The sequence below is a fragment of the Thalia democratica genome, chromosome 9, assembly GCF_965202585.1.
Source record: "Thalia democratica chromosome 9, ktThaDemo2.hap1.1, whole genome shotgun sequence".
NCBI lineage: Eukaryota > Metazoa > Chordata > Thaliacea > Salpida > Salpidae > Thalia > Thalia democratica.
Genome location: NC_139173.1, coordinates 34595272 through 34667360, shown reverse-complemented (window position 1 = coordinate 34667360; position 72089 = coordinate 34595272). Strand labels below are relative to the sequence as shown.

General features: G+C 25.0%; 1 protein-coding gene and 1 pseudogene across 1 annotated transcript; both read left to right on the top strand.

Annotated features, from left to right (window-relative positions):
• Positions 1–36355: 36355 nt before the first annotated feature.
• LOC145845224 (splicing factor 3A subunit 1 pseudogene) lies at positions 36356–37423 on the top strand (annotated as a pseudogene).
• A 1385-nt stretch (positions 37424–38808) lies between these two features.
• Positions 38809–71555, top strand: LOC145843798 (NF-X1-type zinc finger protein NFXL1-like). The gene is made up of 20 exons (XM_082951028.1): positions 38809–38930; positions 39555–39631; positions 40044–40170; positions 40814–40932; positions 41119–41261; positions 41892–42064; positions 42598–42743; positions 43298–43459; positions 44268–44465; positions 47528–47659; positions 48259–48349; positions 48912–49014; positions 49806–49899; positions 62895–62963; positions 64668–64798; positions 65093–65198; positions 65893–66059; positions 66330–66513; positions 70316–70411; positions 70792–71555. The coding sequence occupies exons 1-20, from the start codon at positions 38846–38848 to the stop codon at positions 71035–71037; spliced, it is 2649 nt and encodes an 882-aa protein (XP_082807154.1). The 5' UTR covers positions 38809–38845; the 3' UTR covers positions 71038–71555.
• The last annotated feature ends 534 nt before the right edge of the window (positions 71556–72089 follow it).

Sequence of the window (72089 nt, the reverse complement as noted above, 5' to 3'; positions counted from 1 at the left end):
AACTGTGGTGCCCTACACCTTTGAACACTTGTTTGAAAGTTATTTTTTATACACACTCGTATTAATTAAATATCAGTTTTTATCTTTTACTAAGTACTAATATTAATCATAATCCATAAACATTTAGCTTCTATGGTTTTACTGTCACAAAATGTTGTGCATAAATAAGTCAGCAAGAAAAACTTTTCAAATGTTAAAATGATAACACAATGATATACGGATTAACATACATACAACAATTTTTGAAACCAACTTATTAATTATCATAAAAGTAATTCTTAAGTAAAAACTAATAAACATATTTAAAAATTAAACGTATAACAGTAACTTAACTATGATGTTTTGATTATGATTTAAGTCAAAACCGTTTAACATCATATGCGACTTATTATAAAACAAAAACCTGATAGCCATTGAGCTACTTGTCAGTTAGAAGCCTACTTTTTAAAAAAATTATAAAAAAATTGGTAGTCAAAGCTTAAAAATAAGTTGTTGTTATTTAATAGTACTTTTGTATTGTGTTTTATAACTTTTTTAAGGAGATAAGCCTTTGACTTGTTAAAGACTCACTCCAATATTATGTAAACAATTTTTTAATTAGAATCATAGATGCTTATCAATGTTGTTTACATATGGTTGTTATATGAATACCTGTTTTTTAAATCTTTTGTACTATAAAACCATTAAAAAATCTAATCAAATGCCCTGATATAATTCTAAATAACTTCTTGTAATTTGTAGTAAAAGTTTTACATAAAAATTTTTGAATAACCTTTTCGTATAAATATCTTATAAACCGTTATGGAAGAGTGAAATATTAACATGTGTTATTCTAAGACAGTATATAAAAATAAAAACATAAATTATTGATTAATAGTTTTTCTTACAGATAAATTTGTAATATATGTATGTGTTTATTAATAGTTAATGTAATCTATGTTTACAATAACAATAAAACAGTACATAAAAGAACTGTAATCAAAAATTTTTACTTTTTTAGTGTGCAAAGAATTTAGTTAACTATGAAAAGTATTGAATTGAAAACAGAAAAAAGTATATGTCTTAAAAAAAAAGATTGATTTTTTTTTAAATACAGTTAATGAATTTAAATAAAACATTTAATTGTACTCAACAGTTTTCTTATAACTAAAAAAAGTAATATTTATATATTTATACAGAAGTAAATAAAACCAATACACAATTTTTGTTTTTAATAAATCATTTTGAGAATTCAAAATATTTTAGTTAATTTTTTAATTACTGTGGTTGATAAAAAGAATAAAATTAATTTAAAAGTAGTTAATAAATTATCTACTTTACACAATATATTTACTTTTTTTATGTACTATACACAATATATTTCTCTAGTGAAAAGTCTTGCTTTAATTGCAAATAATATTTCATAAAAAGAAAAGTCTTGATTGTTTTAAGGTTGTTTCAAAGTGTTAAATAGCTTTTAATTACATTTATGAAGAAATTTAAAAAAAAAGGTGTTCTAAGCACATTTCATTATTTCAAGCTTTCTTATTGTTAATAAAATATCATTTATATAACTGCTAAGTTTTAATTCCATGTACTTTTTATAGTCATATTTAGCAATTAACAAATACTTATCTAACAATATGCAATTAATTTTTATACTAAAGACTAAAATATATACTTAATGTTAACTTTGAAAATAGCTTTCTCTAAATTTGTTAACTTAAAAAGTTTGAGCATGAAATTTAATCCATTGATTGCATACGGAGGAATTTTACAATGTTTTTATTAGTTTTAGTTCATCAGGTTATAACTAAAATTTCAGATTTTATAACTAAAATGATACTACAAAATTAAGCTTTCTATAAAGACTTGAAAGACTTTTTAGCTATAGATTTTATGATTAAAGGATTGCTTCATAGGTTTAAAAATATTGTTTTGATGATCATTAGTCTTGTATGTTAGTTGCTAATTAAAGCAGGTAGTGTGCCATTGATAAATAGAAAATTTTAGAATATGAAATTTGTATTTTTCTTGTTCAAATTGAATTACTTCAGTTTTCCAACAAGGGACAAAAGTAAAATGTTTATTTTAGCTATTATTTTATTTACTTTTACTATTGTATGGTACAGTTTTCATGCAAATTTTAAGCTTTATGCGACCTACCAACACTATTTTTTGAACAAACTTGACCTGTCAAAGGTTTTTTTGTTAAATCAAATCTGTGACTATAAAATTTCTTCATCCCTACCTCAGATCAAAAGTCTCAATGAGGAGCTGTTTACACAAAAAAACCATTGCAGATCTTACATTTTATGAAAACTTTGTCTAAAAAAATGGAATGTATCAAATAGTAATTGTGTAAAAAAATCATTAAAGTAGGCAACACAGTCATTCACAAGAAAAAAAAGCACAGCTGTATAGTTTATTAATAACTTAAACTGTCTTTTTCAGCACAAGCTGCTTGTTGTCTGAAAAACAGAATGCAGGCCAAATCTATGGCATGGCTGTCCGTGTTTGGGCTGAACTTTACTGAACGCAGCCTTGTATCATAGCTGTTCAGTTTTTTAATTATAACATTTATTCTACAATCTAATTAAACTTAATTAGTACAGTAAATCCCGTGTAACCGTAATAAAAGATGCAGCTTACTAATTTTATTTGGTTAAAACAGTTGTAAAAAACTTGTAAGGAATTATAAACATAACAAACATAATTCTTATCGAAGTGCCGTCAGAGCGTGACCACGAATAGGTTTTGTTCCGACGTCATAATCAATTAGTTGGTCAATATGTAATAAAAAATTGCAACCACATTTATGCAAACTCTTATAACAACTTATGCAGTGCCTTTGCACTCCGATTATACGTGTGTAACATAATAAAGCAGCATAAATACAAAAGGACTAAAACCTTTTTTATAGGATATATATCTAAATAACTTAAACAACTTATTCCTCCTTATAGATTATTTATAACACATTAAACGACTCTGAATACATAATTTGAGTTGTTTAAACCTTGATCAGAAATCAATGTCTGCTATACAAAATTGAAAGTTTAATAGAAGTAGTTTGATTTGTATTTACCACTAATTCATATGGTAAACATTCTGAAACTTGAGTCTTTATAATCTTATCATCTTTATAGGGGAAACAAATTAATGCTTTGAAATACTTACTTTGAAGTAATTTCTTACACCTTAGAAATGCTTTGAGTAGCAAGCTAATAATTTAAGCCGTTTGTAAACACTTAAATCGTTTAAACGTACTAAAAAACTTATATTTCTTTAGTGTTGTGTGTAAGTATTTTAGTTTATATTTTATATCCATAACAAAAAATACATTAATACTGAAAGTATATAAAATAATCTACAGTAAATCAGGCCTTATTACCAACTTATAATGTAAGCTGCAACTCTGTAAACTTAATATAGAAATGAAAGTTTTCTGGTAACTAACATAAAACTAATTAGTTGAAATATTTTCTTTTTGTTAATAAATTGCTACACATGGTGTGTTTGAGCACAAATTCAAAGTATTGTTTTAGGAAATCAAATATATTTCCCCTATTTCGTTATCATTACACATAACCTCAATACACAATGCTATAATATTCGACAATGCGTAGAAAGATTTTATCAGATACAAAAAATTCTTAGTTTTTGCTGGAAAGGCTATATCTATACTGAAAAAGTTTTTGTATTAAGACTATATTAGCTAAAACGCTTAGGAAAAAAATACAAACAATTATTTTCGATAATTCCTTTATTTTAGTTAATCGTTTGAATTTGTCAGTTTTAAACTAGCACTTACTGTTTTAAATCGATAGACTTTGTTATCCCTATGTTTAAAAGTAGCTTTTAATCAACCAAATATAGAGAAATTTACTTCAAAAAAGTCGAATTTTATGTACTTATAAGGTAAACGATACACAATGTTATCATAAAAAACTTAAACAAAAGAAATCAAATTACAAAAGCTTATGTACGTACTATTTCTATACTTAACAAAAGAAATTAGAACTTTTAATATGCTTAAGGCTATATCGAGTTATGCTAAATTTTCAATGTAAATTTAATGTTTATTTAGAAGAAGTAGCATTGAGAGTTGACAGTCATATTAATAACTGGACAAAAGTATGAGCTTGTGTATTCAGATTTTGTTAATGTTGTCTTGTTATAGGTTTTTTACTTAACGTTTCTATTAAATTTCCAGCTAAATTAAAGAGAAACTTTGTAACGCATAAGTTGTTTGAGGTTTTAAATTTAAATTACTGTTTAGTTATTATCACTTGTGTATGAAGGTAAAAAAGTTTGAAATAAAATTTTTGAACATTTACCATTAAAAAACTAAAAATTTAAACTGACGAATTAGGGCTAAAGAAACTTGAATGCTAAGATATAGCAGTTTATTATTTGTAAATTCAAACTTGTTTTCTTTTAAGTTAATTACGATAAACCATTTTTAATTTTGTTATGATGAATTTAGCTTTATTAGAAATGTACTTAAACTTACATCTAGGTAATTATCTGAATAACGAATATACTAAACTTAAAAAATTAGACACAATTTAGCTTCATTTAGTGAAATTAGCTTAAGTAATTTGATAAAAAGCATCAAATTAACTTTGCAATTACACTCAATTTGCCCAAAGTTGCCACGCGTTATAAATATGTGAGCTCTACTTAGCCGGTTATTATTTGATTTCATTTGTAGCAGAAAGGTGTTAAAAGTTGTTTGTTTAGAAAATTAGAAACACCAAAACAGTTAGCTCAAGTTTAACTTAAAAGTACTGTAAACAATATAAAATGTTTATAAAAACCTTTAAGAAAAGCATTCCAAATAAAAAAGTTTATGTACGTACTATTATTAAATTTAGCAAGGAAGATATGAAAATTAAAAGTTATAATAAGCTAAGGCTAAACTGAGTTATACTATACTTTGAAAAAAGTTTTAGTGTTATTTAAAAGTAGTAGTAGTTAAATTTTGTTTTATCAATAACACATTTATTAAAACTTAAAAGGCGCAATAGTTTTGTTTAGAACTCACACAGCCAAAACTAAATAACTTTTATGTAACATCAGCATTATAGTTTTAGGGTTGATTATTATATGTAAGCGCGTTATATTTCTAAGTAAATCCATTTATTTGAAAGTTGTTTGAAACTTACAAGTTTATAAAATAAAATTGAGTAAAGAATGTTTATGTTGAAATTTTCATAAGCTATGTCTAAAATTCTATTTTATGTTAAGAATAAATTACAATAGAAAATTAGAGGTGAGTTAAATATTAAAAGGAAGCAAAAAGTTTTCTCATAACTGCCACATAGTCGCTTTAAAAAACTAAAACATTTAGAAAAATTTCGCTTCAACTTAGCTTCGTTTAAAGTTTTCTAAAGCTTAAGATTAAAAAAAAAGTTTGATATGAACCTCTATCATTTTTAAAATAATTTTTTATAGTTGTAATATATAATACAAAACAAGAAACATTGAGATTTTAATTAATAAAAAAACTTTAACTTAAATTATTCTGTTTAGTGCTAAAAATATATTTGTTTCAGGTTTTTTTATTAAAAGTATGAAACTTACATTTAAAAATTTTTCAAACTTTTTAGCCGCAGCAATGGTTTGTGGGTAGGTATTGAAACTGTTTAATTACAAACATTTTATTTTAAACAAATAGTTTGCACTTAAGTAATTCCTAGTATCAAGTTTTAATTATTTCGTCTACTTTAAACATTTTTTATATTAAAAAATTAAAGTTATGCAGAAAAAAAGTTAATAATTTATGTTTTCACAGGTTAAGTTTCCAGGCTTTTAGTGAGTTTCTTTTTGTTATTTTAGTTATATTTTTGTACATTACTGGCTACTGTTTTGGTAATACTTCAACAAATTTAAATATGTTTGTATATTTATTGTGTTAAGAACTAAAAAGACTTATTAAAGAAAAGTTTACAATCAAGATTGAACGTAAAACTTTAAAAAAACAACAGTATATTTTACTTAGTAACAACTTTGAAAAACCTACCATATATACATGCTAACATTCAAGACTAATAAAAACTATTTGTAAAAAAATAATTAGAATCTAGAAAACATTTTTTATAGTTCTATGGAACAGGAAAGATCTTTCAGCTGAAATGACAGAAAAAACTACTGACACCGGTTAGTATTTTTTTCAGTTAAAATGCATGAAAATGAAAAATATTTCTGCATGAGCTTTGAGTGGACTTTTATCATTGTCAACTTTTTCAACTAAGAAAAAGTCTAAAATTTTTTTAACCTAAAAAAATACTAAAACTTTGTTTTAAACGTGTCTGTGTTTTACAATTATAACATTTTTCCTGCGTTCTACTTTAAAAAAGCCTTTAAAGTTTTAAGTAAAAAGGATTAAATTGTTATAAATTAGTTTTTTTAAATCTATAAAGAAAACTACAATATATACTATCAAATTCATTTTGTTTACACCGTTTAAATGTAGGTTTAACTGAAATTTCATTGTGAAAATTTTACAAGGACAAATATAAATTAAAAAATTTTAAACGTTTTTGTATATAATACAAAAATTTAGCACAATCTAAATATGTAATTATTTTAACGATTTAGAATTAATATTCAGTTAGAAAACGAACGTTACTAACAGTTTTCAGCAAGTTTTGATTAATAAGCACAATCATAACTTAGCTTTGATCAAAGTATACTGAAGGTTACAAAAAATATTTGAAACATTTTTTAAATATAAACTAGCTCACTTTGTGTAGTTAAAACAGTCTAAAACTTTTAAAACTTCAAAAAAAAGTATATTTGCTCATAACTTAAAAACAAGTATAATTTTTATTAAGATGTTAAGTTTGGAAATTATGTAGCAAGCCTGCAAAGTTTTATTTCTTAAAGCAGCTATTTTAATTTATAACTATGATGTTGTGCAGAAAAAAAGAAAAAAAAAAGAAATTTAAAAATATAACTTAAAGCACTACATCGATGCACTAGGTTATAGTTAGTACTTAAACCTAACATATTTATTAACCTACGTTAAAAATAGTGGTTCGATCGTATTTTTTACTCAGAGTTATTTTTTTCATTCAGATGAAAAGAATGAACTGACTGCTTTCGAAAAATTCCTCATTGACTCGCTTCCTTTCTTGGTGGCGTTTGAAATATTGCATACAGCTTACAGATACGTCAGAAAAAAGTTTGTTTACATAAAAAAAGTTCCAATTACTCGAACAGTTTTATTTACTTTGACTAGTCTAACAACTTTAATTATTTATTGGTTGTTCCTTGATTAAAAGGCATTAAAGCTAGTACATCAGTTTCTTGTACTTTAACTTGTGTTAAGCTTTTAAAACTTAAGAATATATTTTGATCAAAGTTATCTTATTATGTGATACAACATTTTGAATAAACATAAGGTAAGTAAGCAGTAATTTTATAATCTTGGCTTTTTTAAAACTTTATATATGCTTTTAACATTAGTATCTTCTAACTGTATTTAAAAAAAGATTTATCAAGTTTAATATCTTTAGCTTTTAATTTAGGACTTCATTATTGAAACGAAATAAGTAAAAAACATGTTTACACTACTAATGCTACAACTACGTCAAAAAATACAAAGTTTTTTTTCTTTGATCTGTTTAAGTTAAAGTTTCTTAATATCTTTCATCATTGCACTTTTTGGCAAAAAGAAAAACAATGTTTTTTTAAACAAACTTTACTTCATTAGATGTCGTAGCTTTACTACGTAATTACCCATTCCTTTTCACTCCTAACTATTTAATTACCCCTGATAGCCATAATAGTTACCAAGAGGGCAAAAAGTCTTATCTAAGTTTGAAAGTATTTAATATTTAAATTTATGTTTTTTATCTATTTACAATCAAATTAATAAATACAAAAGTTATACAGAGTTTCTTCACGTGTTTAAATAATTTTCTTAAAACATTTCATTTTTAGTTAAATATTGTTACTTACTTTGCTTATGAAGATTGTTTTAGTTTTGGTGTTTGTGCTTTTAAAATTACACAATAGCCTAACCTTTAATGTATATTTCAATTATTCTCATATTTAAATACGTTTGTTTGAAATCAATTAAGACTAATTAAGAGAAATTGTAAAATAATTTCAGTAATTCATAGATCGGTAATATAAACAAATAAAACTGTATGAGTAAATTACTTTTCTAAATAAGCAAGGATTTAGAATTTTTTCAACGTTTGTTTAACACATTTAAGGATTTTATTTTTATTTTATAGCAATATGGGGACTATTTTAGAAAAAATAAAGAATTTGTTTGTTATGATCACAACTGAAATTGCTGCTATGTTCACGTTAGTTTATATTACTTTACTTAGTTGATTAAAACTAAAATAAATAGTTTGTATATACAAGTATAACTTTTTTTTTTTAAGTTAGTTTAATTAAACTCTTATACGTTTTTTTATATAATTATCATAAAAAATTATGTAAAGGTAATAAAAGTATGAAATAAAACTTTTACTTGTTATTATTATAGGGGTGCTTTTATTGGAAATGGTAAGTTTTAATTTATTTTCTAACTTAATAAAAAAATTCAATATTATTTATCGGCCTTATTATTATTAATCTTAATAGATAAGTTTTAACTTAAGTAGAAAGTATTGAAAACACATTTTAAAGCTTTAAATATTTTCATAAAGGCTCAGTATAAGAGCTAGCTAATTTTAGTTAAAATATTAATAAATGTGTTGTATATTACAGTTGTAAACCACTATAGAAGTTACAGTTCAGAAGACAATGTTGAAGAAGACAATAGTTTTTTACCAAGTTAGTTATTTTACTGGTTATTAATAATATTACATTCAGCAACTTAAAACATAGTTTTAACATGAAAACATAAAAATCTTTTAATCGTAAACGAATAGTTTGGTAGTGTAGTGCTTCAAGACTTAGTTATTTTGTTATTGATTTATTGATGTATAAACCATAATTATAATTCTAATTAACAGATGATTGGAACAAGTTTTTCTCAGACCAAGTTTTTATTCTTCATATCTACTTTATATGGCTCACTATGCGCGGTTGCTTCATCTACATTAGAAGGTAACAAATTGCTCGTTTGTAATAGTTCGTTTAAAACCAGGGATTCTGAAACTTCTTTCTATAATCGCCAACTTGACAAAGCTTAAACATCAAATTTAATTAGTAATAATTTAATAAATAATTTTGTTACCCCCTGGTGGCCAGAACAGTTACCAAGACGGCTACGTCGAAATCACTAAGTTTGAAAGTTTTAAGCGTTTAAATGCTCGAAGGCTGTTTTGCCCTTTTTAAGAAAACTTTAAATGCATATATGTCAGTTTTGTAAGATATTATATAGGTAAATCTAAACAAGTTTTATAGTTATTTGATTAACTTTAAAATTAACAATTTTATTATATATAGAAATATTTAATTATTACCAAAGCAATAAATTAACAATTTTACTAGTTAGTAGAATTTAAGAAATTTAATTTATAATTAAATTAGTTTTTAAAAACATTATGTTTTCATTTGAAAGTTGTCGCTTCATTGCTTTTAGCAATCATATTTTTTTTATAAATAATATTTGTTCTTTTACATTAACAAAATCGCCAATTGTTCATTAAACAGCTTGATTTTACTATTTTTTAATATTAGAGTTTGTTTAAAAACAACTAAAAAAGAACCTAGTTTAAAAAAATAAAAAAGTACGAAAGTCGTAGTTAGGTATTTAAAAAACATATTAATCTGTGAATTTGTAAATTGAATAAATTTATAAGCTTTTTTTTAAATTCAACCAAATTTGTATAATACTTTACTTACAGCCAAATGGAATGGTTAAGAAAAAGTTTAAGAAATTTTCCAACATTCATAGACATACCTATTTTTGTTTTGTAAGTTAAAATTTGTTTACTCTTTTTGTAACGTAACTAAATGTAAAGTTCTAATATTTGTATAGATTAAAAATTTAAAAACTAATTACTTAAGTTTTTAAACGTTTGTTTTTAAAAAATATAATAAAAAAATAAAGTACAAAAATTTTACATATTATTTCAACAGGGCACATTGGACTATGAAAGGTAAATGTTTTGTTGTTTTTAATTTGTAAAAATCAATTATAAATACTTCATTGTTAACTCTTAATGACTTTTATATTAAAAAATAATGTAAAAAGTTACTCATAGTGATAAAGTTAATTTAAAGTTATACTTTTTCAAGGAAAACTAGTAAATAAACATTGAAAATAAACTAAACTTTTTATTAGTTTTCTGTTCTTTTATAAACGACCCCAAGCTATAGTTTAACTTCTAAATGTTTTGAACACCTTTTACGTATCTTAATTATTAATAAAAACTTGAGTGAAACATCTATTATAATATTAAACGGAATATTTTTCTATTTTAGCTATAATCAAGAAAACAATGCCTGTTTCAAAAACCAAAATTGAAGAAGAAAATGAAAATTTGTTGAGTCAGTTATTTTATTTGTTATGAATTTCTAAGCATTTTTATTTAGTAACAAAAACAAAAATAATATATATTTTCGACAGTTCAGTTGTTTACATTAAAGACTTGCTAAAAAACAGTCTGGTATTTGCGAATAAAAAGCTTCTGTAACAAGTTTCAATGTAGTTGAAAAAACAAGTAAACAATAAAGTAATTTAGTAGGTTATATTAATTCAAAGCATCTACTAACTTTGTCAAAGCTTTCCATAAGTCTTTTTATTAATACGAACCATAAGTACGAATAGTAAATTAAAAAAAAATCCTTAACACTAAAGTTTTTTTTTGTATAGTAACAAGTGCTCACACTTTTAATAGGAAAGTTTGGTCTTTTCTTCGCAGATGAATTTATGATGTCAACCCCAGCTTTCGTCGTATCGATTTTACTGGTATTTACAATTGTGAACAAAAGGAACTGGCGTGATTTTTTTACACTTAAAGGTAAGCTGTTTTAATCACTAGTACAAAGGAAAAATGTTTTGTAATTTTTTAATCTTATGTAATCTTGATTAGACATTGTTGTAATTAAGGCAGTTGTTTCCTAGATTTAAAAATTTTAGAAAGTGCTTTCATAGGCACAGAGTATAAATAGTATAAAAAGTGATTTGTTTAGAAGTAATGTTTAAGACCACTATTTAAAAAATTCCTAACTGTTAAATTTAAAGTTATTTTTTTATATTTAAATGTTTACTTTCTGTTTAGTTTTTAAGTAATACTTTGTTGATTTTTCCAGGAATGTGAGACAGTAGAACTTTCAAAACAAGAAGTATTTGCAAAAAAATGGAAATAATTTGTTTTTTTAATTGTTATGTGTATATCTTTACATAACTTCGTTTATATTTTTGCTTTTGCAAACATTACAAGTTGCTGTATAAATTATTGTGCTTAAATGTATAAATAAAAGATGACTAAATTTTTTCTTTATTATGTTGCTTAGTAATTATACCTTTTAAGCCTTTTTAAAATTTAAAAACCTCAATCTTTAAAAAAAACGTCTAGTAGTGTTTATATCCAAATGTAAGAAGTATAATATTCAACCCTTAAAAGATTTTAAATATTTTCAAACCTCTTTTACAAAGATTCAGATGAGGCTTAATACTAATATACAGACTAAAAATCATTAACTAAGTGAAATTTATAGTTATTTCAGTTTATTTTTCAAGCATAGCAAAAGAAAAAAAACTTTACGTCATGATAATTGTGACGAACTCTTAATATGAAATTTATAAGGTCCTTATTAAGAAGCTTATTAAGTGAAAGTTTTAAACACTTTTAACATTAATGCATTCATAGATAAATATTTTCTGAGAAAAATTTATTGGTTTTTCAAAACTAAAAACTTTATGAAACGAAACTTACTTGTACAGCTATTTTTTGTTTAAAAAAAAACCAATTTAAATAAAAATTTACTTGGGAAAGGACAAGAATAAGACACATTGAAATTAATATTGTTAATAAATAGTATTTATTACTGAAAAAATTTTAAACTAGTAATTGTATAAAAACTTTACATAACTTTAAATGTTATAAATAAGTTACTAGAAAACTATAAATAATTTTCTACGCAAAACTTCATAGTACTTCATAAATTTACAAAAACGAGTTGTAGCTACATAAAAAAAAATAAAGTAAAAAGGTGAAATACAAAAAGATTTAAAAATCTAAAGAACTCTAATTTATTTGAATACTAACAGTTTCAAAAATAAAAGTTTCAAATTTCTAACGGTTGTTAAAAAAATTATTTGTTTTACCAATTTAAAAAATGTTTACTTTTAAAGGCTGATTAGTACTGAAGACAAAAAAAGGAAATAAATAGACAGGTATTGTATGTTAATTTTACTCTATAAAATACAGATTAAAACCTTCAAACTTCAAAAATTTACTTTTAAAAGTAAAATTTATACAAAATAAAGGTAAAAAAGAAACAATTTGCTCAAAACAGTTAAATTAAAAATGATAGAAGAAATATTTATGTTTTTAATATTAAAAAAAAAGCTTTTCAATTCCACTCTGTTAATTTACAAATAGGTTAATGCTTGTCGAAACTTATTGAAATACAAAAAAAAAGTATTTCATTAACAAATTTTAATAAAAAATCAGCTTTAGTAAAAATTAAAACTTTGTGTTTTAATCTACTTGATATAACAACAAAGTAACAATTTTAATTGACACATAACAGCTTTTAGAAATAAAATTTTACCTAAACAATAAACATTTGATGTTGAGACTTTCTTAGCAAGGTGGTTGGGGTTGTTGAGAGTCCATTTCTATGAAGATGTGAAAAAAATTTCAAGGAAGCAACGTGAAGCATCAATCTGTTGAAAGCATATTTATTTTTAAATATTAAAGTAAATAAATATGTGAAATTTTTTTTTTATTTACTACCAGGTTTCGGTGGCAAAACATTGCGACCTTTTCAGGTATAATAAAAAAATAGTAAATTAAGCAATTTTTTTTAGTTAAGACAAACAACTGTATATATATTAAAGTATAAATAAATTTAACAAATATCTAGTTTTCTGAATTTATATTTGTAGAAAGCAGTTCTTTATTATTAAGTAATAATATGAAACTTAAACTTTATTACAACATCAATAACTACTTTAAACAAAAACACAATAAGATTTCGTGAACAATTTTTAACTTTATAAAATGATAAGACTAAAATAAAATGTTAATTATTATAAAGTACTATTTATCTGTATGTTAGCTCAAAAACTGCTAAAAAATTGATTTAAATATCTTATACCTGGAAATTTAAAGTCCATTATGCTTAGAAGTGTCTCATGTTATGTTTTAAAGCAGGGCACAAGAAGAGTTCATATCACAATGTTCAACTGAATCCGTAGGTGTAGTGTAACCAGAAAAACTATCTGCAAGAAATATTTTTACAAGAAAGTATATATTAAACAGTTATTTTTTACAACATGGCAAAAACAGGCTAGAAACAATTTCAAAGGAAACAAAAACTTTATTTGTAATAAAAAAAAATATATTTAAACTTGTTTTAACAACTAGTTACAGCTTATTAAGGTTGAACAACAAAATAATTTAAAAACTTAGAAATAAAGCTATTTAAATAGACCACTATTTTAGTAAAAAGATTGATTGTTTTTACAGCTCAACTTGGACAAAAATAAAGAAAAGCATTATTTTTAAAGGTGTAAAATACATTGGGTAAAATAAAGTTGTTTGCTTATAACTTTTGAAATATTTGAACACAAAGCAAAAGAAATTACATGCTTTTCTTTTAACTTAATATTAGAATGTTTTTAGTGTTGTTATATTGATACTTTGTAAATACACACAAAAAGTTATAATTAATTATAATATCAATAAAAACTTATTTAAAAAAAAAACCATGATAACCAGTGGCTCTTTTTGTTAGGGGTTGCTGCATATTGACATTGTCAAATTAAAAAAACCCTCTAGTTTAAAACGTTTAGATAAAAATCGTTAAGGTAATATAAAAAAATAGGAAATTTTTTTCAGAAAAACCAGAACTTTAAGAATTTTGTTTAAATAAGTCTTCAATTAGATAAAAAAAAATATCAGGGTGGCAACTGATTTTTTAGAAATTTCTTCCAGGTTTTTAAAAGTACAATTTTTTGGATACATTTTTAGTTTAAAGTTAAGTTTAAAGTAATAAAACTTTACTAAATCGAATAAAAAATTTCAAATATACTATAAAGCGATTTTAAATGTGTTTTAATATAAAACTTTTTGATGATTTAAAAAAAACTTTAATCTAGATATTATTGCATAAAGTCTATATTTCACTACTTAACATGTAAAAATTTATATTAAGTCTAAGTTTATTCAAGTTTTTTCGTTATTTTTTCAGGCATTTTTCAAAATTTCTCAAGTTTCCATTAATTTAAGTTTTTTAGCCTTAGTTGTCAAAATCCAGGTTTTTACAGAACTGAAAAGTTTTTTGTCACCTTGAATATTTGTATTAGTTTAAAAAAGTCTTTACATGATCTTTGCCAAAATTAATTTTCTTAATAGTTTTAAGAATATGTCAATAAAATTTGTTTTAAATCAAGCAAGGAACCTTTCCTGAAGTTGTTGCTTACTAGCTTAAACAATAAAAAAAGAGATTAGTTTTATAAGTTCTATAACTTTTTAAATTTATTGTTTTGTTTTCCCTTCCAATAAGAGGCTCTTACTTTGACTGATCTTATTTAAGATGTAAATTTGAATTTAAAAAACAAGTAAACTTAATTTGTAGACTAGCTCAAGATTTTTGAAATAATCTCACCACCCTACTATTTTAACTAATTAAGGTAGTGGATCTCACTTTAAGCTTAACTTTTTACATGAATTCTAAACTACTAAATTAATGCCAAACTTATTTTAATTAAAGTGTTTTATTTTTTAAATGTTTAGTTTTTTACATAATTAGTATTATAAATATAAGGGAAACACATTTAAAACTTTCATGTAACTCGTTAGCTACATATTGCTTACTTTAATAGTAATAATTTTCAAAGAAAAAATTAGTTAATCTTTAGAAAAAATCAAACTGTTATATGCAAATAGTATAGGTAGCATTTATTTCCTCTAAGTACTTTAAAGTATTCTGAAATAAAAAAATAATGGTATGTGAAAAAGATGGTTGATTTTTTTGTACAACTACTAAAACAATTTTCAATAAAACACACAAATAAATAATAAATTATGTATTTTGTTAATAATGCCCTTTAAAAACTTGTTTTAACTTTTAGTTTTGACAGTTTTTTTGTATATGTGTTGACAACTGAGTTTTAATCTTGCAACATTCAACTCAAAGTGTTAACTTTACATTCAGTTTGTTTACACTCAGCACTTTTTTGTACTGAATGTTTGAAGTAGTGATCAAAAAGGAATTTCTTAAGTCACATACTGCTGCAATGGTTGCAGCTCTAAAGTTAAGCTTTTCAAAAACTTTTTGTATTTGAAATTTTAGCATCGGCTGCAGTTCTAAGTTGGCTAGTATTTTACTAATTTTTATTTTTAAGTTATTAAGCTTTTTTTCTGTATATATTTTTAATGTTTGAGTAAGGTCGGTTAAGGATTAAGGTATAAATGTTTTTACTATTCTGCTGTATTATCAATTTACCTCATTTGCATATTTGCATAAATTTGCATAATGTTGTAAATAAAAACATTTCCAAAAACTTGAAACTGCAGCTGACCCGAAATTTTGTACATGTGGATTTGTAAAAATGCCTAAAAACACTTTTGCACGAAGTGTCAAATTTGCATAATTGGACACTTTTGCACGGGGAAACTTTTGCATGTAGGGTCACTTTTGCACCAAGACACTTTTACACGAGGGGTCATTTTGTACGAGATTTAAAAATAAAATAAAATAAAAATTTTAGAAACATTACAAAAAAACACTAAAAAACATAAAAAAATGAAAAGATAAATTAATAAAACAAAAATAAAAAAGGGTTAATGACTAAGGTTAATTGTGATGGGTAACAGTGATAGCAAAAGCAAATGAAAATAAAATAAAGTGATTGATAAAGAAAAAGAAAGTAATAAATGGAAAAATAATAATTTAAATAAAGTTACCGACCGAGGGTAAGTATTAGAGGTAACAGTGATATTAAAAATATATCTAATAAAAAACTAATATTAATAGAAAATTAAAAAGTTAAAAAAATAATCAAACCGTGCAAAAGTAACCCCTCGTGCAAAAATGTCCCTTCTTGCAAAAGTGACCCTTCGTGCAAAAGTGTCTACATAAAAACATTCGTTCAAAATTGTCCCTTTGAGCATATTTGACACCTACCCCTTTACAATGCAGCCAACACAGATTGAGCTTACAGCTCCAATTTACCAAATATTTGAAGATCGATTGTAGAATTTAAAAAACAAACAAATTTATCACTAAATTCAATACAAAAAAGCAAGAAATCTACTAAAGTTAAAATCTTTTTTTTCTATCTTTTATTTCTTACTAGGTGAAACAACAGCTCGAGTGCGCACTCAACGTCCTGACGGTAATCAACTTTCAGTAAAAATATTATGTATTCTTTTCGAATATTTTCGGCAATATTGATTTAAGAAGATGTAAGTCAGTGGTTCTAAACTACCCTTAACTTATCCTTAGGGATAATTTCCCTTGTTTTAGGGGGTGAACTTTCTTTGTTACAAGTTATGTAAAATAATCTTAATAAATTTCAATTTGAATTTTTAATTTGTATTATACACTATCTTGTACACTGGGGGTAAATTTAATAATTACCATCCAAAATGGGGTTTAATCTGTTAAAAGGTTAAGAAATGCTGTTCAAACTAAGAATTAAATAAAAGGCTTAAACAACAGTAGCTTGTAAGATTTCCGTGTTTTTAGTTTCTGCTTTGTTTTAAAAAATAAATAAGTTAAAAAACTCATATAAAAAAGTAAATGCAAAAAAAAACTTTAATTCAATCTTCAAAATATATATTTTCTTTTTAATTGAATGTAAAAACGTTGAAAATATTTTTCTTTAATTAAAAGTTGTTACGCTTACTAGAAATTTAAAATAATATATATTAAAATTGTTATTTTTGCTATGTTTTTCAGAGTTTATAATGTCTTTAATATTTTTTTGTTTTAATTTTAAACAGCAAAAAGTGTAACAAATTGTTATTTCATTTTAAAAAAGTTTTAATTAGTTTTCAATAAAAGCTTCAAATCCTCTATAAAAGTGACATCATGAAGCTTAACATTTAAAAATAAAAATTAGAAAAATAAAATTTAAAAAAACAAACATAAAAAGTTTACTTTTGTAATTTTATATTCCTTACTTTTACTAACTTGACAGAGAAAACTATTTATATAACGTAAAAACTACATACATAACGTTTATTATAGTCTCTCACCTTTATCTTGAATGTTTTTCTTAAACATCATGTCTAATCTTTCCTTTCTTTATCTCATACGTCAAAAATCATTTGGCTCACGTGAATGGCGCAGCAACAACCTAGAATTGTATAAAAATCAGAAAATGTAACAAAAGAAAAAAAATAAAATGAACACACTTTTACGGATACTACAGCGGATAAAAATCTTACATTCTAAGTAAAGATACTTAAAAAAGTTTAAAAACTTAACAACTTCGTTATTAAGACGTCGAACAACACTTTTAAGTCCAACATAAAAAAACACCTATTTTGATTCTGTTTAATATATAAATTTACTTCAGAGTTTATGCGCTAATAAAAAAAATATTAATTAACTTATACTTTCACAGTTTTATGTAGAGATTTTTTGTCAAAATATAACTTCATGACAGTAGAAAAATTGTTTTATTCTTTATAATATTACGTGTCTCAGGACATTTACAGATAAACATCAGTAAACAGTTTATATTTTCTATACGCAAAATCAATACTTAATAGTATTGTGTCCTAACTATAGAAAAATAATAATACAAAATCCGGTCAGTTGTGTTGTTTTTTAGTTTTATCATCGAAAAGTTTTGACATTATTCTTTCAACTAGATTTTCATCAAAAGTTAACTACTCACAGTAACAAGTGTTTCAACTCACCACTATTTTCTTGAACTTCCTTTTATCATCGCTCAAAAACTAATTGATTTGAGGAGTCGTTTGATAAATAAAAGGGACGTCACAATTTGAAGGTATGAACGTCATGTTTTTGACGTCGTAGTACACTTTGATTTTGTGATCTCATAATGAACGTCATGTTTGTGACGTCATAATGCATTCAAGTCACAGTCGGGCTGGTCACAGAGTCGTACTGGTTTTCATGATAACTATGCTTGAACATTTTCCTATCAAAAATTTTAAGTTGTTTCTGACAAAATAATTATATTTATGAAAAACGTAAAAAGCTTTATTTAAGTATAACCTTCAGTAATAATACTACGTATGAAAACTTTCATGAACTGATTAAAATCTTAGTAACAAAACCCAGATTTGTTTGATCTTAAAGAAACTACCTATATACTCATTTATTTCAATAAGTCACACTTAAACAAACGAAGGATTTTGTAGCTAATAAAAATATGTTAAAACTCTGTTCACGTTATGTGGTTTGAAAAAACTCAAGTCTAACTTTTCATGTCAAACGGTATAGCAAGTTACGTTTTTCTTGAAAGCTTTATTTGTACATTTTCTACTGTAGTTTTTTAAGGTGTCGGAAAAAAGAGTTTAAAATTTTGTGATATAAAAATTTAGAAAAAGTTTGTTGATATTTTAATTACTTTCAAGTTATGCTTAAAATATTTTAAATGTATTTAACAAATTGACAAATATAAAATTTTGCAAAATAAAAAGCGACAGCTGTTATATCCAAAAAAAAAAAAGAATAAAACAGTATTTAGACAATAACAACTTTTGTATACATATTAGAAGTACTTAATTTCACAAAAAAATAAACAAGTTTTTGAAACAGTTAAGTAAAAACCTTTGCAAATTCTTAAAAAAACAAACTGAATATACTTTTCTACAAAACTTTTTTTTAAATGTTTAAAATGCCAGCAAGTAAACTTTTTTTTGTTAATACAAATAAAAACAAATTAAAAAATAACAACAAGTATAAACAATCTAGTTTCAGGTGCTAGGCTTTCTATTTCAAGTATTTTTATTTATTTTTCAAGTGCACCAATAATTAAGTTTGTAGCTTAGAAGTGTATCAGTTTTCAAACTATATGAGAATAGTTCTTAATGAGTATGTTAAATAGTTTCTAACGACTTTACTCAGTCTAGTTTAGGAGTGGGTGCGCTAAAATACATTTTTCAGTTTTGAATTATTTTGTTCAAAAAGAGCAGAAGTGATGTTTTTTAATTGATACCAAATTATTAAAGCATTACATCAGCAGTCTTTAAACTGCAGTCAGCAAAGCGAAAGGATGCAGCTTTTCTATGAGCTTTTACTGTTTTTGTGTAAACTGTGACGTCTTAAAACAATTGCTATTTTATACGCCTTATATTCATTTTAGAGTAAAATTCTTCAAAAGCACTTTGACCCACGAAAGTCTTTGATTTTTCATTATGGAATACTTAAAATATTTATACTAAACAAGACTCGTTCTACACAGAAAGCAGCCTACCTCTGCCTTAAACCATGGCTGTTCATTCTCTTACTCGTTATAGTTGATTTTTCATTAGTTTTATTCTTACAGCCAATGGAATTTAACTCTAACGCTAGTGAATATTATGCTAGTAAGACTTAATCACTGTTGAACATTTTATAGAAAAACAACAAAGTTAGTAAAATTTCATTCAAATAGTTACAATTTTCAAAATTATTAATGAACAATACAACTCTGATAAAGCAGATTTAAAACAATAAAGACATCTCAGAGCACTAATAATGGCAGATAACATGTGTAAAGTTTGCTAAATGTGTTTGGACAAGCAAATAATAATTTAACTTGTACATTGAAGTTTTATACTTTAAAAAAGCAAAAGAAAAAAGCTAAACAGTTTTCATACAAATATAGTACTTAAGGCCTTGAGTAGTTTATTGGTCTTTTTATAACAATTTTAATATCTTAAATAGCTCTGAACTTATAGATTGAATTGTCCAAGTATATTTTGTAAATATTATGATTTAAACAACATGGGAAAATTTCATGTGAGTCATAGTTACCACCGACCATGAGGTCTTTCTATACACAGTTGGTTTTTTGACCAAAAAAATACATATACTGTTTATTGAACGAGAAAAAAGCGCTAAAGATGTTTGGTCTAAGAACCTGGTGTGCGATAAAGCTGTTCGGTTTTCAAGTCACCCACCACTTGGATACATTTTAATGTCCAGGACATACTTGAGACATAGACAAAATTTTTGAGCTTTGAGCGTTAACTTATGAATACAACTTGCATACAAGCAAAATATTTAATAAAAGTGTATTAAAAATTGGTATACTTTTATGAGGTTGGACAAAGAGATCTTTAAGTTTTCAAAAGGACTTGTAAAATAATAAAGAGAAGCGGTCGACAATACTTTGAAAAAATACAAACAGCTAATAATATATTATAGTATAATCAGCTATAACGTTTCAAAGTCTTCTTTGTGGTTGTATGTGTAACTTATAGAGTTATTATGTAATATCTACAACAAAAACACACATTCTCACAAAGAAAAACTTAGAAATAAGGTTAAACATAGTCAAAATAGATCATACTTAACAACTAATAACATAACTTGAAGACAAAAAATACAACTCAGTATATCTAACACAAAAAGTTACTTATTTATTTTGGAAAAATTGATAAAAATGTTCTTTAAGTTTAAGTTTATATCATTTTATTTTATTTAATTTATTGTAGCACACTACCACAACATTCCATATAGTATTGGTAAGTGAAGTAATTTTCCCTACTTCGAATTCAAAACACCTGAAGTCGAGTGTTCGGCGTTTGGCAAAGCAGCTGAACAACTAAAAATTAATACAAAAAATAGTTAAAGTATCATTTAAATACTGAGCTTGAAAATATTTGTTTTAATGTCATAACCTTAACTTTTTTTTTTGGATATTAACACTATTTTTCCGCTTTTGAAATACTTTAACTTTATAAAACAGTATGTAAAATAAAGTTTGATAAAAATCATAAAATACAAATTGAAAAGCAGTTATTTCGGTGGACTTTTTATTTAGACGAAATTAAACTACTAGCATTTTGATTAAGGTTTAAAAACTTATAAATTAAAATTTTATACTACGTTGAATAATTTAGTTCAAGTTTATAAAAAACAAAAGCGTTTATATAATTATATAATCTACTTTTAGATACTTTTTAGTAGTATTTACTTTATAATAGTTCTTTACTAAAATTCGCCTAATCAAGCCAGCAGTTACTATAGTAAACCGATAAACCTTATTAAAACAAATTATTTCCATAAACAAACCGAATTTAATCAAACTAAAATAAACTATAAGTACTTATAAGGTAATATAAAGACAATGTTTCATACAAAAACTCAAACAAAAGAATTCAAATTAAAAAAGCTTATGTACGTACTATTTTTAAACTTAACAAAAGAAATCAAAAGTTTTTAATATGCTTAAGGCTATACCGAGTTATGTTGAAGTTATAATGTAAATTTTAATGTTTATTCAGAAGTAGTAGCAATGAGAGTTGGTAGACGATTTAGTCACTTTATAAAAACATTATTTTATTTGTGCAGATTTGTTAATGTTGTACAAAGCTTAAAACAGTCTAAACATGAGTTTTTTGTTAACGATAGTATTAAAATTCCAGGTTTATTAAATAAAATATTGTTAACGCGTAAGTTAATTCAAAGTACAAAATTTAGTTTTTTGTTATTTTTCCACTACCTGTAAATGAACTTTTAAAGTATTTAAGGTATAATTTTTGAATATTCACCTTTTAAATAACCATAAGAAATCAAAATTTTCGTGAAAGAATCAGCTAGCTAATTGTTTAAACACCTATTTAGTTTTAAGATAATAAAATAAACGAATTAAATTAACTACTTCAAATTAGCTTTATTAGAAATGTCCTTAAGCTTATATTTACGTAATTATCTGAATAACAAATAAGCTAAATTAAAAAAATTAGACACAATTAAGCTTCATTTAGTGAAATTAACTTAAGTATTTTGATAAAAAACATCAAATTAACTTTGTAATTACACTCAATTTGCCGAAGTTGCCACGCGATATAAATATGTGAGCTTAACTTAGCAGGTTATTATTTGGTTGAATTTGTAGCAGAAATATGTTTAAAATTGTTTGTTTCGAGAATAAAACATTTCTTAAAAGTAACACATTAAAAAGTTTTTTTGCATTTAAAAAAACTCAACTTGTTGTTTAGTTATAGCTGTTTTCTTTTCGGTATTAACTCTGCTTTTAATTTTCAATACAATACTAAGAATTTTTTTTATTTCACAGAAGTATGTTTAAAGTATTTAGTTTTGAGATTAGAGCATTTGTTAAAAGCAAGACAGTAAAGCAGCTTTTATAGCTTTTAACAAATTACCTTACTATGATAAAACTTTGTTTTTAATTGTTTTTCTTTACAGTAACTATTCTTTTAAATTATTGTAAAAGCAAGGTTATTCTTTTTAAAACAGAGTAAGTTTGTAATAAAACGACCTAAGGAAAACAAAAACGTTATTCTTAAATAATTTGTAACCGTTTTTGTTAATGTAAAAAAAAAACTAAACTAGTAATCAAAACTGTAAGGTGTTTTAAAAAAACAAATTTTTCAAATTGTTTACTTGTTTCCAGTTATTTTTTAACTTATAAACAAGTATGACCAACGTCATAGAAAAATCTTTCGGTTTCCTTGTAATCGCTTTTATGTGAGTTTTATAAATTATTATACACGAGTTTATTTATTAAGGAAATTATATTCATATTTTTATAGCTCTGTATTATTAACTAAACTAAAACGTATTTTTACGTTTGTAACTTTTAAAAATATTTAATAATAGCATGATGAAATGTAATAACTACTAAATATTTTTACAGGCTTCTGAATTTTTTAAACGGTTAGTACATTTTTGTTTTTTATAACCAGTTTAATTATTTGGTAAATGTTTTTGTTTTTTTTTCATTTTAAACATTAACAAACAAATGAAGAAATACCAAAACGTAGAGTATACTTAAAAAGGTAAAATTTTTGCTTGAACTTTGCAACTAACAACTTTTTTGTGACTTAATAATCAGCTAAACGTATGTATATTTTAAAAACGAGTTAGTTATTGATAATGTTGCAAGTACAAAAATAATTGTCATTTTAAACTTAATAAAAAAAGTGTTTTGTATTACAGCTTTGCTAAACGGACTTACTATTTATTTTTCCGATGAAAACATTGAAGTAGAGAAAAGTCACTTGATAGGTATTTAACTTTTAAATTTATAAAAAGTACCTGAAGTTTGTTAAAAAACTAATAAGCTTGTTTATAACGGGTTATTCTTTACAGAAAAAACATTTTTAAAACAATACTTTCAAACAAATAAAACACAAACTGATAAACTAGCAAATCAAAATGTAGTGTAAGCTTTTAATGCTACATTGTTAATAGTTTAGTAAACTGCAATTTTTCGTTATAAGTATAACAGTTGGAGTTCTCAATAAACACGTATAGTTTATTAAAAAAAATCTGTTTTTATACAGATCATTTTGTTAAAGATCTTCAAATATAGTGATAAAAACAATTAAAACAAATACATTATATGCTATATATATTATAACTATATATTATATTTATCAAAGGTGAATTCAACGACTTCACAGTGAATACGTCTGTAAAGTTGGCGAGTTTGACGGTTTTACTAGGATTTGTTATCATCTTCCACCACTTCTATATCTACGTCACAAAGTAAAAAGTTTTTCGTTATTATTATCTGTTTAATTCAGGGTTTCCCAAACTTACTTTAATACTCGCCTAATTTTGCCAAGTATCGCCCCATTATTACTTGTTACCCCATTGATTTCCCCAATAACCCGGTAGGACCGATATCGCCCACTTGGAAAGACTTGTTTTAACGAATTTATATACCGAAATTTGTCTTGTTGTATTGTGAACCAGCGTTAAGTTTATCAATGTTTAAATTTTTATGATTCAAACTAAAGTAATAAATGCACAAGTGTACTATTGAGTAGAAAGTAGGAGTTTAATTATATGTTTATATTAATTCGTTTGAAAAATAATTTTCTATTTAAACATAACAATTTAACCTTAATATAACATGGTTATTTCAACTTTTTTTATATAGAAAATTATAAACTTACAAAATTACAAATTTTCCAAGAAAAACTTAATAGTTGCGATTTTCGCATGATTTACTATTGTTTAAAAACGATAAAAAAAAAATTTAGTTTAAATGTAAAAACTTCATAAGCTTGTAAATTAGCATTTGAAAAACTTTACTGCGTAAAAATTTATCGTGTAACTAAAGCGAAATATATTTTTTCATACTTGTTTTTCAAAATAGTATCATGTTTTTATAACTACTTTAACAGCAACGTGGAGTTAATAAAATGGAAGATAAAAGAATTTTTTCAAGCGTTTGTTTACGAATCAATTTTTTTGATCTCGTGAGTTGAAATGTTTATTTTAATTACTTAACTAAAGTTAAAATTTGTAAATTGTATGTACAGAATTTTTTTTCTTTTTGCTTTTTTTTTCAAGTATATAAAAAGCATGTAAAACATAAAAATTTAAAATAAAATTTAAACAGGGGCTTGATTGTAGGAATTGGTAAGTACTTTTTTATTTTTCTATTGGCTAAAATATTGCTACAATAACGTGTCTAAAGTATGTTTTTAACTGTTATATATTTCTGAGTAAATAAGCATATCAAACATTCAATTGGCTTTAGTTTATGTTTACCATAAAAAAACTTATGGTAAAATATAAAAAAAATTCTGGAAGTGTCACGTACTTTGTAAAATGAAACTAAGTTTATTTTAAATAGTAATTATTCATCAACCTCCATAGCTTAAAAAGAATAAAAAAAAACTTAAGTAGAACAAGTATTTAATGTTAGCTAGAACATATTGAAATAAATTTTGTACTCTAGTGGTAGTGAAGTATAAAGCCGCTAATTTGGAAGAAAACATTGGAAAAGAAATCAGTTTCTTCTCAAGTAAGTTGCTTTGCCAACTATTAATGCTTATAATTCATTTACTTACTTATAGCACAAGAAAATGGTTTAGACTTGAACAGAAACTTCATAAAATAATCAAAGTTTATATACTTTACTATTGAACGCACTAGTTTTATTGCTCGTTAACTAGTTATTAATATTTGATTTATTTTCAGTTACATATGATGAGGTCTTCTCCGCCTTGGTCCATGTTTTCGTCTTCTATTTTCTGTTTCTTTCTTTTTACGAAGGCTACTTGTACATTAGGAAGTAAGAAGTTGCTTGCTCAAAGTCTGATTAGTACTGGTCAAACTTATTTTGTATTTTTTTTAACTTAAATTAGTTACTTTTTTTTGCTTTAGTAAAGTTATACGTGTAGCTAATAAACGAGGATCAAAAAGTAAGAAGTTTATTGTTTTTTTGATGTGTTTAAACCTCAGGTTTCCTACAGTTTTATAACAGCCAACTTAGCAGAACGTCCCTTTTACTAGATAACGTCCTTTTAATTGTTAACTGTTTTTTTTTTCGCCCTTACTAGCAATTAGCCTTTTAAAGCCAAACCAGTCCCTTAGAAGCTGGCTTGGAAAACCCTGGCTTAAATACATTTAAGTCAATTTTTTAAGGTATCTAAAAAGAAGACCTAAATGAAATTATAACGCAATTTCATTAACATTAAAATATGCCACTGTATGCATGTATATTTATTTATTAATCAAACCAAAGCAACAAATTAAAAAAAATGTAATAGGTAGAAATAAAGAGTTTATTTATTTAAATAAGTTAGTTTTACTATATTTCATTTGAAAACTGTTCATACCTCGTTATATTAAGAATACTTTAATGCTGTTATTTATACTTTTAAATATACACAGCCGTTAAACTTAAAGTTTAAAAGTGATAAATAAATTAAGGCGGTTTGTAATTTACAAAACGTATATAGCTGTTTAAAGAAGTAACTTGCAAACTTTATAAAATAAATGATCCGTTTAAATAATTGTTTCACAAGTTGAGATCTTATTTTTTTGTTAATATAATGTTTTGTAATTATTTTTCAGTAACCAGGAAAGCATAAGAGAAGATGTGAGAAGATTTTTCAATTCTATTTTTGAAGTAGCAGCTATAACCGCGTAAGTTAAAAACGTTTTATCATTTTAATTAAATTAAGACTTTTGGTCTGTATACAGTATCAGTATCTAGTAAAAATACTAAAAAGTTTGAAGCTTTTCATTTTTTTTGTTAAAATATAACATTTATATTATTTATCGTTTCAACAGGGGTTCTTTCATTGTGTGCGGTAAGTGTTTTGTTTTTTTTAACTTAGATAATCAATTGTGAACATTTTGTTGTTTGTTTCTTAAAAACGCTCGATATAAACATTATTTTCGCTATTTTGTAAAACAAAACAATTTTATATTATGTAATCACTGCCAATGAAATTTGTTAAAATGATTTGTTTTTAACTTGGTATTTTCGGTTAAAACACAAACATTTTTTTTAAGAATTGGCAAAAGGTTTAAAGTTATGAAACTTGTTTGTTTTTTTAAAGATACTTAGTATTTATTATTTTTTTAAATTGTAATTGTAACAAAGATTGCTTATATTAAAGACAAAAAGTATTATAAATAAAAAAAAAAACAAAAATTGATAAGCTTATAATAAAGTTTAAAAGTTTTTAGTCAACATTGTTACAAACTTATTTCTACAGTGATTTTACTATTATTTTTTCATAAAATTTTAAATAAGTAGCCATGTATTTATTAATTTTTATGCTATTAAATATTAGTAAACTGTTTACCACAGTAAAAATAAAGTTTCTAATATTAAAAACAAAGCTTTAAACTTTTCATTGGTTTTACATTTTTTGATTAATATAAATTGTATATATTTAATACATCTTTGATAAAATTATATATTTGAACAAAAGCTTAAAAAAGCTTTTAACTAATTAATATTACAGTATATTTGAAACAAGTTTTCTATTACAGCCGGAGTCGAAAGACTAGCAAGTTATTCGGAAGGAATGTTTGGGCTAGATAATGGATATTTAATTGGTTAGTTATAAACGCTTATTATTGAATAATAGTCTAAAAAAACACGAATAAACAGTTTTTCGAAGATTCAGTTACTTACACTTAAGACTTGTTAACCTGTCTGAGTTTCTAACTTTTAATTAAAATTTTGCGAAAAACACGCTTCCAAAATACTGAATAATACATTTATTAAAAGCTTAAAACTTTTATATACTACTTAACTTGGATAGCATACAATAAACCTGCTACCTAAAATTATAAGTTTAAAGCGTAACGTAAAGTTTAAACAAAACAAGTAAACAGTTCTGTTAATAAGACTATTTTACTCTGGAACAAAGTATATTCGATCTGCAACTACATACTGTTAAAGTTTTTTTTTTTATTATAGTTTTACTTATACTTAAAAGTTAAAGCTGTTTGTGGTTTTTGGATAAGTGCAAACTATTTGTTCTAAAAAAAATCTTTTTTGGTGAACATTTAATTTGATGGGTTAAGATAATTTAAAAGCACTAACCAAATTTGTTTAAACTGTAAACATTATTTTTACAAACGATCTGCGACTTCATAACTTAAAAAACCATTAATAGCTAATATTTTTATTTACTTATTTTGTTTTCAACAGGTAAGTTGAAAGGGTTGATGTTGTACGCTACTCAAAGCACTCTGGCCCCTTCTCTTATCGTGTTATTTGCATGTGTGTACGTCATAGTAGACATGAGAGACTGGAATATTTACGATTGAAAGTAAGCTGTTTTTTTATTTTTGATTCTCACAAACATCAAGCTAATGTTATTGTTTTTTTTTTATTTTGGTTTAAAATTTACGTAAACTTTGTGATTCGTAGTAAGTTTAGTTAGTTACAGTGGCGTAGCGTGGTATTTTGGTCAGGGGGTGCGCAAATTTTTTTCTCAAAAAATCCTCTAAATTAAAACTTTTGTAATTAGCTATAAAAAAACTTTTTATAAGTAATATAATTGAAATAAATTTATTAAGTAAAATAAGTTCGTTAACTGTTTTAAAAATATTTATATATTACAAAATTAAACAATTAAATAAAAGTATAAATTTCATTAGAATTACTTATACTTGCAAAAATGTAAACTTACTAAATAAAAATAGTTTTTATTACTTATAGTAAACTTAATATCTTTGAAAATTAATATATTCAATAAAACGAAAGTATCTGTTTTATTTACAAAAAAAAAAATATCAATCTCTTAAATATATAATACAACAGTGATAACAACACCTCATTGCACATAATTTTAATAAAGTTACACTGAAGTTAAAATAGACCAACTTTATAACTGTTATTACAGTTTATTACAACTTTATAAAATAGTTAAAAGTATACTTTTTAAATTTAATTCACTTGATTGTATTTTTTTAAAATAAAAATCACAAACAAAGTTTATTTCTCATAGGCCGACACGCTTATCTTGTATGTTTACAAAAATAAAGTTCAGAAAACTAGCAGTAGTCTCAACAATGTAGCATAAAAAAAAATTGTAAAATTGTTTAATTTTTCTTTAAGCGTGACGTACTTTTGTAAACTTTTTGTAGAAAAATAATCTTCCATAAGGTTATACTAAGGCGGTGCGCTATATTAATTGCGTACTTTTTGAGTCTAAATTCTTATGAAGTTAATAAAGTTATAAAACTTTTCCTTATGGAGTTTTTCATCAACATCGGTGCGCATTTGCAATTACGCACCGAATCAGTATATTGAGTAATAACATGTACTTTCCTAACTTGTCACTAATTGGTATTCAAAATTTCGTTAAACTTTTTGAATACTAGATATACATAGTTGAAAAAAGGCAAATTAAGCAGAAAAAATGAACTATAAAGGATAAAGATATTACATTCTTTTTTTTACATTTTTCTTTTTTTAGGTGGCACGCATGCGCCAGTGTCCCTCCCCACGCTACGCCCCTGGTTAGTTATAAAAGCCTTTTGAGAATGGATTGACTTATTTCATAAGATTGTTAAAATTTTGGAAAAGTAAGCGCATTCATTGACACAGGGAATAAATTGTGTAGTAAAAACTGATTTTGTGATTTGTTTTGTTCTGGCGTTTAAAAAACAATACTCTTAAAAATTGCGTTAATATTTCAAACAATGGACTTAACTGTTTTTCAGATTTTACAGCAAAATAAAATAAGTGTACGCAAGGTTGTTAGAAATTGATTAAAAGTTTTTAGTTTATAAGCTTAAATATGATTTATAAAACCAAAAATTTTTTTATTTGGTCTACTTTAAAATGATCAACGTTTCTTTTTACAAAGTTTTTAGGTCTACAGTTTCCAATATGTTTATATATTTAAAAACAAAAATTCTTGTAAAAGAATTTAGTAATTTATCATTTATGATGGTTATTTGTAGTATGATATGTTCAAGTAAAACTGTAATGTAGTTTTTTTTATAAACTTAATACAAACATAAGTTTAAATGTGGACATATACAAGTATTTTAAGTAACACTTTTCAAATGTTAACACATTTAAAGTTTAAGTTTTTTAGACATAAAACTTATTTTACAAACATATTAACAATTCACAATAATATTTACTTTTTTAAATTATGTTAAATACGTAAGTAGTTGATATTATATTCTTTCGTAATTTTAAGTTAAATTTGTAGCTTAATTCAGAAAATTAATGGAAAAATAATTTTGAAATTGTTAAAATTTATTGTAAAGAATATTTGACTGACTTTACTATTTTTTGCTTGTTTTAAAGAAAAATATTTCTCATATAATGTGATTTAATGTGTTTTATTTCATTTTAGGAAGTTTTGGGGAAAAGTGACGGCGAGATTGTGAAAACAAAAAAATCTGGAAAGAATTTTGAAGAAAGAAAGAGTTTTTCGTTTTTATGTATTTTTGATTTGAATTCTATGTTAATTACTTTTCTCCAAACCATCTCTATTTCATAGTTGTGCTTTTGTCAATAACTTAGTATTTTTTGTGTACTCAATTTGACTAAAACTTAATTTAGTAATTATTTTGTGAATGTATGTAAAAAATGTTTAATATAATTTTTAAAACTAGCAGTTTAAACAATTTAAACTTAAGCTAAACAAGAGTTAATTTATTTCTGTGAACTTATTATTGACAAACTTTTTAATCATTTTTAGTTTCTGAAAATTTTGTAATTTGTATCCGAATTTGATTATTTTATTAAAGCTGCTTAACATCTATTTTATTTTTCATTAACTGTACAGAAAATGTTTGTTGTAAAACATCCATTGAGTATAAAACAACTAAATTAATACAAAAAAAACTTACTTCAACTTTCCATACTTATTTTTTACGTAAATTAATTATCTAGTAAGTTTTTATAAACTTCGGTTTTTTTGTTACTTTTGCAAATATTACAATTGATGTAGAAATTATAGATTATAAATGTATGAATAAAAAGTGATTTTTCTATGTGTCACTTTTTATATTAAAAGTATACTACTTGGTTTATTTTTTTAGAACTAAGCAGCTTTAATATTTAAATATTTTTAATAAGAATTATATCTAAACAAAACATCTATAATATTGTAAAAGATTTTACATTTTTTCTAAAAGTCAACGAATACTTAGTTTACTGTCTTAAACTTGTGCAACTAAAAGTAGTTTTGTATTTAAAAAAGATATTAATTAAGTATAGCAGAAGTACCTTACATAACAATGACGTAAATTGCAAAATGCAATGTATTAGAACTATTATAGATAAAAAGATAAGAGTCACTATACAATTTTCTATTGATTAATAACTAAAGTAATTTAGCTATTAATATTATTATATGTTTTGGTTTTAAGAAAACAAATAGAGAGATCTCAACTGCTGGAGGAGAAGTAATATATTTATTCTTTCAAAAATTTATTTTACAAACTAAGTTTCGGTCAAAGACCTCTTCAGTGCTTAAATAAATCTAAAAAAAGATATGTGACAGTCATGGAAAATAGCATTTGAACAATTAAATTAAGATAAAAACAAAATATTACTGAAAATTTTTACTTAAGAACTAAACAAATCAAATTTTGATATTAAGACTGAGTTTTAGTATTATTAATATTATTAGAGTTTGAGTAATTGTACATCGAACAAAAGTAGCTTTACTAGGATTGTCAGAAAGCATTTCGTTTAGACACTTTCTCCTAACGTTCTTAGGAGAGTGTTGAGCTATGAGCTTTATATTAAAAATACAAATAAAGTAAAACAAGATAAAAAAACAAATAAATAGTTACAAACAGTAAGTTTTAATTTCTGATAAGTATTTCTTAAATAAACAAAAAAAAAATCAAACGGTAACTAAGTGTATGCACACACTTGAAATAGTTTTTATTTGTAAAAGAAAAGTACTTTTACTAACTTAAAAAAGTTTCAGCCTTCGATAAAAGAAAAAAAAGTGTATTTTAAAACTATTATTAAATCTTCTTAATTGCCATTCTTAGTTACCATTGTGGCTATGGGTAGAATTTAGAAGTGACAATGTCGTTATGGTAATTGCGCATTGGAGCGTAATAAACTTTTTTTGTTGTAAATTAAAACTTCACTTTCGAGTAAATAATTTCAATTTAATCCTATGAGCGTATCGCCCATTTGGGTTTGTTTGCGAAGAAGGGCTGCCAAAAATAAAATCTTATGTCTATCGGATCTAGAACTTCTAGTCCTTTTTGCTTAATTTTGCTTCTAGTCCTCCTTTCTATAAAATGTAAATAACAAACTGGTTACATGACTATTCAAACTCGGACAATTCAAATTCCGTCAACTCAAATTCTTAAAAAAAATTTAATGAAGACTATATCTCAAAAAATAATTGAAATTTGAGAAAAATAAAAATGCTTATGTAGACCTTATTAATATCTACAAGCCACTTTTTCTTTTTTGCAAAATAATTTTTAAGATATTTTAAAACTACTAAAGTTACTATGTTTTGTACTTTATTTAAACTATATATCAAAAAATATTCAATGTTTTGCGAAAAGAAAAAAAAGGCTTGAAGATATTAATAGGACCTACATATGTATTTTTTATATTTTAAAAATATACATTACTATTTTAGTTGTGGCCCTTTCAATAATTTTTTAAGAATTTAATTTGTCGGAATTTGAATTGTCTGAATTTGAATAGTCGTGCACTCAAATGTAAACAACAAACTTCACCTCACAAACAACAACAACAGCATCCAAGACAACCTATGATTAAAGATCCTAGACAACTCAAAAGTTAGGTATATGTATTATGTGTATATAATGTTAGATATATTAAAGATTTTATACAAAGTTCTGATCGATAGTGCTCGACAAATCAAATTGGAGCTTAATATTTATTTATTTAATTATATAAAAACTATAGTTCAAACAGCTGTTTCACACATTGAAATGTAAAATTTCATGTGATCGTCAGTGAGTTGTAGTTTATTATAATAGTGAACAGAAATTTCGATTTTAGAATTTTTTATAGTAATTATGACGTAGTAATGGTACAGTTTATTGTACGATTAGTTGAATTTGAAATACGCTGTAAATGTTATTCTATGCTTTTTAGGAAAGTTTAAAAAGGTTATTTTGGAAAAATGTTTTAAGCTATTAAAAAAATTTTTAGGCTGTTGGGAAAAATCGAAGCGGCAAACACGAGTATTTTATAGCATTTTATAACATTTTTCCCAACAGCCTAAAAAATTTTTCTAATAGCTTAAAACATTTTTCCAAAATAACCTTTTTAAACTTTCCTAAAAAGCATAGAATAACATTTACAGCGTATTTCAAATTCAACTAATCGTACAATAAACTGTACCATTACTACGTCATAATTACTATAAAAAATTCTAAAATCGAAATTTCTGTTCACTATTATAATAAACTACAACTCACTGACGATCACATGAAATTTTACATTTCAATGTGTGAAACAGCTGTTTGAAATTTTGAATTATAGTTTTTATATTATTAAATAAATAAATAATGTTAGATATATGTGTGTGTAAAATTTTTCAATATTTTTGGTCATTTTTTTATTTATTTTTTTTGAATATTTAATGTTGTAAAATGTAAAGTTTAATACTCTCATTTTTATAGAACTTTTCATTTTAGAGTTTAAATTTTTCGTCATTTTCATTTTTAGCTCATTATAATTTTGATAAAGTTTGGGTATGCAACTCGATGACCGAAAGGTCTTTTTGCGTCATTGAACCATAATATTGCTGAGCAATTTTTTTTCGTTTTTGTTCAATAAAATAAACTAAATCTTTTTAGTCGAGAGACGCCTTAAAGTAAAATTTCAAGACCCATATTATTTACAATCGCTATATTTGTTTAAAATTTATTTAACAATGTTTATAGATATGCTGTTGTGAGGATTAAGTTTGTCTTTGAAAAAATAAAAACTTGATACCAATAGGAAAGTTAGAAATATTGAATTTAAGTATAGACAATTTGAGTTTAGAAGTTTGATAAAATATATAAGTAATTTTGTTTAAGAGTTTAAAACTAACTAAAAAGCTTAAGAATTTGATTTTTTTGGTTAAAAGTTAATTTTTTTTAAATATATATCTATTTATTGATGACAACTGTTACTGCAAACTTTTATAAAATTTAACTAAAACATTGTACATTTATTAAGCATTAAAATGAAAAGTGGTAAAACCTGAAAGTGCTTTTTAGTGATTACTACCAAACGTGTTATTACTAGAGGTGCAGCCCCTAAATAAACTTATTTTGTTGTTAGAAAAGTTTAAAAATTTTATTATTATTTTTGTAAATAAGTAATTCTGTTATAAATTACAATTGTCTGTATATAGTGTGGCAAAAAAGTTGCTGCTGAATTTTTGTTTGATTTATAAAAGTATAAGAGTTTTATCATCAAATACATAATGAGAAAAAAAAGATTACAATAAAAAATATAGGAGTTTCCTTGATAAATCAACTGTTTAGTCATTGAGCTATGTCTAATTTAATGTTAAAGATAGTTGTTTTATTTTATCAAACTCTCTTGTTATAATGTTAACTAAATAGTCTTCTTTTTTAAATTATGTTCGCAAGTTTAGAATTAACTTTTTAAAGGTGCACTATCATAACCCAAGGGTCAACACGTATACATAAGTGACTTTGTAGTCAAAGAACAGTAAATAGTTAGAAATCACAAAAACTTTGGTAATTACCATGGTGTTGCACCAATATCAAACTGAAACCATATTATATATGATGTCTATTTTAACCATAATTTTAGGCTCATAGTATATATTCTATAAATACATTAATAGAGTTAAATTTGTTTATCATAAAGTAATGAAACTTAAATATTTATTTGCTTTTATTTTTTAATATAAATTTTTTAAATCAATACAATACTTCATATCAATTACAATCCTGTAAAATAAAAGGTATTAAAATACATAAAGTTTTAAACAAAGTATATATATTTAGACTAGACATATTAGCTTAAAACATTGATTTTTAGCTTAAAATTATGGTTAAAAAAGACATATAATATAATATAATTTCAGTTTGATATTGGTGCAACATCATCCTAGGTAATTACCAAAACTTTCTACAAGCAACTATCTGAAAGGAACTAATTTAAAACTCATGAATGTTTTTTATATATCCATAATAGAGGTGACATACATTATAGTGTGTTTTGGCTAAAATAAGCAAAAACCAGCAAATTTCATTCTCCAGTGATTAGAAAAAATTGTTCTATTTTAGTGTTAATTCAGGAGTACACATTTGTATCCAACAGTGTTTAAACACTGCTATTTTTTGGGCGAAGTTTTTAAAACTAAAACTTATATTAGTCAATACTTAAAAACTTTTCAAACTATTTGAAAATAATCAGGCTTGTTTAGATTTTTTTAGAAATTTCAGATTATTTTTTATGACTTTAATTTTTTTATGAAAATTGATTTTTTTCTCTTAAATATGTTAAACTTTAGTTTAGAATCATTTCTTATTATTTTTTCAAGTTTGATTAGCTTATCTCCGTTTTTGGTTACAATTGTTCTATTTTTAGTTATTTAAAAAAAACTTGAGTTGTGTTAAAGTTTATTTAAAATTTAGTAAGAAAAAAGATCATCATCAAACACCAAAATGAATAATATATTATTGAAAAAAAAAACTCAAACACTGGAGGAGGTAGAATTTTAGAAGAATAGAAGAATAGTCAATTTTAGACTTTTTAGTTTGTGCATTCCATGTAAAAGCTGTAATATTCTAAGTTTTTATTGCTTATTGCTCAAAAGTTACCTTAAATTGTAAAATTAGAATAAAAAGTAACCAGTAGCTTAGTCATTTATGTAAAGAATAAGACTAAAAACAAACATGTTGTTTTACCCCATATCTTTATTTTAATGTGGATTTTAACAAAACACTTAAATCATTTTTTCTAAAGTTTACATCATTATTTTCAATGCGTGCACAAAAATATAACAAATAAACAACATATAAAATAACTAATTAAGATAATTAAAACATTTCTTAGTATAATGTCATCATTGCATCAGAAATAGTTTATGAAAAGGTTCTATTGTTTCTAGGTCATTGGAAAAAAGTTATCAGGCTACTCAAAACAAATCAGGCTACTCTAAACAAATCAGGCTAATTTGAGCATTTTGGAAAAATTTGGCTTGAAATTTTTTTTTAAACTTAAGCCAATTGAGGCTTGTATATTTATTTTTTTGCAAAATTTAGACTAGTTTGAACTTTTTTTAGGCTTCAACCTTAATAAATTTTTATAATACAAATGTATAGAAAATAAAACTTTAATTATCTTTGAATTTTGAAAAACCTTACTTAAAATCCAAGTATTCTATTAACTTTTGAGCCATCAACATCAAATTACTAGGAAACTTTTCTTGCATTAAAAGAAATAATGTAATTGAAGTAATTAAACAAAGTTTGATAAATAAGCTTATGTATGACCTAAATTGTAAAATAACATCAATCAATTTTTACTAAAAAAAAATACATTATTTTGTTCAAAAAAATTTTTCAGACCTATTTACAACAACTGAGGATCTCCTATATGCAAGTATGGGAGTGAAACATTGTTTTATAAGTAATAAACTGTTAAAATAAATATTGGATAAAAATCTCCTTAAAGACATTTTAGTCGTGAACTTTAAATTGTTTAATTTAAAACAAGTTACAATATTTAAAAAAAAACTACTCAAAAAAAAATCATATAACAAGATTTCTAATATCAAATTAATGATAGATTGAGAATGTTTAGCATAATTAATTTACTTTTAGGTTTTTACAATTATAATAGTTGTGAAATACAACCATGCCACAGCCAAATCTTCAGAAACGTCCCAGCCAATCCATAATTGTTAGGGACTACGACCCTAAAAAGAAGAAGAAACCCAACGCGCATCAGGAAGAAACCTGGGTCATTTCTCCAATCACCAACCAGAAAATAAAAGCTTCACAGCTCCAAAACCATGTCAAGTATCAGCTGATTGACCCAAACTGGAAAGATGAAAGAGAAAAGCAAATTCAGGAGAAAAAGGCAGAGGACAAAGTTTATGCGGCTGGCTCTGACATCTCGGCTCATCTTAAAGATTTTGCTGACAGGCGCACTGATATATTTGGGTTTGAAGAAACAGCATTGGGGAAGAAAGTTGGGGAGAGTGATAAAAAGAAGGAGTCAGTGCAATGGGACGGCCACTCTGGTAGTGAAAAGGAAGTGCAGAGACTTGCTAGCAGCAAAGTAACAGCAGAAGAACAGATTGAATATACAAAAAAGACTCTGGGCATGCTAACTGATAAAAAACTTGAGAAAATAGGTCCTCAAACTAGTGAAAAAGTTTCACAGGCTGTAATCAGACCACCTTCCAAACTTGTTGTTTCTTCACAGCAACCTGCATTGAAACACCCAAAAACCCACCTAAAGGAGGATCAGCTTCTAAAAAGGTCACACCCATTGGTTAGTCACCAAATACCACCAAGGCCTCCAATTCCTCAGTTTTTACAACATCAAACAAATGCAGGACAATATGTGAGCCCTCCACCTACTAAAATGAGTAACACTGAAGGAAACCTAGTTTCTGCAGAAGCTTTTATTAAACAGCAACCAGGTCCTGTACAGTTCTTTGTCCAGTGTCCTAGGATGCCAGAAAAAAATGATTGGAAACTTCATGGACAGCGTCTTAAGTTCGAATTGCCTCTCACTGATAAAGTTTCAGCTGTTAAAGTTTTAATTGAAAAAGAAACTAAAATACCTGCTGGTAAGCAGAAACTCAAACACAATAGTTTGTTTATGAAGGAAAATAACTCACTTGCTTATTATAACGTGAAGCAAGGTAATGTTGTTGAGCTGCATGTTAAACAACGAGGTGGTAGAAGGAAATAATGAATAACATTAAAGTAATGCATAACTTTTTATAATAAACAACAATTCTATTGTTGTGTTATTTTAAATCAATATATGTTTTATTTTTGTATTTTTTTTTACTCTAGGTACTAATTTTAATATTAATATTATGCTACAACTTGTACAGCACATGCAGTAGTTTTAATTGAAAAAAATTTGTTATGCTAAATAACTTTGATGATATAAATTGAACTTGTTTCTAGATGGTAAATTGCAATGTGGAACACTGGAGAAATTGATCAGTTTAGGAAAAAAAAAATTTAAATACATCTTAAAATCTGGCTAAGTTATTATATTTCAAATATAAATATTTGGTATTTATGTTTCTTTAATGAGGCAACATTAACATTTGAAAAAAATCATAGCCGCGGTGTCATGGAAATAAATAAAAAATTTATAGTTTGATGTAGCCACTCTTTTGCGAGAGCTCAATTATAAGCTTTTATTTCTGTTTTTTTTTTATGGTAAAAGTTAAATACATTAATTTTTATAATAGAAGTTATATAATTTGCAATAAGGCAATGTTCTCATTCAGGTCAATAACCATCATACCATGATAAAGTTTAGAAAAGAAAGTATAACTTCTAGTTGAATGTGGGCTTTTATTTTTTGAAGTTAATATACTTTTTTATGAATCCATCAAACTGTATTATTATTAAGATTAATAAGGAGATTTGATTTGGTAAATTAACCAGTTTTAAAATTGTTTATATTCATTGCAGTTTAAAATAATTTAACTATATTTAAACTTATATAATTTATCTTGCACATTGAAGTTGTAGACAAAGTTGAAAATTATTTTTTTTAGTTTGTTTGAACTTTACAGCTGTTAATGATACTTAATATAGTTATTTTCAAATTTAAATAGTTTATTGAGTTTTATTTGATTAAAATCATAGCTATCTAAAAAGTTTTATTTGTATTTGAATTGTATTAATTGCAGTTACATATGTTTTAAGTGTAAGTTATTAATGATGTTTTCTAATAAAAGATAAAAACATAACAAGTTAATTTGAACATTTTTACTTAAGTTCTTAATATATTCTGTTTCTAAAATGCATATACTATTTCAGAACCCCATCAAACTGTGTTATTTATTTATTGTAGATATGTTTTAACAGCTTTTGAAAAGTAAAAATGTTTAATATAATTGTTATTAATTAAATTTTAAAGTAATTTGTTTGTTTTCATTTCGTAACATTTTTCTTCCGTTGTAGATAAGTTAATTATATGTGAATAAATTTTATTGGAATAAAACAAAATCACAAACATAGTTTAATAAATACATTAAAACAACTGTTGTTTGTTTTGTTTTCAAACACCATATTTATCAATAACGTTTTAATAGTTTAAATAGTTTTAAATTTCAGTTGTAGATAATGTTAGTTATATGCAAGTAATATGAACCGATCGAATTTGAACCTACCATCAAGGGGCAGGGGTAGAAGAATTCCCACTCCGTCACAGAGAACTAAGCAGAATTACAGTGAGTTTTTGATGTTTCTTTTTATTATTTTTTATTCTTTTAGTGTTTTGAAGAACTTATGTTCCTTATTTTAAAATCTGTGCAAATAAATGCACCCATTGACAGAATAGCTTTAAAATAATTCCTCACTTGCAACAAGCCAAGACTACAGTGAGATTTATGTTGCTTTTTTTATGCAAATTATTTATTGATCATATTTTTACAATGTTTAAACCCTGTGGGAGTGGAAGCGCTTATTTTCTAATGCTTTTAAAATGTGAGAAAATAATTTCATGGCATTGAAATAATTTCTTGTTGAGAACCAACCAAGACTACAAGGAGATTTTTGATGTTTTTGTTTCTGCAAAGTTTACTTTATATGTTTGAACCCTGTGCCAAAGAAAGCACTTATTTTCAGATTTGTTAGTCATACTGTAGTTTTAGTTTTCTTGTTTGTTTTTTTTTTGCCGTTTTTTGCCAAAGGTACTTAAATCAAACATAAGCTGTATAATCAGTAAAAATAGCAGCTATGTCTAACTGTGAAGAGAACTCATTAACAACAAGTTAAAATATATTAAGGTGTTGTTTATAAAATGTTGATATTGAGCTTCATAAATACAAAAATTATAAATAAAATTTCTACAGCATCTTCTAATGGCAAGGAAAATTCACATTCAAGTGTGAATGAAAGATTTCAGGCGGCTTCACAAAAACATAAAGAAGTTAGTTAGTAGGCTGCAATTATCTTGTGAACTAGAATTTTAGCTTATAAGCCTAAAAGTAGTTGACTTATAATGAATATTTAAAAGTTTAATAAAGTTGTTTATACCTGCATGCTGTAAGCTTTTTAGTATAAAACTAGAGTACAATTAGATGACTGTGTTAAGTACAATATAAAAATTCTAAAGCTATATAGTATTTATTATAAATCTTTTATATGGTCAGATATAATTGTTTATATGTAGAACAATCAACAAAAGGTTAAAAGAAACTGCTTCAACATTATGTGTTATTATGTTACATATTTTCATAAAGTAACCTGCAAATACTGCTTCTAACAAAAGCTGCTTCTAAAAGTCATAATATGTTGAGAACACCTAGTATTACTAATAAAAAAAAAACTTTCTTTTTCAGAGCAACCAGCAAATATTGAAGGAGGCTGCTTCTAACAGCCACCATGCTCTTTACTATGAGAGCTCAAGTGAGGAAGAAGAACTGGAAGAAGATAGAATTGTGGATAACCTTACTAGAAAATACCAAGGTAATCATTTTTTAAATAAATAAAACTGTTAATAACTTTACCAGAAATAATAAAGGTAAAAAATTTTAACAAAAATTACAAGTTATAAGATTTAAAAATAATTTTACTAATGATCATTAAGGTAAACATTTTAATAAAAGTTACAAGTTACAACGAGATCACTATAAACTATCATGGTACAATTTTAAATAAGAACTAGGTAATGTTAAAACTAGGCAATTTCACTAAAAACTACCATGGTAGTTTTTTTAATAAAAATTAGATTACATATAAACTGTTGACGTCTTACAAAAAGATATTAATGTAAATATGTTGATGAGAACAAGGTGGTATTCATATGGTAGATGATCTGGTTCACCTTTTGTGGACCGGATTAAACTTAAAATTTATAAACAACACTGGGCTTGATCTGGACCCTAGGCTGTATATTGCTCACTATAAGCAATAAAATTCACAGTTCTTAATTAAAAAAATTTTTCAAACTGACTGAATGAGTAAATGTTTTTTACTAATTATTGATACAATTAAAGGAGTTTAACATCTATGTTTTTGAATAATTACCTATACAGTTTGACAACTTTAAGATCTATGTTTTTTAACAATTACTGATACAATCTAGCAAGACATGTACTTATTAATGCAGGATTTGGAGACAATGAAAAAGACGGATTGAAAACAACAGCTCAATATTTGACTGAAGCTTGCCAGTCCGGAGCTTTGACTTGCCTTGTTTGTATATCGAGCATAAAAAGAACTCAAAAAGTAAATTTTAATTTAAATTATTAAAATTGTTGTTTTAAATGTATGAACATAGATGGTAACAATTTAAGCTGTCTGCCATTTGATGCAATTACTTCCCTAAATTTTGTTAGCTAGGATTATAAGTGCTTCCATTGAAACAAAATTTAAACAAGTTTTTGTTTTTTATCTAATAAAAAAGTTAACTAGGTATGGAATTGTTCAAAATGTTACGCGTGTTTCCACTTGGAATGCATAAGGAATTGGATTTTGCAGGGAATTGCAAAAAAGACAATGCTTAGTGATGAGCATTTTCCTAACAAGGAATTGCCTTGGAACTGTCCTAAGTGCAGGTTTTTTAATGAAACTTATTTTTTACCGTTGGTTTTTTATGACTTTAAGTGTTATATTTATTGATTAATATATTTTTAATCGTAACTATTTTCTTAGTAAGGAACTACTATAGAATTGTCGTAGTTATAGGTTAAATGTTTTGAAAAAGTTAGAAAATCAATTTTACTCAAGTTTTTATTAATTTTAAATTCAAGCTGTTTTTAAAAATAGGTTAATTTTTTTACGATTCTTACTTATTTCCATAGTAAAACTTTGTACTACATCAATATAATATTGCATTTTTTCACAAAAGTAAGTAAATCGAAGATAAATTTGTAGTTATTGAAATGATTTTATAAATTGATTAAACTTACTCGAGTCAAAAAACTTAAGAGTATTTTTTTTTACTCTGTTGCAAAAAATTATTTTTATTTAAATATTAAACAAGTTAAAGTCATCTGCCAATGGAAACACTTGTTTTCTTACTTCTATTAGCGCTGGGTTCCATCAGTAATATTTTAAACAAGAAAATAACAACAGACACGAATACAAGAGATCAGAGATGCCAACAGAGTACTTGTGCTTCTGTGGCAAAAATTTCTTTACTAAATATAAAATATAACAAGTATTAAAAAAGTTATATACCACAGACAAGAATATAAAAGATCAGAGATGCCAACAGAGTACTTGTGCTTCTGTGGAAAGACGTCTGATCCAGTGAGTGACAGCTGGACTCTTCCACACAGTTGCGGGGAGATTTGCGGGAAAAAACTTCAAAAAAATCAGGGATGTCAGCACACGTGTCTACTGCTGTGTCATCCTGGTAAATTGTTTATTTATTTTTGATTACTTTTTTTTTTTTAGTGCTATGATGAATTTATAATCTTAAAGAGTTCAAAATTATAGCTTTTTAGTTTTGCTATTGTATTAAATTATCTTGTTGAAAAATATTTTGCTATGTGTTAAGTACTGAAATAATATTGTTAGATTTATGTAAATATATCAATTCATTTTTTTTTTAATGTTGGTGATAAGTTTGATTATTTAAAGCCATAGTAGGGATAAACATTTTATAGAAAAATCAACACTGGCCCTGATTTTAAAACTTTAAGCTCTATACTTTTTATAGCATAAATAAGAATATATAATAGCCTTAATAGTAAATAGCTGTAAAATAATTTTTTTTTATCAAAACATATGGAATTCATATTATTCATTTATTTATGCACAAATCATAACATATTATTCATATGTTATAATTTGTGCATATATAAATTTTTATTTGAGATAACAAAAAATGTTTGAACCATAATCCTGTACTTACAAACAGTAGTTTAGTTTATTACATCAAAACAGGACCGTGTCCACCATGCCCTCAAACAATCAAGCTGTCGTGTCACTGCGGGTCGAGCAGGCCAATTAGTAAAAGGTGCGGTCAGGGAAAGTGGTCGTGTGGTGGAGTTTGCGATAAACTGCTTGAATGCAAGTTGCATAGGTGCAAGGTAAGAGCTTTAAATAACTAAAGTGTTTCTTTTTTATTTAACATTTGCAAATATCAATATTCATTCTTCCTCAATCAATATTATTTGATATTGATTGAGGAAGAGCGACCTAACTTAAATACGCAAGTAGCATTAAATGGAAAAAAAAATTATTAACAATCTATTAATAAACATACATTTATTTTAGTTTTACTTACTAAATCTCTAAATTTTGTATTTTTAAATTTATTCATACGTCATAATTTTAAGTTATTTTTTAAGCTGTTCACTTATCAAAAATTTTTATCAAAGTTCATTTAAAATTTATCACTTGAGAATGAAACTCGTATAGTTTTGAAAAGCTTTGTGTAATAAAATATAAAACAAAATGAATAATCTATTGATATTAAGTTGCAAATGGCATATAAATACGTTCAAAAACCTTTTTATAATAGTACTTATTTCTTTTTTATTTACTGTTTTTCATTATTTGTGTTTAATTTAAACAAATTAAGAATTCCCTCACATCATTATAAAACATTAAAAATATTTTTTTTAATCTATATTACTCACAGGAAACATGTCACAAAGGATCATGTCCACCATGCAAGCACACTTCAATCAAGTATTGTCAATGCGGGAGCAGTAAGAAATTACTGCCATGCGTACAAACCAGTTGGCAGTGCGATAAAGTTTGCGGCAAGATGTTATCATGTGGATTTCATCACTGTGAGAAGGTTTGTGTAAATATTTTTATTATGATTATTCTAGACTTGGCCTGTTAATTTGTTGTAAGTAGTTATTTTTATTTATAAAAGAATTTTTAAGTTTATATAAAAAAAGATGTGTATGTTTTTTTTTTGTTTGTTTACATTCAAAACTAATAGATAAATATAATTTAAGTAAAGTTCTGTACGAGCAATTGTTTTTTTTTTAGGAATTAACTTGTTGGTATTAAAAATAGAATTTGTTAAATTGCACAAGGTTAAAAAAATAAATTTATCTCATTTTAAATTCCACTTAATAATTTGTTTATAAAATTTGAAAACACTTGTATAGTTTGATCCTTTTACCAAAGAGAATTTTAAAACTAACCCAGACTTTAAAAAAATAACCTGAATCAAATGCATCCATTAACAGAAAGCTGTAAATTACTTAAAAAAAATCCCCTTTAGTCACAAAAAATTCCCCTAAACACAGAAATGTTACCCACCAGGGGAGTGTTCCAAATGTCCGCACCAAAACCAAATATTAACTTGTCCATGTGGCAAGACCAATTATGACAACATAAGGTCTGAAAATGTGCCACCTTTATAAGGGGACATTTGCAGAAAGAGATGTAATATCTTATACCTTCTGCTAACGGACGCATTTAATTTACCAGGTTTTTAAAATCTGGGTAAATAAGTGCGTCCGTTGGACTTAAAAATAAAAATCCCCATATAGCTATAAAAATTTCCATATTAATATTAAAATTATAATCTAAAAATCTTAAATATTCCAAAATAAATTACCTTAATTATAATAAAAATCCCCCAAACACAGAAATGCCACCCACCAGGGCAATGTGCCAAGTGTCCCCATGAAAACCAAATAAGGACGTGTCCGTGTGGCAAGACCCAGTACAACGACCTGACGTGCAAGGACACCCCACCCCTGTGCAGGGACACTTGCGGGAAACTGTTGGGTTGCCATGGGGACCACAGATGTACCAGGAGGTGTCACTACGGAGAATGCGGACAGGTTGGGTTTTTTTTTTATACGAAAAAACTGTTAATATTTACAAAATTAGTACCATTTTTACGATATTTATCTAGTATTATGTTAGCATTAAACTAGTATTCTGCTTGATATTTTTTACTACTCTATTGATCTTCTAGTACTGTTCAATTTTATAGTTTATTATTAACTTTACAATAAAAGGCTTTTGTTCCCAACAACAAGTGTAATGTTATTTAAAAAAATCATTATTTGACAACTCTGTTTCAAAATCTTTTTGGCAAAAAGTACATTTGAAAAATTATAAGCAAAACATAATAAAATACAATAATCTTTTGCTTGAGTGTGCACTTCTTTGGTACGTACTTTTAAACATAAAGTTAGCTCTGTTTGTTCTTATTTAGCTTTTTTACATTGTTGATAGTGTAGGAGACAACTTCTCGTTTTATAATTATTTTCCGCTAGAGAACGCCAAAGAGTACATGATGCTTGTTTTATTTGTAGCAATTTCTTAAAAATTATTATTTTAAATTTGATTATTATTTGAAAACATTCTTTTATGTATTTTAATGTTTTAGTAGATTAGTGTTCTAAGAGGGTTTTTTGGTTTTCTATAAACAAATGCAAAGTTATTTACAAAAAAAATCATTTAAAAAAATAAGTTTCTTTTAAATGTATGCAAAAGGTAATGAAACACAATACTTTTTTGCTTGAACATGCACTTTTTAGGTACGTAATTTTTTAAGACTTAGATGAAAAAGAGTGCAATGCTTACCTTAAGAAGTAATTTTACGCACTACAATAATAACATTTGTCTTAGAAAAAGAATATTAATTTTTGCTATATCTGTAAGTGTTTTAAAATGTAAAATTTGTGAATAATTTTGCTGCTTAAAATTTAAATAAAACGCAAAATCTTAATTAAAAGCCCTACCGAGCAAATTATACTTTCGATAACTTTTGTAGTACATGTTTCCTTTTGGTCCAAATGGTAGCTTGATTATTATTATTGTGAAATAAAACAACAAATGTTTCACTAACTTTTCTTGGTTCTAACTTTTTCAGCTTTGTCTTTTCATTAGAAACTAACTTTCTTGAAATCTTTTTTTTTATTATATCAATAATAGTGTTTAAGGGTTTGTAATTAAACATTAAACACGTGCAATTGAGTTTTTATGTGAATAGTTATTCTATTGTTATTTTTTTCTTACTAAACGTTTCACGCAGAAATCACACAAATAAACTTTAGAAATTTTGTTAATTTTTTATTTGACAAATACGTAGTGAGGTCATTACTGGTTCCAGCAAACGGAAGCTTCAAAGCTACCTATTTATTTATAATAATTTGGGTAACAAATGTTGCAATTATCGTTTTTAAATTTGTAACACGACAATGATCACTAACATCGGTCGTGTAAAAATATTAACACCTGAAAACTGAAAACTATTGCTACAAATTTTGTTTCTAGATAAAACAAAACTGATTCTATTGGTTTGTTCTCGAACAGTTCGATCAGTTTGCATCTATATTTTTTATTTGTTAGATATATGTGCTGAAAACATAGTCATTAAATAAGGGTGCACTTTTTTCAAATTCTTGTTTATTATGACTAATTATATTTAATAAATACTCAACTTTTTTTTCAAATCATCGGACATACTGGCACAATTTAGTCTGAATTACAAGTGACATCAGTGATACGAAAATATCATTAGTATGGAGACTTTTGGTTTATGCAATGCCCAAAGTAATTTAACTTAAACTACATTATATACAATAAAAAAATTCTATTGTACGCGACTACTTAGAACTATAAACAGTTTGTAAACAAAACTTTAACGTTAAATAGATACCGAAGTAAATTCAAATGTAAATCGTTCTAAATAATTTTACATAAATAATTATTTACAATTTTTTTTTAATGTTGTGCACGATTGCTTTCAACTATTTTTAGTAAGTGATTGAAACTTTACCATTAAATAAATACAAAAACGCGGTGGTAAAACATAAATATCGATACTTTTTAATTTCTAGCCCAAACCACATTTTTTCATTTTATCTTTACTTAGTTTTTTTGCACTTTTGTGATTAAATCTAAAACTAGAGCAAGTCTATTTGCAGAAAAACAGTTTTAATATTCAGTTTGTTTTTTACCAACCGTTTCCTCACAAATTAAAAAGAAAACTTTTGAAAAATTTATTTTAAATTTACTTAAAAAATACGTGGTGACGTCATTACTGTTTCAAGCAAACGAAAGCTTCAAAACTAGCTATATTATTACTACACTAAAAATAAGTATAATTCATATCTCATTTCAATCTAAGTTTATAACACGACACTGATCTATTACAACGGTCGTTCAAATATTGCCATTATCATCAACTAAATTCTACATGTTTTTGAGAAATGTGTGGTGACGTAATGTTTATTGAAAACAGACGCAAGCTTTAACATTAACTAAATATTCTCTCACTTGTTTTAATTGGTGGATCAGAGTCATTTAATTTTCAACAATGATCTCTCACATCATTCGTGTATTAAGACTGATATCATTAAAACTGTATTTAGGATTTTTAATTTATATAAGTACTCTTTAGTTTACCTATTTCAGGGTTGCCACTTTATCTGAAATCCTGGAAAAACCTGAAATTTGACAATTTAGGCAAAAAAAAAACCTGGAATTAAAGAAATTTTGAAAAAAACCTGAAATTTTTAATAATTTTAACATGTTCAGTAGTAAAACTTTGGTTTGACTCAAAAAATTTATCATATAGATAAAAAAAATTGTGATCACCAAATATTTTTTTATAAAAAAACACGTTTTAAGTAGCTTTACAGTATCTTTTGAATCTTTTTATAATATTTAACACAGTTTCTTACCTTAAATTTAACATTAAAATAAAAATAGACCCAAAATTGTGTACTTTTAAAAACGTGGAAGAAGTTTAAAAAACCTGGAAAAAAATAGTGAAAAGAATAGCTTAAGTCGTAGAATAAAAAACCTTTTAAAAACCATTACAAACTGTTGAATAAATATACAAAAAATTTTAGTTACTTAAAGAACAAAATAGTTATTATTATTTCAGTGTCCAGCAGTGGCAGTGAAGAAATGTCGTTGTGGGAGAAGAGAGAAAACAATGCCTTGCCACAAAACTTACACTTGTGATTACAAGTGTCAGAAAACTAAACTCTGCGGTAAACATCCTTGTAAAAGAAAGGTTATTAATTATTTAATTAGTATTTAAAATTTGTTATTTTTGTAACAATACTTTACTACAAAATGTAAGAGAATTAATGTAGATTCATTGTTTAATCTAATAAATAGTTTGAAATAATAAAATATTGCTACAATGTACTTTTGTAGATTTTTATATAGTAAAAAGATTACAAAGTTTTGAATATTACAAATCAGATTTTATCTAATATTTTCAATATATTTAAAACATTTTCTCCTAAAACTGTTTCTAATGTAATAAAGATTTAAACTAATTTAACTAATTAAAAATAGTTTTTATTTCCCACACAGTTCTCATTATTAAGAAAACTTTTTTTTTTTAAGTTACTTTACCGACTATTTAGAACGAATCTCTAAACTTCTAGATAATAAAAATGTTGTTATAATTATAGTTATTTATTTTTTAAATTTTATTTTTTAAATTATACTTTGTTTAGGTAGTTATAAAATAAATATTCATACAGTTTTTGATGTTTCTAAGTTTTACTTACAGTTTGTTATAACTAATAAAATAATATAATAATACTTCAAGTATAAGTTATTTGTATTTTATATACTTTTTAATAATAATATTTTATACAGTGTTGTGATGGAGACTGTGCCGAATGCGAACAAGTTTGCAACAAATTACTGCAATGTAAAAAGCACAGGTGTAAGATGATTTGCCATAATGGTGAGTTTTATTTAGTATATATTTATATATGTGTACATAAGCATCAGTATAAAATGGTCTGTCATAATGGTAAGTTTTGTTTAGTATATATTTATACATGTTTACATAAGCATCAGTATAAAATAATCTGTTGTAATTGTAAGCTTCATTTGATATAATTGTAAAAAACCATCAGTGTAAAATGATTTGAAATAATTTGTCAATTTTATTTATATAAATGAAAAATATAGGTTAAAAAATAGTCTATCACAAAGGTTAGACTTATTTAGTATTTATTTTATAAACACTATCAGTAAAAAGGTGAATCATAATGGTAAGACTTATTTAGTATAAATGTAAAAAAAAATATGTAAAATTTTATGTCATATTTAATATTAATTTAAGTATTTTCGTCTTTAGATTAATTATTAGTGTTTATTTACAACTAAAAATTACAGTTTTTTTAAGACTCATTTCTAATGAATGAACTTTTTTTTATAAATATAGTAATAGTGGTTTATTTTTTAAGAGAATGATTAAAAAATTTTAACTTTTAGAAACTAATTTTAATTATTGTGTAAAGGTTCTTGTTATCCTTGTATTATGACGTCACAGTTGAGCTGCCCATGCGGAGAAACAAAACTGACTGTTGTCTGTGGAAAGGAGAAAACAACCAAACCTCCCAAGTTTGTTTTTAAAAATATTTAATTAAACTAATATTAATGCAATTTCAAGTATTTTTTTGCGTCAATTTTTGAGCAATAGTTGTTTCTATGATTATATGTTATGTATACTTTGAAATTGTTTCTGTGTTTCAAGGAGTTAAAACTTTTGTAATGGAGCTATGAAGATCAAGTAATACAGTATTTAACCCCGTTAATACACAGAAACATGTGTTAGTGTTATAAAGAAAAAATATTGTTGAATTTTGTTATAATTATATATTCTAGTGAACTTGTTTCGCTAGGAATTTCATTAGCAAAAGCTTAAATTTTTATTTTGAATAATTGCTTTGAAATTGTTAGCTTTTACTATATTGTCTTACTTGTTTTTAGAAAAGCTATAAGGAATAAATTTAAAAAATAGTCTTAGAATTTTTAGTTTTTTTATGAACTTTCTAATTGATATAATGCCTTCATATAACTATTAAAGTTTTATTGAATTTATATAGCTATATTTATTATTAAAGGTTTGTATTTAGTTTAAATTTTTTAAAGTGTAACAATAGTACCTGGTAGTCTTAACTAGTTGGCCTAGTTTATATCAAGTATACTTGTGTAACTTTAAATATTTTAATATTTTATTTTCAACACAATCTTTCACTCAAAAAAAGAGATCATCAGTTAATAATAGAATCTGAAAAGATATGGTGAACATGTGAAAAGGCATTAGGCTTAACTTAAAATTAAAATTGTCAGTATGGTTTAGATATAACATACTTGTAAATTGGTAAAAATAAACCAATGTAAATTTCCAGATGCAAGAAGCTGTGCCTAGCTCCTCCAGACTGCCATCATGCGGAGAGAATAAAACACAAGTGTCATTTAGGAGAGTGTCCACCCTGTAAACAGGTTTGTATTGTTTGTTTGTTATAATTTAATACAACAAAAAAGCCACTTTGGAAAATGACAGACTTGTAAATTATTTAAAATTGTTTAATGAAAAACAAATGTTGGTAAATGCCTATGATAATGATCTTAAATAAAAAAATATATTGTTATAAGTTTAATTTTTGAAGTTGATTTTTGAAACGTGACAATGAATTGTTATATCGTCGTGTAAAAGTAATTAGATCTTAAAAACTTGACCATCTTCAAATAACTTATTTCTTAAAAAAAGAAAGATCAGAATTTTATTTTAGCAGTATTGAATAACAACTCAACCTTAATTCAAAGTCTGGTTTTTGTCGTTATGTTTTAAATTGTGCTGCATTTATAAAAGTTTGGGATGACTTTAAAAAGTCTAAATATTTTCTTTAAAGTGCTATTTTTTATTATTCAAAAAACTTTTATAAAATTTCTGAGCTACTTGAATTTTTTTAAACTATGCTGCAGTCGATTTTAAACATGAAAATTACAATACTGAAATGAATTTAAATGATTATTTCAAACATTTTTTAATGTGTTGTGTCTTGACAAACTTGAAACTACAGAGTTTCATCGTTGAAATTAGCATAAAAAGCTTTGAAACATTATTATAATCAATAAAAAGTGAAGAAGTTATAATGATACTGGAGAAAATTGTTTTAAAATTTTGTTTTTATTCGGATAACAACCTATATAATAATCAGTAAAATTTATTCTTGTCAATTGTGTTAGTTTAAAGTTTACTTGATTAAAGAATGTGATAGTAGATTAACGGAATTTTTATTTGAAATTTGTCAATGACTTTTCTGTGTGTCAAGCGTCTTTATGTTTAATGATGCTTTAATTAGTGTAATTTTTATATGTTTTTTGCAATGAAAGTTGCATAAAACTAAATATATTCGTAATATTAAATATTCAAAGTTTTTGCATGAAAAACATGGTGACGTAATTTTTATCGTAAATAAGTGTAAGCTTCACTAATTTTAAAATGTTAAAGTTTTAAAATGGAAGATTACTGGTGATTTAATAATTTTCAAAAACAAACTAAATTTCGTGTATATAATCTATCACTTTCAGTGTGAAATCTCTTTAAAAATCGAACTTAGTTTTAAACGCGACAGTGGTATCTTATATCGGTCGTGTCGTATTAACATACAATTAATCATAATAACACATGTTAAAAGACCTATAAACTAAAGTATTTGGTGAAAGATTAGGAAAAATTTTGAACGTGTGGTGTTTTCATTACTGACTCTTTCGTAAGAGCAGAACATTATATTTTTAATAAAAGTTGATATACTTATCTCAAGAAATGAGTTTTTATATGGTAAATTTTTCTATTGAAAGCATGTTGCTTGTTAAAAGTATTTGCTTTGTGGGACAAATTTAAACAAATAATATATAGATTGTTTATAGGAAAATAAAACTTGCTGTTCTTATTAAAATCATAATAAGTCTATTAACACCAAATTAAATGTTGTTTTATACATAAAGCTTGAATAAGTCAAAATATATGTGATGGAATTTTATTAAATTGTTTTAAAGCGTGCGCTTTAATTGATTTTTTGATAAATACCTCGCCTTCGTTACTTTTTAAATGAAAATTTGAATTGTTTAAGAATATGTTACTTGAATAATGAACGTTTAAAAATTTTTAAATTGAGTCTATCTTCTCTACGCCTATGGGTCAGGAGTCATTTGCTTTTAGCTGTTTTTTATGAGATTTTTTGAGTAATTTTGGTGCGAGGCGGCCATAGCTTTTTTAATTTATTTTAAGGGGGCCATTTGAAAAACAGTTTGGGGAAACTCAGGCGTAAACAGATAAGTACAATACACCCATTGTTTTTGTTGTGTATGTAATATTTATGCGCGGAACTATTTTTGATTTTCGCCTTTTAAAATCGTGCGAATTCATCGAAATTTTCAAAAACCGCCAAAAAACCATGAAGTTTTAAATACATTTTACGTATAAAGTAATGATATTTCGATTAGATACGAAAAGTTTATCATAGAAAAAATATTTATTTTCATTTTTTAACACCGTTATAGTAGCTTTCCAGTATCTTTTAAATGTTGCTGTACTATTTAAGAACTTTTTTTATCTACATTTAGTTTTGTAATAAATACGGACCAAAAAATATTTGTTTTTAAACTCGGAAGGAATGATTTAAATCTGAAAATGTTTTCAATTTTTTTTGTCAATGCTGTATAAAACTTTAATGTTAGCTGTATGTTTTTTATATTACTTATTTAAAATTTATGGATTAAGTGACATAGTTTTTTTTTTTTCAATTTTAAGCTCGGCAGTCTGTTTTTATCTTTCGTTTTATGATAAAGTTTTTTGATCATAAAAGTTTATTTAATCTTTTTCAATCATTTTAAATACACGCTTTTAATTCATTTTTTTGATATTTTTTTTGCCATTGAAATTTTAGAAATAAAAACTTAATTTATCTAAGAGTATGTTTGACTAATTAACGTTTGATGGTTTGACTTTAATTAATGTATTTATACGCGTTTCTTTGTTAGACGTCTTTGCTATTCAAAAGAATACTTTTTTTATATTTTGCTAGCAGCAAACTTTTTATCGTTTACATTTCAATGCGTTCGTTTTAAACTCTTTGAAAAATGATTGAAAAATTTGTCCAAAATTCTTGTGACGTCACAATTTTTTTTCAACTGAAGCAGTCTTCGTTATTCACTACATAGTACTTTATCACTACAGTGAAATAGCTTGATAAAAAAAAAAGGAAAATTTTATACACGCGGTGATCTATTTCATCGGTCGTGTTAAATTCACAAACAACTAATAACAAACAACTAATAATAAACAACTAATAATAAACACTATAAGTCCATAGAAGTTTAGTCTTTATATGAAAGTAAGCCACGTTAATTGTTCGGCTTTTTTTTTGATAACTGTGTACTTATCCTTCTAATTGGTTATAAAAGTTCGTTGTTTGATCTGGAAATTTTTGGTATATTTATTCAAGGCATTTTTTAAACTGTTTGATGAAATTATTGTTATTTTTGCTAAGCAAACTTGTGTTTTTTTTTTTTGCTTCCGCAAACTAGATATTTTTATAAGAAGTTTTTAGATATTTTGCGTAGTTATAAATTGTTTTTAATAACTTTAATAAAAACCCAATTACTGCACAAAAATCTCCGTTGAAGTCATTCACTTAAATAAGCAAACGGTAACTTCAAAATAGTTTTATATAATTTGAGGTTTTTTAAACCAATGTTATCAATACTATTCAAATTACAAACACGAAAAGACCAAGTGTATCAGTCATGTAATATAATTATTATATTGAGGAGAATAATCTTATGAATTGTTTGTATTCATGTCTGTACCAAGGAATGCACTTGTTGTCCCAGATTGTAAAATTGACTTTTCAAAATATGCTCGTTGTATTAATCCTTCTAATTAGTAATTAAAATTCGTTGCTTGATCAGGAAGTTTTTACTTTTTAAAATTATTCAGGATGTTTAAGACTATTTGATGAAAGGATTGTTGTTTTTGCCTAGCAAACTTGTTTTTATTCCTTTTTCTACAAATTGGCTATTTTATTTAAAAAAATATTTTAAAATAGTTCTTTTTAACAGTTTTTGCTCATTAAAATTTTTTTTGAGGTTTCCTGGTTAAATATTAACAAAAGATTATTTGTATTTTGGTTTATGCACCATTATTTTTTAAAAAAGTAAACAGTATTTGATATTTTAAATAACTTGAATAATGTTTATCAGTGCACTTATAAATATCTTTTACTGTGACGGACAGAAATGTTTATAATAATATTTCCATTTTAGTTGTGTTTAGTTTTCAAAATATTAAGTTATCTTATACCTAAACGAGTTTGCAATAAGTAAGCATATTAGTCATATTTTCATATACAGTAAGCTCCAAACATGTATAATTTTTATGTATGAGTCAACCTAATTAAAAACTTTTGAAAAACTAAAAAAGTCTTAAAATAGTTTTACAAAACAGTTTCTGTCTTCAATTGTTTTGTCGATCTTATAATGATATATAGTTACTTAATAAGTAATTAAAAAAATCCAATTTGTTATTATTATAAAATAATTAAGTGCTTTGGTTAAATAAAGTGCATCTTTGTAATTGTTTAGAACTTTAATTAACTTGGTCACCTAGTGCTTAGTGTTAAACATCCTGAACAAAAAATACTCGTAGTTTAATATATTTGAAAAATAAATGTAACATTGCACTAAAAGTCTCTTTTGACGTCATTACTGAAAAAAGACAAACAGAAGCTTCAGAATATTTTATATATTTAGAGGACTTACCGTTAGTTGTGTTCATGATTTTTAACACTGGCAATTTGAAGCACGGAATGATCATTTATATCGTTCGTGTAACAAAATAACCTCTTAATTTTTTTTTGTTGAACTCAAATAAAGATTTGGCTATGTACAGTGTTGCCAAAAAACCTAGAATTTTGAACAAAAATCATAAAAAAAAAACCTGGAAATTTAAAAAAAAATTACATCTTAAGTAGTAAAATTTTGATTTGCCACTAAAAGTCTATTATATGGATAAAAACTTTTGTCATCATCAAAAAACTTTTTTATTAAAAAACACATTTGAAGTAGCTTTACAGTATCTTTTCAATGTCGTTATACTACTTAACACAGTTTTTAATTTTAAAATGATCTTTAAACTAAAAATAGACCCAAAAACACGTACTTGTCAAATTAATGATTGAAAATTTTATTAAATTATTTTTTCGTACTTTCTTATAATTTAACTGTTTAAACTAAGTTTTATTTTTTTAGTTGTATTTATACTTTGATTAACTGAAATTTTTAGAGTTTTACTTTTTTTACATTTTCCTTGCGTTTATATGTAAGTTGTCTTTTTACTCTATAAGTATTCTCATAACTATTCATCAAAAACCATATGCATACTTAAGTAAAATTATTTTAAAAATTTAAATATATGCATGATGCTAAATTTTTTTTGTGATGTAAAATTTTTTTCGAAACCAAAGTAATCTTCATTATTTTTTATAAATTATTTTATTACTAATGGTAATGAAATCAAGCATTGTTACTTGAATTTAAAACACGACAATGATCTCCTACAACGGCTGTGTAAAAACTTGATCGTACAACAATGAAGTTTAGAGTTACACTAGTATGATGCTATGTTATTTGCTAAATATAAGCATTTCCAAAGTTTTCTATGCTTGACTTTTTGCTTATCCTTCTAGTTAATAATACAAATTTGTTGTTTGATGTGGAAATTTAATAAAGTTATTTAAGATGTTTCCAACGAAACGGTTGTTGTTTTTGCTCAGCTAAGTTGGTTACAGTTATGTTTCCAAAGTTATTTTTGAATATTTAGATGTTGTAGTTTTCCTGTAGTTTCAATTATACATTCCTATAACTGTTAAAGAGATGAAATTAATCTTAAACACGACAATGATCCCATACATCGGTCTTGTAATTTTAATTCGATGCCATCAAGAGTTATACATTTTGTGAAAGGCTAGGGTACATTAAAAAAGTGTGACGTTTTAATTGCTCATTATATTATAAGTGCAGAACAATGTTTTTAAAAAAAAATATTTTCCTAAAGATATTTATTTTTATTAGTTTTTTTTTGTTAAAATCATGTTGCTTGTCAAATGTTTATGATTTGTGGGTGCCTTTATTTAAATAAAAAAGCTTGTTTATTGAAAAACAGAACTTTCTTCGTTGAAATAATCAGAATAACAAATTAAATGTTATATACAATTTGTAATGCTTGAGTAAATAAAAGTTAAATGTGAGCGAACTTTATTAAATTATTTTACAAACATGAATTTATAATTGATTTTTTGATAAATACTTTGCCATTGAAACTTTTTAAGTAAAAATTTGATTTGTTTAAAAATATGTTTTTTGATTAATTAACTTTTAATTGTTTGTAATTTTTATTTATTTTCTTTGTATGTTAGTCATTTTTGTATTTTAAAAGTATTAAAAGAAGAATCGTGATATTTTTTTAGCTACAAAAATCATTTGCTTAATATATTCGTAAGTAAAATTATTTAAAAATAAAGTGTACTCGTAAGTTGTTTACAATTTTTACTTGGAAAATATCTTGTGACGTAGCATTTTTTCAACAACTGATGTAATCTTCATTATTTACTATATATTATATTATCCTAGTAATTTAATGTAAATTTACACTACAATCATTTTGAACGCGATAATGATCCTTTACATCGATCGTGTTAAAATAATTAAAACCTTATTTATTTGAATATTTGATATTAACGAATAACATTTTCGTTGTTAATTCTTGTATAAAAGAAGAACATCATGTTTTAAATAAAAATAAGCACATTTTTTTATAAGTTTGTATTTAGTCAATTTTTGATTGCGCGCTGATACATTTAGCATGTTTATTTAAAAATATAATTTGGTATCGTTAAAGTAATCAAAAAAATTTAAATAAAAACAAGCTAAATGTTTTAAAAATTACAAAAATTGTATTGTTCAAACTAAATGTGAGCGTGTTTTATTAAATTGTTTGAACTGCGCTTATAATCAGACGGTTGCCACAAAACCTGGAAAATCTGGAATTTGAACAAAAATCATTAAAAAACCTAATTTTTAGAATTTATCAGATAAAACACACATTTAAAGTAGCTTGACAGTATCTTTACAATTTCGTTATACTACTTAAAATTAACATTTTTTTAACCTTAAAATGAAGTTTTAACTAAATATAGACTAGAAAATGTGTACCTGTATGAATTTTGGAAGAAATTTATTTGATATCAGTGGACAACCCTGTAATGATCTTTTTTGATATTTTCTTTGCTTTTGAGAATTTTTAAATGAAGATTTGATTCACTTAAAAGTATGTTATTTGATTTGTGAAGGTTTAATAATTTTGAATTTGTTTTCATTGCGTTTGTGTGTCAGAAGTCTTGGTATTTTAAAAGTATTAAAAATAAGAGTTGTGATATCTTGTTAGCGCTAAAAATAATTTACAACCAACTGTTTTCATAAGTAAAATTATTTAAAATGTAAGTTGTTCAAATTTATTTTTCTTGAAAAATGTCTTGTGACGTAACATTTTTAACAAGACAAGTAATCTTCATTATTTAGTACATATTAGTTTTAATCTTTGTGTGTTTAAAAAAAATAGAATATCTATTCTGAAACATGACAGTGATCTTTTACATTGGCCGTGTACTATTCAATTGGTAAGTACACAGAACTTTAGTGCTACATTAATGTAATAGAATTCTATTTTAATTGTTTGCCAGATTTATACTTATCCTTCTAATTAGTAATAAATATTTGTTATTTAATGAAGAAGTTGTTATTTTCTAAAAAAAATTAATTAGGATCACTCAAGACTATTTGATGAAAACGTTGCTATTTTTTCTTAGCAAACTTGTTTTTTTTTTTTTTGCTCTCACAAAATACCTATATATTATAAATAGTAATTAGGTACTGTGTGTAGTTTTTTTTTTTTTTTGATAGTTTTTTTTAGGAAAAAGTTAAGTGTTTGTCTAGTTTGACATCAGTAAGATATTGTTGGTAGCTAAGTTTGTACACCTTGACTTTATTTAACAAGTATTGTCCTAAAGGAAATATTCGTTATATTATTTCAAACTTATTGTTTGCTTTTGAAATATATATAATTTGACATTATACTTTTTTCTAATAAACAAGTTTTAAATTAGTAATCACATAATCATTTTTTATCAGTAAGGAAATTTCGCTGCTTGGCCAGAAAGTATTTACTTTCGATATAAAGTGTTCAGGATGATTTTAGACTATTTTAGGTTTGTTGTTTTTCTCAACAAACTTGATTTTTCTTTGCTTTCACAGATTAGCTATTTTTTATAAGAAGTTTTTTATATTTTGTGTAGTTATCACTATTTCTAAATAATTTAAATAATAATCGTTATAATGCACGAAAATCACCGTTGACGTCATTCACTTATTAAACAAACAACAGCTTCAATAAGTATTATATATTTTGAGTTTCTTACTTAAGGTACAAATAAAATAGCTATTCATATTTTAAACACGAAGTGATCATCTATATCGTTCGTGTAGTAGAATTATCATAATGAAAACAAATATTTATGAATTTTTTTGGGTTTATACCCGTACTAAGAGACAAATCCAGATTTTTTAAATTTTATTAAGACTTTTCAAGTATGACCGTAATCTTACAAGCTTATAATTTTACAACTATACAATCTTACAAGCTGTAACTAGATAAGTACACAACGCATGCAATTTTTTTATCATATATGTATTATTTGTGCTCAAACTTATTCTTAACTTAATAAATTAAGTTTTTACCCAGGGTGCTGCATCTTCGAAATTAGCTTTATTATTTCAGTGCTTTTTATTCACTATATTTTTCATGGTAAATATTTTAAGGTTAAGCAACAGCAAATATTAATACAGTACAATTAATTTTAAAGTAGTACAAGTTAATATGTTGAAATGCAAACTATTGAATTGTTGGGTTTATATTCTTATATGTTTTATCTATAAATTAAAGGTGATCATATAAAAAAATAAACAGTTTAAAGTTTAAGTTAAAGATTTTGTTTAAAGCTTGTCAACGAGTATTTCTTAATTTACAATAAGGTCAGTTACAAGTTTGTCTTTTAAAAATTATACTAAGAATAAGTTTTTTTTAATCATTAAAATTTATATTGCTGTTCTAACCAGCAACAACTTATTAGTTATCAAAAATGTTGTTTGAAGAAAATAAGAAACCTTTTGTTAGAAAAAAATATCTATCAAAATTAATTAAGTTAGCTTCATGTAAAATTCAAAAACTAATAAATTGTAAACCTCAAAATTACGTAAACAAAACTTAATACGTTTTTTTTTTGCAAGAAAAATTTCCAGTGACGTCACATTGGTTAAAAAACAATAAAAGTGTCAAAATTTGTTATATAAATTTGTAATTTACGAAATAAACTATTAAGTATTGTGTATGTTAATTTGTAGCACGGCAATGGTCACTTTACCAGTCGTGTTAATATTGAATATATATCAGGTAAAATATCATTTTACTTCGAATTCCTCTCGGTGAATAAATTACGTTATTGCCATTTTAATTGACAGTTTTGTTATTAACCTCACTTTTTAGTTAAATTTTTTTTTAATTAATTTATGTTTTACTTGTAAGAATTCAATTGAGATTTGATTAAAGTTAGCTTCTGTCAAAAGAAACGCTTTGCAAAATAAAAGTTGTGTGAGTTGTTAAAAATCAAAAGTTTTATTTTTGTTGGTTTAATTTTTAATTTTTGAAGTTGCTAGTGATTTACACAACTTGATCTTACATAACTTCCAATTAAAAAGTTATTTTAATTACTGAAAAAAAAAGTTTACAACATTTTGATACTAACAGGGTTGCCAAACAACATTTTCAACAAAAATCACTAAAAAACCTGGAATTTTTACAAAAATTGTTAATTATTAAGTAGTAAAATTTTAATTTGACATCAAAATCTACCAAACAAATAAAAGAAATTTGTTATTATCAAAATATTTTTTTTTTTTAATATTTTAAGTAATTTTACAGTATCTTTTCAATGTTGTTATACTACTCAACACAGTTTTTAATCTTAAACTTACTTTCAAACTAAAAATAGATCCAAAAACCTGTACTTTTAAAAACCTGGAAAAAATTTCTAGGAAACCAGTGCCAGCCCTGTCTTATCAAGTAGTTAATATGTGTGGTAATATTCAATTTAAGTCATATTGGATTTTCAAAATTATATTAATCTAGTTTCATAGCTCGTTTTGTTAAGTAAATTTCAATTAGTAAACATACTATTAGTATCAGTAATCTGACACATATAAACTTGATAAGACTTTATAAATGAAAACTTTCAAATGAAAGAATAAATGTTAAATTTTCTAATGTAATTTGTTTTTAGACTTTGCAAATTTGAATTTTTTTTTATCTTATAACTTTGGTTATTATGTTAGTTGTAATTCTTAAATTAATAAAAAATGCATTGTAATCAGTTGACCTAAACTGTTGAAAATTTTATTAAACGAAGTATACATTTATAAAAGATTAAGTCTAGAAAGAAGGAATTAATCATCTAAAAAGGTGTTATAAATTATTGAAATTTACACTTTGAAATTAAAATGACAATAAAGGTACTTGAAATAAAAATAAAATGCTTGTAAGTTGAAAATATATACAATTATTTTTTGCCTGGAAAGTCTCTGTTGAAGTCATATTTTTTTAAAAGTGAACGTATTTTTCATAATATTTTATATATATTTAGAGGTTGTTCTAACTATTTACTTATGGCTATTAAACTTATTAATTTAATGCATGACAATGATCCATCATAACAGTAATGTATCAAAATTCAATAATCATAAATACCAAACAACAAACTGAATTTTTCATACAACAAGTGGCAATTTTTTTATCTAGTTAAATAACTGCATCTCTTGGCAGATGGCTTTGAAGTTTTCTATTTTACTACCAACTAATTTTGAACTTAAACAGCAAGTTTAATATCCTACCGGCTATTTTTAGCTTTGTAAGTGCACCTATAGTACACTTATATTTATATAAAGAAGAAACTATTTAAGCTAGTTTCATGAGTTTGCACTAATTATTTGTAATTTATCTATAGCAAACTCAAAGTTTATTTTCAACTTGTTTCATTTTTTAGTCATACTATAAAATTGTTTACTCATTTTGACTTTAATAAAATAACTATCTTACAGTAAAAAACTATTTTTAGAAAAGTTTAACTTTTTACATTATTATTTTGCTCAATGTAATATTTTATTAAAATTTAGCTTATGGTTTTCTAACGTTTAGAAAAAGCAGAGTTTAATTCAAAAAATAAATCTTAAAAAATCTCTAGTTACGTCATTACTGCAGGGTTGCCACTTACCTGGAAAAACCTGGAATTTGACATTTTGAAAAAAAAAAACTGGAAAAACCTGGAATTTGACATTTTAGGCAAAAAAAACTGGAAAAACATGGAGTTTGGGAAATTTAAAAAAAAATTGGAATTTTGAACAAAAATCATTAAGATTTTAGAGTTTTTTTTTTTCTCAAAAACTCTAGTGACGTCATTACTGTTTACAACTGAACAGAAGTTTCAAAACTTAAATCATAAGCTCAAAGTTTGAGAAAGCAATTATCACTAGCACATAATTGTAAGTTTGTAGCACGAAATGGTCACCTACATTGTTCGTGTAAAAATATATTTTTTTTATAGGAAGCATAATATTAAAAGTTATCCGAATTTGGTTTTTTTATTAAATCAAAGTTAGGCGGTTTGGCTAATAGCATATAATAAATAATTATATTGTAAGATAACAACATTGAGTACCTAGAAGTAAATGCGTAGCCAACTGGTAAAGGAGCGATCATGAAAATGACTGTGCTTTAGAAAGTCGTTCAGTTATGTTTCATAACAGCTTTAAAATGAATTTTGTAAATTGATAGTAATTTGCTAATCTTTTATTACAGATTTGCAAAATCAAAAGTTTTTTTTTTAAATTGTTATTTTTACAGATATGTGATACAGGGTTCGTGCGCGTCAGGCTAAGTCAGGCTAAATCGGTTTTTTTGAAAAAAGTTGAAAAACGTCAAGGCTAAATCAGTTTTTTTATTTAAAAATTTAAAAACCTCAGTTTTTCTCAGTTCAAATGCTTAAATCCTTTTGATTAAAAAAAATTGAGAAATTTTTTAAGATCAAATGGATGTGTGAGAATATTTCTAAATAAAGAATTAGTTATTAAAGACAAAATCAGTCAGTATTTGTAAAAATAAATGCTTGAACCCTTTTGTTAAATCTTAAAAAAAAAATTTAAGAATCTTCATTATTTTGTTTTGAGTAATTATATACGTCATAATTATAAAAATTCATCAAAAAATACAGTTTAAACATTACAGTTTAGTTCAACAACTTAGCTGTTTGTTTAAATTTGTTTACATCAGCTATGTTTTTCAGAGCTTAGTTGGTTGAACTGTTTTAATTTCTAATTTAAAGGCTTTATACCATATACTTTTCAAATTAAAGCTCTTAGCAGTTTATTCATATATTTTACTGTTTATTTAAAATTATAAGAGATATTCACAACACTAAAACTTAGCTTTAAGATATAAGTACTAAATTTTGTGGGAGTAAAAATTTTAGGTACAATTCAATTTTCTTTGCAAAAACAAAATATTAATTTTTTTTTTTAATTTAAGTGTAAGCTTTTTGAATCTGATACGACATCAACAATCACTATATTTATTTAGAGTTTAAGATTTATAACTATGTATTAATTTTAAGTATTCGTCAAAGTACTATAATGAACATTTTTTACTTATTTTATACTCGTGTAAGCGTTTCATTTTAAATTTTAATAAAACACGACAATGCATATCGTTTTATTATAAATCTTCTGGTTATAATGTTTTTACTTACTGCTAAATTAAGTTGAACAAATGTGTTTAGTAATTTATGTTAAATTTTTACACTAGTAATAGATTAGATATAACACTTATTTTAAAACTTATCACTTAATTTGTTATGTAAATGGCACAGGTTGGTCAATCACCTTTTCACAATTTAGTCTTATTTTATTGAGTTGTAACTAAGCTATGAGTTGCTTTTTCCAGATTTTTAAAGCTCATCTATTTTTGAGGTAAAGCTGGTTGAAGTCGGAGACTACAATAGTACTAATCAAAACCCCACAATACCTAAAATGACTTTTAAAGGGGATTTTCCTTACTTTGAAAAAATGACAGGCTAAATTGGTCTCAGTCAGGCTAAATAAAAAAAATTTCGCGCACAAACCCTGGTGATATCAAACTTTTTAATTTCTAACATTTGTTTAATGTTATATTTTACAGATTTTCAACACCAAAATTTTTTCATTGGAAGTTATATTTATTTTACAGATTTTTGATGTCAAACTTTTATTTTTCTAAATGTTATTTATTTTTACAGATTTGTGATATCAAACTTTCTTGTGGACATTTTTGCCCAGAACTTTGCCATGATAGAGTTAAAAATAAGGTTTGTCAAATTTTCTTTAACAATATGTAAATTTGTTTAATACAAGTTTTACTTTTTTTATAACAGTCAATTAAATAGTTTAATATAGTCTTAATTTTTTAAGATAGTTAGAAAAAAATCTATGAAAAATCTGAAACCAAATTTTTATGTTTGAAAAAATATTAATTTATTTAAACTCAATAATTATTAAAACAAGCCCATTTAAGTTTTAAAATAAATTATGCTACTTTAAAACAGATTACAATAATTTAACAAAATCACTAGATTCTATATTAAATAACTTGAGTACTTGAAAACTAGGCTTCTATTTCTTTGTAACAAACTTGTGAATTTATAACAATGTTTAAAGATTTTGTAAACTTAGTAGCTATACAATCTAACTTACTAATACTTTTTATTTTATCATAAGTTTATTCTGCAAACAATGCTCGTCGGTGCTTGTAATAAACTGCACGTTATGAAAAATATATTCAAAAATCATGAAAAATAGATTGTTACTTGAGCATGATTGCTAGAAAATCAGGAAAAAATGGGGGTTTTTGAAAAAAGTCAGGAAATTTGATACAAACATCCTCTTAATAAGAAAGTTTATCACCACAAAAATTGCATTTTACTAATGTTGTTTTTTGAAAGTTTTTGCTTTCTTTCGTAAAATCGTTTTTCAGGGTCTAATTGAATTTTTGAATAAACTGAAATATTCTATGATCTCGCGTGCGTATTTACTAAGAAGTAAAGATAGAAGTATTTTGCTTGTTGTTTATTGCATATAAAATATACATCGATCATACACAGATGGTTTAAATGGTGCAATGGAAGTTATATGATTTAATCCAGCAAAATAACTCTTGTTTTAACCTTTATAAAATTAAGATTGGAAACTTAACATTTTAAAATCTTTATATGTGTGTTTTTGTATCGGTTTTAATTAAGAATTTGATCAAAAAGTCCAAAAAAAACTCAGGAAAATTTTTTCAGCTCGCCCTGTGGCAACCCTGAGAGATCTAATTACTGTCAGTAAAATGTTTTTTCTTTTCGGCAGATACTTTATTATGCATTACAGCTAGTGGTTGTAGCAAAAAGTAGAAAAGGCTTTTTAAGTCGTTAAAGTTTTTTCTTTCATAGAAACCCTAGAAGAATAGTTTTCAGGCCTCAGGAAAATAAAAAATCAAAATAATTTAAACTAGTCCTCATTGTATACTATTACATAAAATTATCAAATCTTTTTGTATAAAAAGTATCATGAACTTGGTTAATACAAGAGTCTAAACAGTTGAAGCTAAGGTGTCCACCCTTTAAAAATCTTAGTTTTATTTATTACAGAAAGTATTACGCCCGTGGGAAAAGGAACAATCAAAATATTTGAAACTTGATTGTTCACCATGTATATTTTTAATTAAAATATTAATTTTATTACAGAAAGTATTACGCCCGTGGGAGAAGGCACAATCAAAATATTTGAAACTTGATTGCCCGCCCTGTATATTTTTAATTAAAATATTTTTTTTTTACAGAAAGTATTACGCCCATGGGAGAAGGAACAATCAAAATATTTGAAACTTGATTGCCCGCCATGTATATTTTTAATTAAAAAAATATTTTTTGTTACAGAAAGTACTTAGACCATGGGATAAGGAGCAATCAAAATATTTGAAACTTGATTGCCCGCCATGTATATTTTTAATTAAAATATTAATTTTATTACAGAAAGTATTACGCCCGTGGGAGAAGGCACAATCAAAATACTTAAAACTAGATTGCCCGCCCTGTATTGTACCAGTCGGTATGGAGTGCGCTGGTAAACATGAAATCGGAACTTTTCCCTGCCACCTCGCTAAGTTAGTTGCAAAATAATTTTATGACCTGTTCCAATGAAATCTGTTTAAATTATACTCATTATCTAAGAGAGTAAACTATCTATTTCATGCCATCTTGTTAAGTGAGTTGTAAACTAGCTATAGTTTTAATTTTAAAAAGAATACAATTTACTGATATAATTTTACAGTGAATTAAAGAAAAAACAATTTTAATGTTTTCTGCAAATGAATACTTATATTCAACAATATTTTTCAAAAGCATTCATTGGCACAGAATTTTCTTTATAAAAATAACACTTTTCAATTTATCTACAGAGAGAACTATTCATGTGGTAGAATGTGCGGTAGAACTTTGAAATGCACAAATCATAAGTGCGAGTTGAAATGTCATGTTGTTAAGAATGCTGTAGATGAAATAAAAGTTAGTTAATTGTTTAAAATTTATTGTGTTATTTATTAGGGTGCACGTCTATTCAAATTCGGACAATTCAAATTCTTAAAAAAAAATTGAAACGGTCACAAACAAAAAAGTAAATTACATTTGTCAAAAAAAAAAAACATATGTAGGTCATATTAATATCTACAAGCCATTTTTTTTTTTAAAGAATTAAGTATTTTTTGAGATATGGCTTAAATAAAGTAAAAAACATAATTATTTTTAGTAATTTTAAAACATTTTAAAAAATATTTAAGATTTTGCAAAAAAGAAAAAAATGGCTTGTAGATTGAATAAGATCTACATATGTATTTTTTATTTTTTTCAAATTTAAATTATTTATTGAGTTATAGTCTTATAATTTTTATTTTAAGAATTTGAATTGTTGGTATTTGAGTTGTCCAAATTTGAATTGTCATGTAACCCATTTATTAATTGTGAACTGAAATGTCATGTTGTTAATAATGCTGTAGATGGAATCAAAGTTAGTTGCAATGTTTTAAATCTTAACACTGTTTGTTTATTAATTGTCTTGTAGACATTATTTATTTTGTACACTACATACTTTGTTCATCATCTATAAAAATTAACACAAAACTAGTATATCAAGAAGTGTTTTGTAACTGATAATTCCTTTTGATTAAAATTATAACATTTTGATTCGTATTATTAACAACAGTCAGGATCAAACTGCATGGAATGCGAGTCCCATTGTCTCAAAAAACGACCACTAGGGTGCGTACACGAGTGCCAGCTTCCGTGTCACCCGGGTCCGTGCCCCCCTTGTAAGAAGAAAATGAGAAAAAGGTGCCATTGCGATAAGCAGCAGTTGAAATTTATTTGCGAGTAAGTCTGAAGATTAAATGTAATAAAGTTATGTTTATGATGTATGAGCTTTGTCATTGTGATAAGCAATAACTGAAATTATTTGCCAGTTGGTTTTAATAAACATGTTTAATTTAATTAAAAACATAAAACTTTGATTGAATAAAAGTTTTTTTATAATTCATTAGTTAACTCAACAACTATTAATTAATAACCTCAAAATTCTCAACAGTCATTTGTTAGTAAGTTTTATTACTCCTGGTTGGTTAATAATTTCAAAATACTTTTCAGCGATTGGACGAGTGCTAGTGATGACGTCAGGCAACAAATGCTGTCATGCCAACAACCTTGTCCCAGTATAATGGAGAAATGCGGTCACAAATGCCCGCTATTATGTCACAATGGTCCTTGTTTGACTTCAGAAAAATGTGAGAAGAAAATTTGGTTGAAATGCAAGTGTAAAAGAATTAAAAAAGTTTGTTTTGTTTTATAAATATGATATAATTTAAAAAAACATTATTTTTTATTGTGCAGACGCTAAATTCTAAAAAAATCCCAAAAAAAAATACTGTTTTGTTATTTTATTAGTTTTTAAATAGCTGTTTTTAATAATTATTTTTATTTACTTTATTTCTGATTATTAATAAATCTGTATCAGATTGTTAGTTTAGAAACGCTTAAAATCTGGTTTATAAAAAAGACAAATATATTGATATCGCTTCTTAAAACACGTATTGATAAAACAAAGTAGTATTCTTTTATTACTAAACTGTTATTGTATGACAAAATTCTGATTTTAAGTGGTCCAAAATTTCTTCAGTTCCTATAGTAATTTTTTTAAAGAATGGTACTGTTTGAAAATCAGTTTAAAATAATTAATTTTGATGCTTAAAACAACCAAAAAAAAGATACCAAAAAAATGCTTTTGAGACGACGAGTGACGTCATGATACTTAAATAACAAAATTAAGCGTTCAAGTTTTATAAGTAGACATTTATTTCTGTATAAATTGGTTGCAAATAGAAAAGAAATTATAATAGAAATTTTAACCAGAAAACTTAACTGGTATTACAAATTTTGAATAATTTAAGTAAATCGCACTTTTGTAAATCCTCAATATTTATTAGTTAAATTTAATCTACCTCAATTGTTCTTAAACTTGAGCTCTTTAGATTGTGAGCAACATGTCAAGTTAGCTTCTTGTCAAAAATACTTCTTTTTATTTAAATTTTGTATTGTATAATATTATTTTTATAGATTAAATTATGATATAAATGTACCTACATTATTTCTTAGTTTAAGTTTGGTGACAAAAATGCACTTATTCAAGTCTAATCCGTTACTCTGCTTTTTTTAGTGTTTCTTTCCATCGTTCAAAAAATAATAACAACTTTTATATTATTTTGAAACTTTCAGGTTTTTAGTTATTTGTAACAAGCTTATCAAATAATAATTTGCTGTTTGACTCTAGCTTCGGAGAGACTCCATCGTTTTTAACCTTTGACTACGCAATTTATTTGCAACAAACGCTATAAGGTTAATGCTTATTTTATTAAGTTTTGTATGTAAAATTAGTATTCTTAAATTGATTACTTCAATAGCTCTAATGACCACTTAAAACAAGTCTTTCGTAGTTCGGAGTAATTTTTTATCATATCAATTTTTTCGTTGCTTCTAGAAGTAATTAAGCTCGAAGCGCCAGTTTAATTAGGCTAAATCACTAAAATTAAAAAAATCAGGGTTTCTATTAGAATAACTTTTAAATTTCTGAATTTATAAAAATAAATTTGTAAGATGACTACATGTAGTTGGTACTGTTTAGTGATTTTTGACACTTGTTATAACTTAAGCTAATAGTTTTTTGTAAACTAAACGAAAAAAATCGTTCAAAATTAGCATCTGAGATTATTAGTGACGTCACTAAATTTAAATTACAAAATTAATTTTTAAAGTTTTTATATATACCTCTTAAATTATTATAAACGCTGATGTATGAAGAAATTTAAAATTTGTTACCAGTTAACTTAACTGGCAATAAGTAATCTGGAAACACATTAATATACATAATAGTGAACCAACGACTGCGCTAATTTGTTGATAGTTTTTCAAGTTTCCAATGTACATTTCAAAAAGTATTTTTTGTTAAAATATACTTGGCAGTTTTCAACATTTTAACTTAACTGGCAACAAATGATTTGAACAAGCATAGTTAGGATCACTATTATACAAATTCAGTATTTATTAAATTAGTTCTGTTAAAATAGTTTGTAATTTTGTTTATTCAGAACTAGTTTATTTTTTATCAAATATACTCAATTTTTTTTCTTAAGATAGTACTATAAGATATCATAACTTTAAATTTAAAATATTTATAACGGTTTGCTCTAGTGCTAATAGAGATTGTGTGTACAGAAAATTTAGTCAGTTGAAAAAAATATTTTTATTTGACTTTTGTTTTTTTCTTTTTCCACAATAAAAGCTAACTACTTTAAATTTAAAAGTTCTTAACATTTTGTTTATACAATAAGATACTAAACATAAAAAGAAATCGTTCTTTAGAGTTAATGTTTTCAGGAATTATTTGCAAAAAGTTAAGTATGTTTATCACAAAATAGAGTATCATAATATGTACCAGTGTTGCTATGGTTAAAGATTTTTTTAAGTTTTAAATTGGATGAGCTAACATCCTGAAATTAGAATGTCATAAACGTTTGTAGTGAATAAATGACATTTTAAGTTCCTAAATTCTTATGAAATTTCTATATGAAAGGTATTTTGTTTGATAAAAAATATGTAACTTATCACCTTATATTGTGTTGGAGTGCAAGTGTAAGAGAATGAAGCAAGTTTGATGTGAATGAAATATTTTTGTGGCATTTCTTTTGATCGAAAGGAACTATAATTATGAAGATTAGAGAACATAAGTTAACGCAGTCCAGTAAACTCATCAATTGCACTTTATGTAAAATTTTAATAAAAGTAACAAAATTGCATTTATTTAACTTTAAGCGTAAACTCAGACTAGTTATTGTTGTTTTTTATGTTTTTAAATTTCACTAACAATTCGTCAATTACGTTTTAGGATTCGATTTTTAAATTATTTGGAATAAAATCATTGAATTTTCATTTATTTCGTTTGCATAATTGTTATCAAACACAGCTGTGTTACTTATTTACAGTAAAAGATGTAAAATACTTGCTTAGTTTGATATACAAGTTTAGTATACGTAACTAGTATTACAGAGTTAATTATTTTAATTACGCCGGTTGCGTTTTAATTATAACTAAAAATCGATTTTTTTTTCATTCGAAGCGAAATTTTTCTTTATTTCGTGTCTATTTATGTTTTCTACTAGTTCCTGAAACAAATTAACCAGGGTATATCAGTAAATTTGTAAAATGTCAGGACTTAGACTATTAGTGGCCCAAAGTTTTTAAATTTTTTTAATTAATTTTTTAGATGATTACATGTAATTAACTTCGTTTAAAGAATTATACACAAAAAAGTATTTGTGATAGTAGAACTAACGAAAAAAGATGTCAAAAAAATGCATTTGAGAATATTAATGACGTCACTGAGTTTGAATAACAGAAATTATCTTTTAAATTTGTATAAATTGCAATGTACATTTGGATCAAAACATCGTAAAAATAAAATCATTGTAATTTTCATCCGGTTAACTCAACTGGTAAAAAAATTTATAAACAGGCCAATTTTTGTGCATTTTAAATAAATCTCTTCAAATTCTAACAAACTATAGAAAAAGATCCTTTATCCAGTATAAGTTTAAAGTATTTTTTATCATAGTTTAACTTCTAATCATCAATTGTAACTTTTATTAATTATGATATAGGCAATCAAATAGTGTTTTTGAGAAATGCCTAAAGAAAATTGTATTTTCTGATTTTACTATTACAAAGTGAGTGTATCAGTTATATTGTTATCAAGAAAAAAATCAAGATTGAGTGAGCTAGCACTCTGAAAGTAAAATGTTAGATATGTCTGTAGCAGTCACATGACAATTTAAGTCCCAACAACTCAAATTACTATAATATTATGAGGGTCATATCTAAAAAAGTTGAAAAAAGCTGCACCAATAAGTCCCTTTATAATATTCGATACATTATTAAACTTTGTAGTGAAATTAATACTTCCAATCTATTAAAAACCACTTCTAGATTTTTTTGCATCAGTAGGAGTTTTTTATTTCATATAAATTTTTTCGCAGGTGTCTTCACTTTTTTAACAATGATAGTAATAATATATTTTTTGACAGGAAATAAAATGCCAGCAACTATACATTGATGAAAAAGTCGATCAAAATATTAAATGCGATGATGTCTGCAAGCAGTTGAAAAAGAATAGAGCAAAGGTAATATAAATTGTTGTATTTACAAATAAGTAGTAACCCCTATTGTTTCTACATTGTAACCACTAAAGTACAATTTAGAGATAAATTTATTTTCGTTTCACACAATGCTTTAGTTGATTCAATTACTGATAACTACAAAAACAAAGATATATCGAAAATTTATCTTAGATCAAGGTTAAATGTTTTTAATAATTTTCTTTAGCAATTAAAGAAGGTAGGTCTGTTAAGTAGAGACTGATTTTACAAAGCAATCAAAAAATAACTAAACACCACAGAAAAGTAGCAAATTATGATTAGGTAAAGTTATTCATAACTAACTAGGTTAAACAACAACTCAAAGTAACAATTGTAAATAATAAAAAAATGAAATTTCACTTCAGGAGTTGCAAGAAGCCGCAGAAAAGAAGCGAAAAACGGAAACCCCCGAAGTTGAAACTGAAGCGGTTGAAGAGAAGAAACACAAGAAGAACAAACATTTCAACCAGGGAACGAAGAGAAAGCATGTCAATAAATTTCAACCGGTAGAGGGGGATGTTGAGAGTAACAACGTTTATTTGTTCGTTTTTGCGGGAATTTTCTTTGCGCTGGTGGCCAGTGGTGTCGCACTTTATCTGGAAATTGTTTAAATTAGGTTTATCAGGGGAAAATTTGTCGACCTTATTTAATTTTTTTAAGCAAAGGAAAATTTTAAACGACATAAAAGATTTTTTTTGGAAATAGTTTGAATAGTTTTCCTGTTTAAAAAGTATAAGTGATCTACTTAAGGAACTACGCATTTTACTTGATATTGAATAATTTTTGACTTCAAACAAACTTAAGTATAAAGTTTTGCCTCGTAAATTTTACGGGATCAATTTTACCTAAGACTTGTTGAAATAATTTCTATGTTTGACGAATGATATTTGTAAATTGCTTTGATTTTTTTATCTTTTGACAAGCCATTTTTACGTGACCAAAAAGATCACATTTTTACCAGTTTTTTGTTAGTTTGGAACGTTTTGTATAAAAAAAAGTTGTTGCTATTTTTTATTTGGGTATTAAAGTTTAGTGCACAAAAATAATTACAACCCAGAATGAGTGCGTTTTTGAGAAATTCTTATATATCAAATAAAATTATAAATATTTAAACTCGGTGTTTTAAATTTCTTTGTCTAGCTAAAACATTTCTAAAATTTTAAAAGTTTAAGTTTTCTTTCAACAAAATCTATTTTTATATTTTCGTTTTCTATCTTGAACTTACTTTACACAGTTTTTACTATTTGGTGAATGTCTTTAAATTTTACACTCTAGACAGAATTTTACTAAAATGTTTTTGTTGTTATATGTAGGTGAGTTATTTTTAAGTAATTAAGATTCTTTAGCCTTAAAAAGTGTTTTTTTAATTTATACAGGTTTCTTATTTATATTTTCTTTACTTCAAATACTTAAGTTTTGTTTTTAGTGCAATTTAATTTTTAAAGGTTTTATTGCTTTTGAACTAAAAATTTCAAGGTGTTAAACTTATTCTATTTCTTATATTCTAGAGTTTTTTATTTATTTTTACTCTTCCTATGTTTAAAACGTTTTTAAACAAGTAATATCTGCAAAATTAAAACTTAAGACAAAACTATAAACTTATATTTAGAGTTATTGTGCACAGAAATTTTTTCATACAGAATGATCGCTTTAGCGATGCAAG

Coding starts and splice junctions, on each gene's coding strand:
- LOC145843798 (XM_082951028.1), top strand. CDS start 38,846: ATGAACCGATCGAATTTGAACCTACCATCAAGGGGCAGGGGTAGAAGA. Junction 39,632..40,043: donor CTTCACAAAAACATAAAGAA/GTTAGTTAGTAG, acceptor TTTCTTTTTCAG/AGCAACCAGCAAATATTGAA. Junction 40,933..41,118: donor GCATAAAAAGAACTCAAAAA/GTAAATTTTAAT, acceptor AAAGTTAACTAG/GTATGGAATTGTTCAAAATG.